A 72,089-nucleotide genomic window follows, 5' to 3' on the forward strand; every position below is an offset into this window, starting at 1 on the left:
CATCCTTCTCATGAATAGCACTAATCAATTCATTTAATTTTTCCTTTTGTTGCATGTTTAGGTCGGCAAAAAGGGTACGCAAATTATTCTCCTCATCACTAGCATTATCATCACTAGATGATTCATATTTAGTGGAGGATTTATATTTAACCTTCTTCCTTTTGCCGTCCTTTGCCATGAGGCACTTGTGGCCGACGTTGGGGAAGAGGAGTCCCTTGGTGACGGCGATGTTGGCGGCGTCCTCGTCGGAGGAGGACTCGGTGGAGCTCTCGTCGGAGTCCCACTCCCGGCAAACATGGGCATCGCCGCCCTTCTTCTTGTAGTACTTCTTCTTTTCTCTCCTCTTTCCCTTCTTGTCGTCGCCCCTGTCACTGTCACTAGATATAGGACATTTTGCAATAAAATGACCGGGCTTACCACATTTGTAGCACACTTTCTTGGAGCGGGGTTTGTAGTCCTTCCCCCTCTGTTGCTTGAGGATTTGGCAAAAGCTTTTGATGATTAAAGCCATCTCCTCATTGTCGAGCTTGGAGGCGTCAATTGGTTGTCTACTCGATGTGGACTCCTCCTTCTTCTCCTCCGTCGCCTTGAATGCCACCGGTTGTGCTTCGGACGTGGAGGGTTCATCAAGCTCGTTGATCTTCTTTGAGCCCTTGATCATACATTCAAAGCTCACAAAATTCTCGATTACTTCCTCGGGAGTCATTAGTGTGTATCTAGGATTACCACGAATTAATTGAACTTGAGTGGGGTTAAGGAAAATGAGAGATCTTAGAATAACCTTAACCACCTCGTGGTCGTCCCACTTCTTACTCCCGAGGTTGCGCACTTGGTTCACCAAGGTTTTGAGCCGGTTGTACATATCTTGTGGCTCCTCCCCTTGGCGAAGACGAAAACGACGAGCTCCCCCTCGATCGTTTCCCGCTTGGTGATCTTGGTGAGTTCATCACCCTCGTGCGCGGTCTTGAGCAAGTCCCAAATCTCCTTTGCATTTTTCAACCCTTGCACCTTGTTGTATTCCTCCTTGCTTAGAGAGGCGAGGAGTATGGTTGTAGCTTGAGAGTTGAAGTGCTCGATTTGGGCCACCTCGTCCGTATCATAATCCTCATCCCCTATGGATGGTACCTGTGCTCCAAACTCAACAACATTCCATATACTTTTGTGGAGTGAGGTTAGATGAAATTTCATTAAATCACTCCACCTAGCATAATCTTCGCCAACAAAAGTTGGCGGTTTGCCTAATGGAACGGAAAGTAATGGAGTATGTCTAGGTGTACGAGGATAGTGTAAGGGGATCTTACTAAACTTCTTGCGCTCTTGGCGCTTAGAAGTTACAGACGGCGCATCGGAGTCGGAGGTTGATGTTGATGAAGTGTCGGTCTCATAGTAGACCACCTTCCTCATCCTCTTGTGCTTGTCGCCTTTCCGATGCGACTTGTGGGAAGAAGATTTTTCCTTCTTCTCTTTGTGGTGTGAGGAAGAAGATCTTTTCTCCTTCCGTTTGGAGGAGTCCTTCTTCTTCTCCTTCCTCTTGGTGCGGGACTCTTCCGATGAAGTGCTCCCTTGGCTCGTAGTGGGCTTGTCTTCGGTCTCCATCTCCCTCTTGGTGTGATCTCCCGACATCACTTCGAGCGGTTAGGCTCTAATGAAGCACCGGGCTCCGATACCAATTGAAAGTCGCCTAGAGGGAGGGTGAATAGGGCGAAACTGAAATTCTCAAAAATAATCACAACTACAAGCCGAGTTAGCGTTAGAAATATAATAGAGTCCGCGAGAGAGGGTGCAAAACAAATCGCAAGCGAATAATGAAGTGAGACACGCGGATTTGTTTTACTGAGGTTCGGTTCTCTCAAACCTACTCCCCGTTGAGGAGGCCACAAAGGCCGGGTCTCTTTCAACCCTTACCCTCTCTCAAACGGTCCCTCGGACCGAGTGAGCTTTCTCTTCTCAATCACTTGGAACACAAAGTTCCCACAAGGACCACCACAAGTTTGGTGTCTCTTGCCTCAATTACAAGTGAGTTTGATCGCAATGAAAAAATCAAGAAGGAAGAAAGCAATCCAAGCGCAAGAGCTCGAAAGAACACAAGCAAATCTTTCTCTCTAATCACTAGGGTGTTGTGTGGAATTTGGAGAGGATTTGATCTCTTTGGTGTGTCTAGAATTGAATGCTAGAGCTCTTGTAAGTAGTTGAGAAGTGGAAAACTTGGATGCAATGAATGGTGGGTGGTTGGGGTATTTATAGCCCCAACCACCAAACTAGCCGTTTGGAGAGGTTGTCTGTTCGATGGTGCACCGGACAGTCCGGTGCACACCGGACATGTCCGGTGCGACAGCCACGTCACCAAAGCCGTTGGGTTCCGACCGTTGGAGCTCTGTCTTCTGGGCCCGCCTGGATGTCCGGTGGCGCACCGGACATGCACTGTAGATTGTCCGGTGCACCAGCATGGGCGTGCCTGACCTCTGCGCGCGCAGCGTGCACATTTAATGCGTCGCAGGTAGCCGTTGGCGCTGAAATAGTCGTTGCCCCGCTGTTACACCGGACAGTCCGGTGTACACCGGACAGTCCGGTGAATTATAGCGGAGCAGCTGAAGTGAATTCCCGAGGCTGGCGAGTTCCGGAGGCCACCCTTCCTTGGAGCACCGGACATGTCCGGTGTACACCGGACAGTCCGGTGAATTATAGCGGAGTTGCCCCTGGAAATTCCCGAAGGTGAGCAGTTCGGAGTTGGAGTCCTCTGGTGCACCGGACATGTCCGGTGGCACACCGGACAGTCCGGTGCGCCAGACCAGAGGTGCCTTCGGTTGTCCCTTGCTCCTTTATTTGAACCCAATACTTTGTCTTTTTATTGGCTAAGTGTGAACCTTTAGCACCTGTATAACTTATACACTAGAGCAAACTAGTTAGTCCAAAGATTTGTGTTGGGCAATTCAACCACCAAAATTAAATAGGAACTAGGTGTAAGTCTAATTCCCTTTCAGACATCCCATGGGAGCTAGCTGTGGTCCCCGTTCAGGCGGGGGGTCATGACCCACAGCTCGAGCAAATCCGCGGGGTGCAGGCCAGGCTCGACGAGGGAGCAGGAGCGCTTGAGCCGGTCCGCGGGGACGTCGGGCAGGCATGGGCGGGCCAACCTCCGGCCGGAGAAATACGTCATCTACCCCAGGGCTTCCAGCACCGCATCGCCGACGATGTCAGGTTCAGGCCACCACCCGCATCCAGTGGGGTCGGCCAGAACCTGGATGCAACAGCAATGCTCCTCCGCGCGATGCCGGAGCCATCAACCACCGAGGGGCGGCGAATCCAGGGAGAGCTCAAGAATCTCCTGGAGGGCGCCGTAGTCCGACGGGCCGAGAGCTCCGCCTCCCAAAGGCAGGGGTACCCCTCGGAACCCCATGCCGCGACTTCTCGATTCATGCGAGAAGCCTCGGTCTACACCGGGCGCACGCGCAACACAGCGCCTGCGGCCCCGGGTCGCCTCGGCAACGAGCACCATCATCGTGACCGTCGAGCCCGCCTCGACGAGAGGGTGCGCCGAGGCTACCACCCCAGGCGTGGGGGACGCTACGACAGCGGGGAGGATCGGAGTCCTTCGCCCGAACCACCCGGTCCGCAGGCCTTCAGCCGGGCCATACGACGGGCGCCGTTCCCGACCCGGTTCCGACCCCCGACTACTATCACAAAGTACTCGGGGGGAGACGAGACCGGAACTGTGGCTCGCGGACTACCGTCTGGCCTGCCAACTAGGTGGAACGGACGATGACAACCTCATCATCCGTAACCTCCCCCTGTTTCTCTCCGACACCGCCCGCGCCTGGTTGGAGCACATGCCTCCGGGGCAGATCTCCAACTGGGACGACCTAGTCCAAGCTTTCGCCGGCAATTTCCAGGGCACGTACGTGCGCCCCGGGAATTCCTTGGACCTCCGAAGCTGCCGACAGCAGCCGGGAGAGTCTCTCCGGGACTACATCCGGCGATTCTCGAAGCAGCGCACCGAGCTGCCCAACATCACCGACTCGGATGTCATCGGCGCGTTCCTCGCTTGCACCACCTGCCGCGACCTGGTGAGCAAGCTGGGTCGCAAGACCCCCACCAGGGCGAGCGAGCTGATGGACATCGCCACCAAGTTCGCCTCCGGCCAGGAGGCGGTCGAGGCTATCTTCCGGAAGGACAAGCAGCCCCAGGGTCGCCCATCGGAAGATGCCCCCGAGGCGTCAACTCAGCACGGCGCCAAGAAGAAGGGCAAGAAGAAGTCGCAAGCGAAACGCGACGCCGCCGACGCGGACCTTGTCGCCGCCGCCGAGTACAAGAGCCCTCAGAAACCCCCCGGAGGTGCCAACCTCTTCGACAAGATGCTCAAGGAGCCGTGCCCCTATCACCAGGGGCCCGTCAAGCACACCCTTGAGGAGTGCGTCATGCTTCGGCGCCACTTCCACAGAGCCGGGCCACCCGCGGAGGGTGGCAAGGCCCGCGACGACGACAAGAAGGAAGATCACCAAGCAGGAGAGTTCCCCAAGGTCCGCGACTGCTTCATGATCTACGGTGGGCAAGCGGCGGATGCCTCGGCTCGGCACCGCAAGCAAGAGCGCCGGGAGGTCTGTTCGGTGAAGGTGGCGGCGCCAGTCTACCTAGACTGGTCCGACAAGCCCATCACTTTCGACCAAGCCGACCACCCCGACCATGTGCCGAGCCCGGGGAAATACCCGCTCGTCGTCAACCCCGTCATCGGCAACGTCAGGCTCACCAAGGTCCTCATGGACGGAGGCAGCAGCCTCAACATCATCTACGCCGAGACCCTCGGGCTCCTGCGTGTCGATCTGTCCTCTGTCCGGGCAGGCGCTGCGCCCTTCCATGGGATCATTCCCGGGAAGCGCGTCCAGCCCCTCGGACAACTCGACCTTCCCGTCTGCTTCGGAACACCCTCCAACTTCCGAAGGGAGACCCTGACGTTCGAGGTGGTCGGGTTCCGAGGGACCTACCACGCGGTACTGGGAAGACCATGCTACGCGAAGTTCATGGCCGTCCCCAACTACACCTACCTGAAGCTCAAGATGTTGGGCCCCAACGGGGTCATCACCATCGGCCCCACGTACAAACACGCGTTCGAATGCGACATGGAGTGCGTGGAGTACGCCGAGGCCCTCGCCGAGTCCGAGGCCCTCATCGCCGACCTGGAGAGCCTCTCTAAGGAGGTGCCAGACGTGAAGCATCATGCCGGCAACTTTGAGCCAGCGGAGACGGTTAAGGCCGTCCCTCTCGACCTCAGCGGCGACGCCTCCAAGCAGATCCGGATCGGCTCCGGGCTCGATCCCAAATAGGAAGCAGTGCTCGTCGACTTTCTCCGCGTGAACGCCGACGTCTTCGCGTGGAGTCCCTCGGACATGCCCGGCATACCGAGGGATGTCGCCGAGCACTCGCTGGACATCCGAGCCGGAGCCCGACCCGTCAAGCAGCCTCTGCGCCGGTTCGACGAGGAGAAGCGCAGAGCCATAGGCGAGGAGATCCACAAGCTAATGGCGGCAGGGTTCATCAAAGAGGTATTCCATACCGAATGGCTTGCCAACCCTGTGCTTGTGAGAAAGAAAGGGGGGAAATGGCGGATGTGTGTAGACTACACTGGTCTGAACAAAGCATGTCCGAAGGTTTCCTACCCTCTGCCTCGCATCGATCGAATCGTGGATTCCACTGCTGGGTGCGAAACCCTGTCTTTCCTCGATGCCTACTCAGGGTATCACCAAATCAGGATGAAAGAATCTGACCAGCTCGCGACTTCTTTCATCACACCCTTCGGCATGTACTGCTATGTCACCATGCCGTTCGGTTTGAGGAATGCGGGTGCGACGTACCAGCGGTGCATGAACCATGTGTTCGGCGAACACATTGGCCGCACGGTCGAGGCCTACGTCGATGACATCGTAGTCAAGACGAGGAAAGCCTCCGACCTCCTTTCTGACCTTGAAGTGACATTCCGATGTCTCAAGGCGAAAGGCGTCAAGCTCAATCCCGAGAAGTGTGTCTTCGGGGTGCCCCGAGGCAAGCTCTTGGGGTTCATCATCTCCGAGCGGGGCATCGAAGCCAACCCGGAGAAGATCGCAGCCATCACCAGCATGGGGCCCATCAAGGACTTGAAAGGCGTACAGAGGGTCATGGGATGTCTCGCGGCTCTGAGCCGCTTCATCTCACGCCTCGGCGAAAGAGGTCTACCTCTGTACCGCCTCTTAAGGAAGGTCGAGTGCTTCACTTGGACCCCTGAGGCCGAGGAAGCCCTCGGGAACCTGAAGGCGCTCCTCACGAAGGCGCCTATCTTGGTGCCCCCAGCTGCCGGAGAAGCCCTCTTGATCTACGTCGCCGCGACCACTCAGGTGGTTAGCGCCGCAATTGTGGTCGAAAGGCAAGAAGAGGGGCATGCATTGCCCGTTCAAAGGCCAGTCTACTTCGTCAGCGAGGTACTGTCCGAAACCAAGATCCGCTATCCACAAGTCCAGAAGCTGCTGTATGCGATGATCCTGACACGGCGGAAGCTGCGCCACTACTTCGAGTCTCATCCGGTAACTGTGGTGTCGTCCTTCCCCTGGGGGAGATCATGAAGTGCCGAGAGGCCTCGGGTAGAATCGCAAAGTGGGCGGTGGAAATCATGGGCGAAGCAATCTCGTTCGCCCCTCGGAAGGCCATCAAGTCCCAGGTCCTGGCAGACTTCGTGGCCAAATGGGTCGACACCCAGCTACCAACGACGCCGATCCAACCGGAGCTCTGGACCATGTTCTTCGACGGGTCGTTGATGAAGACAGGAGCCGGCGCAGGCCTACTCTTCATCTCGCCCCTCGACAGGTACGTACGCTATGTGCTACGCCTCCATTTCCCGGCGTCCAACAATGTGGCCGAGTATGAGGCTCTGGTCAACGGGTTGCGTATCGCCATCGAGCTAGGGGTCCGACGCCTCGACGCTCGCGGTGACTCGCAGCTCGTCATCGACCAAGTCATGAAGAACTCCCACTGCCGCGACCCGAAGATGGAGGCCTACTGCGATGAGGTTCGGCGCCTGGAAGACAAGTTCTACGGGCTCGAGCTCAACCACATCGCTCGGCGCTACAACGAGACTGCGGACGAGCTGGCTAAAATAGCCTCGGGGCGAACAATGGTTCCCCAGACGTCTTCTCCCGAGATCTGCATCAACCCTCCGTCAAGATCGACGACACGCCTGAGCCTGAGGCACCCTCGGCACAGTCCGACGCACCCTCGGCTCGGCCCGAGGCACCCTCGGTTCGACCCGAGGTACCCTCAGCCCCCGAAGGCGAGGCGCTGCGCGTCGAGGGGGAGCAAAGCGGGGTCACGCCTGATCAAAATTGGCGGACCCCGTACCTGCAATATCTCCACCAAGGAGAGCTACCCTCCGACCGAGCCGAAGCTCGGCGGGTGGCGCGGCGCGCCAAGTCGTTCGTCCTGCTGGGAAATGAGAAGGAGCTCTACCACCGCAGCCCCTCCGGCATCCTCCAGCGATGCATCTCCATCGCCGAAGGTCAGGAACTCCTGCGAGAGATACACTCGGGGGCTTGCGGCCATCACGCAGCGCCTCGAGCCCTTGTCGGGAATGCCTTCCGACAAGGCTTCTACTGGCCCACGGCGGTGGCCGACGCCACTAAAATTGTCCGCGCCTGCGAAGGGTGTCAGTTCTACGCAAGGCAGACCCACCTGCCCGCTCAGGCTCTGCAGACGATACCCATCACCTGGCCTTTTGCTGTATGGGGTCTGGACCTCGTCGGCCCCTTGCAGAAGGCACCCGGGGGCTACTCGCACCTGTTGGTCGCCATCGACAAATTCTCCAAGTGGATCGAGGTCCGACCCCTAAACAGCATCAGGTCCGAGCAGGCGGTGGCGTTCTTCACCAACATCATCCATCGATTCGGGGTCCCGAACTCCATCATCACCGACAACGGCACCCAGTTCACCGGCAGAAAGTTCCTGGACTTCTGCGAGGATCACCACATCCGGGTGGACTGGGCCGCCGTAGCTCACCCCATGTCAAATGGGCAAGTAGAGCGTGCCAACGGCATGATTCTACAAGGGCTCAAGCCTCGGATCTACAACGACCTCAACAAGTTCGGCAAGCGATGGATGAACTCCCCTCGGTGGTTTGGAGCCTGAGGACAACGCCGAGCCGAGCCAAGGGCTTCACGCCGTTCTTTCTAGTCTATGGGGTCGAGGCCATCTTGCCCACAGACTTAGAATACGGTTCCCCGAGGACGAGGGCCTACACCGACCAAAGCAACCAAGCTAGCCGAGAGGACTCGTTGGACTAGCTGGAGGAGGCCCGGGACAAGGCCTTACTACACTCGGCGCGGTACCAGCAGTCCCTGCGACGCTACCACGCCCGAGGGGTCCGGTCCCGAGACCTCTAGGTGGGCGACCTGGTGCTTCGGCTACGGCAAGACGCCCGGGGCGGCACAAGCTCACGCCCCCTGGGAGGGGCCGTTCGTCATCGCCAAAGTTCTGAAGCCCAGAACGTACAAGCTGGCCAACAGTCAAGGCGAGGTCTACAGCAGCGCTTGGAACAACCAACAGCTACGTCGCTTCTACCCTTAAGATGTTTTCAAGTTGTTCATATACCTCGCTCCCACGCAAAGTTTAGTCATCAAGGAAGGGTCGGCCTCGCCTCGGCAAAGCCCGACCCTCCCTCGGGGGCTAAAAGGGGGGAACCCCCTCTGCGTCGAATTTTTTCCTCGAAAAAAGATCCCTTCTGCCAGAATGTCTTTCGTGCTTTTTGACTACTTCGAAAGTGGATCCTGAAAACGGCGGAGTACACGTAAGCAGCCAAGGCTGACCGAGCCGAGGGACTCCTACGCCTCCGGGATACGGATACCTCACTCATCACCTTCTGCGATAAGTAACTCACGTTCGGATAAGTGATTCCGTGGACCGAACAAGTCTTCACGTTCGGAAGCTCTTCTGCCGGAGCGATTCTTCGAGCCTTCTTGACTGCGTCGGTGACAGAACCCCATGGACGGGTAAGAGTGCGCGTAAGCGGCAAGGCTGACCGAGCCGAGGGACTCCTACGCCTCCGGGATACGGATACCTCACTCATCACCTTCCGTGAGAAGCAACTCTCGCTCGCACAAACAATTCTGTTACCGACAAAAAAGTCCGGGTACTCGAAGCAAGAGGAAAAGAGACGCAGCTTCACAACACGGCGAGGGTGTGTTTTGGCCTCGGCGGCCGCAGGAAACACACGCTACAAGACGATCCAATCCTGCAGGCTCGGATCTTGACGCTTGAAGGGAGCAGCAGCACCCTCGGCGTCGACAACACCTACGGCGAAGTTCGACCCAGCCTCGGACGGCGACGCGGTCCGAAGACCTCCACTCTGAAGGACGGCGTCATCACCAAGCTCGGGCCGTCGCCGCTAGGGTTTTCTCCGGGAATCCGGCCCGAGCAGGCGGCTCGGCCGGTCACCCCGGGGCCTCGGCCAGCTGTCCTCCGAGGACGTCAGCCCGACCCGAGGCCTCAGCTGGTCAATTCCGGCGTCGGTCCCGCTAATGGACGACCCGACCAGGCTCCGGCCGACCAGGTCTTCCTCTCGAGCCAACTCTGCCTCTGTTCGCGCTGACACCGCTACCCCTGGCCTCGGCTCATCGAAGAGCGGCCGAGGGGTTCCTTTAACTAAGCAAGGGAAGCCTCGGACAACAAGGCTGACTGAGCCGAGGGACTCCTACGCCTCCGGGATACGGATACCTCACTCGTCACCTTTACACGGGGCGACTCACGCTTGGTGAAGCGGCTCAGACAACCAACAGACGAGTCTTAGTGCTCGAAAATGAGGAAAAAATACATACATGTTCAGGCCCCGACAGCCACAATGAACAAAAACACTGGCATTTGAAGTGCCATCACAGACGGAACTCTGGTTCCGTCCCCGCAGGTATGAACAACCTCCGCACCGGGGAACCTGCGGGGCGACGAGCACCGGGGGACCCGCCAGCGACCTCTGCAGCAGCAGCCATGGTCCCAGGACGGACGCGGCCGCCGGAGGGCTCTCATTCGCGTTCCCGCTCAAGGGATGCGAACCAGCTATGAAAGCCAAAGAGCGAGCCGCTCCAAAGCGCACCGGCAGGTCCTCGCTCCCGTCCTCGCCACGAAAGCGAGGAAGAGGGCGGAATGTTGCATCCTAGCTGGGCAGCAACAGTTCACCTTCCCTGGCATGGCTAGAGGACGTCTCCTCCGCAGAGCCGGAGGATGGTTGCCACCACCAGAAGCTGGAAGAAGAGGTGGCCAGCCGGCCCGCGCGGGAGGTAGAGCCCCGGCTCGCCTTGCCCCCCGCCCCAGCAAGGATGACGAACATCCTCGAGGCTGAGGGCGGGACCAAGGTCACAGTCCGGTTTGCCTCTCCCCACCCAGGGGCTGGAGGTCACCATTTTGGGTGACCGCCGGTGGAGGGGTGCAACCGGGCTGCATGATGAAAATCCTTGAAGCCGAACGATGGCTGAAAGGTACCAACTCCCGCGGAGTTGCGTTCCCCCAACGACGAGGCGGAAAGACGGCGGGCATCCCCCATCCAGGGGCTTGGAAGGTGGAAAGGCGCGATGCATAAGGGAGCGCGAAGACATGGTCGCCTTCCATGGGGGTCACCCCCCTTTTAAAGGCGACTCTCCCTACTTGCGCCCCCAGCCGTCATGGGCTGAGTCTTCTCCAACACACTCCAAGGTCCTCCCCTACGGCGCGGGGGCTGGGCCCCACACGTCATGCAAGCCGGCTCAGAGCAGAAGAAGCCAAACCGCCACGCGCGGTGCGTGCAACCGCCCAGCGGTTGCAAGCGGCTCTCCACTTTTGCCCAGACCAACGGGCGGGAGGGCGAGCAGCCATGCAGGCGGCATGCAACCGCGCCAAATGGGCGCACTTCTCCGACTCCCAACACGCTCGGCATGGAGGCCCAGGCCCACGCGTCATGCGACCGGCGCGCCGAATGCTTCGTGCATACAGCTGCACCGCCACTTGTGCCACCACCGCGCCTCCTCGACTGCAGAACCAATACCGCGACTCGAGGCGACCCAGCGCACAACCCAACAGCGCCAGCCTGGCGCGACGGTCAATACGGCCAAAAGCAGGCCGGCAGTAATGGCGGTGGCAGGCGGGCAGGAGCAGCGGTCACGTCGTCAGCCCAGCCTACGTCCCATCCAGGGGCGACGAGAGAACCCTCTCTCACGGCGTGAAGACAACGCGCCCGTGTTCCGTTCCTCGAACGGCTCGCGCACGCGCAACAGCCGCCTCGCGAACCACTCGCCCCGTCGCATTAACTCCGCGGCGGGACAGGCGGCGCCTCTGGCAGGAGAAGCGGGCGACGCTTCGCCTTCGCCATAATGACCGCGTCAAAAAAGGTACGCCACGTCGTTCGATTTCGTATCCTTTTCCTTTTTTCCTCTTTCTCTCTCTTGCAATAGGGACCGGGAAAGGGGGTACCCCGAAAAGGATCCTTCCCCGTGAAGGAACCAGGCTCCGGGCCTCCCTACTGATCAGAGGTTCGAAGGCTGGCCCCTCGGAAGGGTTCGACAGCCGCCTCAGATCGCGTGGGCTCTACACCCACTACTGGTCAGAGGTTCGAAGGCCGACCCCTCGGAAGGGTCCCACGACCGCCTCAGGCTTCTCGGGCTCTGCGCCCACTACTGATCAGGGGTTCGAAGGCTGGCCCCCGAAGGGTTCACAACCGCCTCAGACACAGAGCGAGGGATGACCATGGGTACGTTTGATACATAACCAAGGCTCAGGCTGCGCTCCCGAGGTACCCTAGGACATTTCCGAGACCAGCGGGAACGATCTTGTAACGGAATCCCATCAGAGGGAGGCATCGAGCCCTCGGACCCCGTCGCCAGGGGACCGGGTCCGGCAGATCACCCGCAGGTACTTTTGGGCGTGCCTCTGGGCCCATAGCCGACCCCTAACGAACGGGGCACGGACGTCCACTCGGATTACCCGCTTGCAGCTCACCGGAGACACCATGTTCGGCGCCCATCGAGGGCAACATGGCGCTTTCCCCCCCTCCTCCTTGCGGAAAGGCGACGCAGGGGTGTATGTAAAAAAGTTGAGTCTGTCCCTGATCGCCCTCTTGCCCTGTGCAGAGGCTCGGGGGCTGCTCTCGCAAACCCGGCTCCGGCCGAACCGTTGACAGCATCAACATACCAGCCCGAGAACTTGGGACCCGACCGTACACCCGGGCTACGGCCAGCTCGCATGAGGGTCGACCAGACCAGCCGAAGCATTACGCGAGGCATTAAGACCTCGGAGGAGTCAAACCACTCCTCCGAGGCCTCGGGGGCTACACCCGGCGGGTGCGCTCGCGCGCACCCACCGGAACAAAGCGCAACCGAGAAAGGCTGGTCCCCTTGCAAAAAAGTGTGACGAAAGCCTCCAAGCGAGTGCTAACACTCCCTTTGAGGCTCGGGGGCTACTGTCGGGGACCATAATTAGGGGTACCCTCAAGGCTCCTAATTCTCAGCTGGTAACCCCCATCAGCATAAAGCTGCAAAGGCCTGATGGGTGCGATTAGGTCAGGGATCAGTCCATTCGAGGGACTCGATCACGCCTCGCCCAAGCCTAGCCTCGGACAAGGGCAGCCGACCCCGGAGGATTTCCGTCTCGCCCGAGGCCCCCCTCCAGCGGGGAACATATTTCTGGCTCGCTCGAGGCCCTGTCTTCGCCAAGAAGCAACCCTGACCAAATCGCCGCACCGACCGACCAAATCGCAGGAGCATTTAATGCAAAGGCGGCCTGACACCTTTATCCTGACGCGCGCCCCCCAGCCGATAGAGCCGAAGTGACCGCCGTCACTTCGTCGCTCCACTGACCGGCTGACAGAAAGACAGCGCCACCTGCGCCGCTCCGACTGCGGTGCCACTTGACAGAGTGAGGCTGACAGGCAGTCAGGCCCGGCCGTAGACACCATAGGAAGCTCCGCTTCGCCCGACCCAGGGCTCGGACTCGGGCTAAGCCCCGGAAGACGACGAACTCCGCTCCGCCCGACCCAAGGCTCGGACTCGGGCTAAGCCCCGGAAGACGGTGAACTCCGCTCCGCCCGACCCAGGGCTCGGACTCGGGCTAAGTCCCGGAAGACGACGAACTCCGCTCCGCCCGACCCAGGGCTCGGACTCGGGCTCAGCCCCAGAAGACGACGAACTCCGCTTCGCCCGACCCCAGGGCTCGGACTCCGCCCTGGCCTCAGCCGACGGTCTCCGCCTCGCCCGAACCAGGGGCTCGGACTCGACCTCGGCCACGGAAGACAGACTCGACCTCGGCTTCGGAGGAGCTTCCACATCGCCCAACCTAGGGCGCAGACCAGCCACGTCAACAGGAGGCACCATCATCACCCTACCCCAAGCTGACTCGGGCCATGGGGAACAAGACCGGCGTCCCATCTGGCTCGCTCCGCCAGATAGGCAATGATGGCGCCCCGCACACTCTGTGACGACAACTGCTCTCAGCCCCCTTACGGAAGCAAGAGGACGTCAGCAAGGACTCAACAGCTCCGACAGCTGTCCCTCCGCCAGGCTCCAGCACTCCTCCGACGGCCACGACATCACACCAGCTGGGTGCCAAAATCTCTCCGGCTGCCACGACGGCATGTACTTAGGGCGCTAGCTCTCCTCCGCTAGACACGTAGCACTCTGCTATACCCCCATTGTACATCTGGATCCTCTCCTTACGCCTATAAAAGGAAGGACCAGGGCCCTCTTAGAGAAGGTTGGCCGCGCGAGGACGAGGACGAGACAGGCGCTCGCTTGAAGCCGCTCGCTCCCTCTCCCGCGCGGACGCTTGTAACCCCCTACTGCAAGCGCACCCGACCTGCGCGCGGGACGAACACGAAGGCCGCGGGATTTCCACCTCTCTCACGCCTGTCTCCGGCCACCTCACTTCCCCCTTCGCGCTCGGCCTCGCGTCGATCCATCTGGGCTGGGGCACGCGGCGACATTCACTCGTCGGCTTAGGGACCCCGGTCTCGAAACGCCGACAATATATATATATATATATATATATATATATATATATATATATATATATATATATATATTTGTTGAAACAAAGAGATACTTTTGGGCTCGTTTCTGGCAGTAGGTGATTCCCCTCCCACTCATCTCATCTCTTACGTCACCTAAAATCCATTTACTACTTTTCCTCTCCACACCAAACTCTTTCTTGGTGTCCGCACACCATGTCATGTAGGAGTATGTTTTTTTCTCACGAGAGGAAGATGGAAGCCGCAGTGAAGAATTTACTGCGCACCTGAAAGTCATGAGAATCATGGAAATGCGTGCGCGGACTGCGGAGGGCACAAGGCAGGTCTTGCGCTAGTGCTATTTGCGTTCGGTCGGGTAGGTTAGGTGGCGTGCGTACGTCCAATCCAAGTGGCAGGTCAACATGTAGTAGTAAATTTCAGCTGCTAGACTAATTGCTAGTCCAGGCGAGCCACACCACACCACACGGAAGCACCAAGTGCCGAAAGTGGCGGGGGCTTCATCATTTGGATTCGTCGCGCAACCGTGGAGCAAGGAGGAGGGGGCAGGCCGCCGAACCATTGGAGCAAAGCAAGGGCGATCGACGACGCGGGCTCAGGATTTTGCATCGCGCGCGTGGCATTCCGGAGCAAGGAGGAGGGGGCAGCTGAAAAGGCCGAACCGTTGGAGGAACGGGACGACGCTGACGGGTACCAGCCAGCGAGACGTGCCTTTCCGGAGCATCCGTGATGCCGCCGCCGCGCCTTCCTCTGATTGATCAGATATACAAATACAACCTGCACGGACTCTCCTTGGACCTTGGCCACTCCTCCAGGTAACTTCACTCTGCAGGAGAGGAGGTGGGTGCGTGCGCGCGTGCAGGCCCGGCCCTGAGGGTAGGCAGGGTATGCCGCCGCTCAGGGCCCCCAAAGTCAGTAGGGCCCCCAGTCCGGCACAAATAGATATATACTCTTATATATATATGTATGGTATATATTTATTCTATTCCCAAAATCCCTAGCCGTTGCTCGCTGGTAACCATTGCTAAAGATATTGTAAATGATATTGGTGTAAATACATCATTTCCAGTAAAGCGTAAAGCGGCGAGAAAGAAACAATTTGATGAAAGTAGTTGCCACGAAGAAATTCATGAAATTGAGAGAGCTTTTGAAGTCAACTATTTTTTGGTATTAGTTGATATGGCGAGCACTTCTTTGAGGACCAGATTTAAAAAACTCTCCATGTTTAAAGGTATATTCGAGTTTTTTATTGAGCTCAAGCAAACTAAGGTCACTAAATGATAGAGAACTTAAAGAGTGTTGCACTAAATTTGCAAACACTTTCTCTCATGATGGTTCATGTGATGTTGAGTTAAATGATTTGATTTCTAAATACAACCTGCACGGACTCTCCTTGGACCTTGGCCACTCCTCCAGGTAACTTCACTCTGCAGGAGAGGAGGTGGGTGCGTGCGCGCGTCGGCGCGTGTCAGCATGTGCGTCCGGGAGAGGGTAAACTACTTTTGCCTACTGGCACTGGCCACCACCGAGAGAGCGTGAACGAGTGAATAGAGTAAAAAAATATCTCAGCCCGCCGGACACAGACGCCGACGTGTACGGGTCGCGTCGGCGTGCCAAAACTGCCCGCTTCGTTGTTCGTTTGCCCGCGCGCACCGGCTACTACTACTAGTTCCTACTATCTGAAAAGTCGCGGGAGAATGGGGAAGAAAAAGAAGCACGTGCTGTTTTCTAAGAGTAGATGTACGAAGAAAGAGAAAGGTGGTGATCTGATGGACGTGTACATACATACATACATACATACAGACGCAGACACTTCGGGCTGCACCAACCTCAGTTAGTTCTTCAGGTCAATTCAACTCTGAAACGCAGGCAGCGGTCGTCCCCGGCCGGGACTGGAGCGAGCAAAATCGCAGAGCGGACTCGGTTCATTCAGCCACGAGCTCGGCCGCGCTTGCACGTTTTCAATTGGTAACGATAACGCTTGCTTTTTTTGTTTTTACTTGGTGGACTACTGGACTTCAGCAACACGTGCTCGCTTGAGAGTGAGAGTTTTTTTCTTTCCTTCCCAGCCCCCTTTGTTTATATAGCTGCGTACACTGTAGGTAGAGCGTACGAAATGAGTGCACATGCCCATTTTTTTTGCCAGATCAAGCACATGGTCCACCTCCGTCACGCCAAACGTAACGTACGTCTCGCGACGGCCTAACGGGCCAGAGGGAAGGATTGAACTATGGAATATCCGACCAAGTGCTGCTGACATGACGTGTGTCATCGTCACACCATGCGTTAGCAACTTGGCCGTCGGTGTCCAGCAGAGTGACGAAGATCACCAGATCGAACGTCCAAGGCCACGACCACGATGCCCGCGTCGTAGCACGTGCCCGTGCACCTGCTTATTTTCGGGGGATACCGAGATCTAGTGCCATGGTGGGGAAAAAAAATTTGGTGCAACCCGAATGCAACCCAGGGTGTTTGAAGCTCCTCACGAAAAGGAGAACATGTCCCACCTGTAGATCCCCCGGATAACGTTTTAGTTGTTGTTGCTGCTGCTGCGGGTGGGGTGTATTATCCTTTTAGTGAGGGGTTGTAAACACTTTGATTTGCATTCAGGCTGTACCAATTTTTTTCCGCCATGGTAGTGGTGGGTCTACCTCACCGCCGGCGTCGCGCCGAACACCCCCATTGCGCCGAATTTGGGTCATCGCCTCATCGAAGTTCAGGAGTGAAACCAAGTGACTGTAGACCCAAGATTGATTCGAAGGTTTGTGTTATGTTTATGTACATGCACACACACACCCCACCGACCTTGGCCCGCGCGTCCACCAGGAAAAGGAAGGGCATGCCGCATGCGCCGAAGGCGAGGTTGCTGCGCAACGCATCGGATTCGGATCTCCCACCGAAGGGTTGGGAATCTTGGCGTTGACATCAAGTGATGTCCACTCAAGACATGCACTGCAGCCTGGAGCAGCGGAGCCGGAGCACTTGCATAGTTGCATGTGCGGGCGGGCGGGCGTGACCGACGTCACGCTGGCTCGTCGCCGTCCGTCGCGCTCGCATTTTGATTGGCCCCCCTCTCCCAACATGCCGGGCCGGGCCTTTGCGGACGAGGGACGCTACTCGGATTCTAGCTGTCCGGCTGATCGCACGTTAGGCCTTGGGCATCATGTGTAGTGTAGTACGGTGTGTGCCAACGAACCAGAAGGAATTTTTTTTAAACGAAATTCGTTTCATTGTTATTGCTCTGTTCATGTTACAAGCGCGGTGGGATCCCGCATTTTCTATCCCGTCGTCACCGTGATCGAACGGGCGTGGATTTTTCTTCTTTTCGTGGACGCCTGAATGCATAGGCAAGTAGCTGCCCTGCTCAATGGTGGTCGTGGCACCAGCTACAGCTACCACTCCTGCAATGCGCGGGAGACGACGTAGGTGGCCATGGCCGCTGCTGCTGGCATCTGCGGCGGTGGCGACGAGTTGCTCCACCTCTGCATCTGGCAGCTCCGCCCAGACGAAGCAGTCCGCGACGGCGGCGGCCGCCTCCGTCGTCGCTGCCTGCGGGGCGCCGGCGGTTCCCGGGCGGTCGTGCTGGAGGTCGATCCATCCGTCCTGGAGGTCGGAGTCCCAGTCGGGCAGCGCGGAGGCGGCGCACGCCAGCGCCCCGATCCTCTCGGCCGCGCCCGTCGCCACCTCGTCCGCTTCGTCGTCGGTGTCCGAGTCCCAGAACGCGTCCTGCTGCAGCGTGCTCTTGGGGGACGGGAGCCCCTCCTCCTGCCGCTTCGGCCGCGCGTCGAGGTCGGCGACGAACGGGTGCGCCAGGAGCTGCGCGGCCGTGGGGCGGGCGGCGGCGCGCCTCTCGAAGCAGCGCGCCAGGAAGTCCCTGGCGTCCGCCGACATCCACGCGGGCGCCTCCGGCACGTCGTCCGTGTACCCGATCCGGTGGACCGCGGCGAGGAGGCCGTCGGCGTCGCCCCACGGCGCGCGGCCCGTGGCCAGCTCGACGACGGTGCACCCGAGCGCCCAGACGTCGGCGGCGGGGCCCTGGCCCTCCCCGCGCGCCACCTCGGGGGCCATGAACGCCGGGGTGCCCCCGAACGGGCGCGCCGACCCGGCGGCGGCGGGGCGCGCGCACCCGAAGTCGGTCAGCCTGGCGCGGCCGTCGCCGCCGACCACCACGTTCCGGGCCTTGACGTCCCCGTGCACCAGCGACCGCCCGTGCAGGTACGCCAGCGCGCGCGCCACGTCCCCCGCGTAGGCGCGGATGTCGCGCTCCGCCAGCCGGCCCCCTCCCCTGGCGGCCGCGTCGGCGAGCGACCCGCCGGGCGCGAACTCCAGGAGGAGCTGGTACTCGCCGCCCGCCGCCGCGCGGGCGCCGACGCACGGCACGATGTGCGGCGACGAGAGGCCCCGCAGGACGCGGCCCTCGCGCCGCAGCTGCGCCGCGGCACCCGCTGCGCGCGCCGACTTCACCGCCACCAGCTCGCCCGAGGCCTCGTCGGAGGCCAGCCACACCACGGCGCCCGACGCGCCGCGGCCCAGCGTGCGCACCCGCCTCAGCTGCTTCGTCGTCATGGCCACGGTTGGGATTCGGTCAGTCTGTGAGGAATTGCAGTGCAGGGAATGGGAATCGTGATGGCGTGTTTGTGTGCCTGTCGAGGAGAGATTTATGCGTCTGCAGGATAGGGCGATGGGAGGGAAGGGGAGGTCTATTTCTACGGGCAGCGTGGAGCACGTGCGGAAACCGAGCGGAGGAAGAGGGGAACGGCCGCGTGCGTTTTGCAAACCTCGTCGCCCGCCTACCAGTTCCAGTGTCTGCTAAGGAAGGTGTAACGAACTTGTAGGATCAGCGCTGGTCGCGGGTTTTCGGTCCGTTTCCATCGTTTTTCCTGCTGCCTTTTACTACTGGCGACGACGGGCCCAGATCGATCGTCGGGTCGCGGCCTCGCAGCCGGGCAGCAGGTGCATCCTCTCAACACTTGGCCGCCGGCCCGCCGGGTCTGGTCTGATTGGCAACCACGTGCAGAGCCGGCTACTGGGTGGCCTCAGCAAGTTCGTCACCCGTGAGGCCGTGACCAGTAGTACCAGTACTGATGGTCCGTCGCGTTACGTTGTCTCTTTTTCTCTTTTTATTCTCTGCTGTACCTGCCTTCGGGCTTGTTCGGTTATTTTCAATCCATATGGATTGGAGGGGATTGATACGGATTGGAGGGGATTTTGACTTACTAGGGATTGAATCCCTTCCAATCCCCCTCAATCTATATGGATTGAGGTAGAACCGAACATGACCTTCATGGGTAACGTCACGGCACCATCTCTCCCGCGACGTGGATGCGTTCCGGAAGAGGATCTGCCGTGGAGGCATGCCGATCGAGCACACAGAGTGCGTGACGTCTCAGGCACAGCACGCCCGTCCGTCTTTGTTCGGCGAACAGCAGACCCCGGCCAGCATATCGGTTCCGCCGTCTAGTGGATAATCTCGCCGGACCTTTCATCTTCCATGTGCTCGGGCACGCAGTTTTTTTTTTTTTTGCTAATAAATCATGGTCACACAGTTTTATCCCTTTCTGCGGAGCGCTTTACACCGCGAGCACATGCACGGCATCGTGCCAACGGATCTACCAGTCAGATTTTTCTACTGTTTTCCAACCGACACTAAATTGCCGGACAGCCGGACTTAGGGCCTGTTTGTTTACCCCAATGGATTATATAATCTGGATTATTTTTAGAGGATTATATAATCTGGATTATATAATTTGGATTATATAATCTGAGTAGTCATGTTTGTTTACCCAGATTATCTGGCGTGTTTCTGTTGGGTGGCGGGCTTCTCCGATCCGATAGGCGCAAAAACGATTCGGTAGATTATAATGGCAATGGTGGGTAATTTCTAGGAAACTTGAAAGGATAGTGGGGAAGTGGAAAAAAATAATCTGAAATAAGCACCTCCTCACTTGCTTATGAATTATCATAATCCAAGGGGTTAGATTATATAATCTGGGCAAATAAGCTAGACTGTTTGTTTGCCTCTTAGGATTATTTAATCCAGATTATATAATCTGAGGGGTAAACAAACAGGCCCTTAGGCGAGTATGCCGCCATTCATATTATTGTGATAGAAAATCTCCTAGAGGTAGTTTAAATTTGTTACTTTCTCCCGGCATAAAACAATAGCACAATGGTTCGCGCAAACTACGAGAGCTGCTAATCTTTTCCGATCATATGTTTGAACTCATTTGCCACCCTATATTCCTATCTTGGTTGCTCATGCAAATACGGTGGACGCCATCACGCCAGGTAAGTTTTGTTACTTTCCCCCCTTCATTACATCGGTTGGGCTGGATTTCGTACCATCATATTGCATGGCTGCGTGTGCGAGCTTGTCCGTCAGGTACAACTTTTTATCTGTGGATATAATACTATCTTCAGCAAAATTCTCTATATACATCATCTATATTCGTTCTTTACAGTCTTCTCTAAAAGATTGTATCTCCTACCTATATCTACTTTCTCTCCAACAACGTCCTCTAAATCACGTCATCTATATGCAAATACATATATTAAAGATTTTTTTTAATTTTTAATTTTTGTACATACATATTTGTCATACTCTTAAATGTATTGTACATATTTTAGTTTTACTAAACCGGTTGTTTAAAGTATTCAAATAGATAGAGAACCGTTTAGAAAAACTCTATATATAGAGGATCCAACGACGTCCTCTAAATTTAGAGGACCGTTTAGAGGACGCTGCTGGAGGGAGTAGAGGACGTCCTCGTCCTCTAAATTTAGGGTACAAGACCCTTTAGAGCTCCTTGTTGGAGCTAGTCTAAGAAAATAAACCTAAGATGCACCAATACGTGCGAATCTAGTCTCCTAGATACAACGAACAGGGCTGACTCTGGGTTTTCAAGGGCCCTAGTCCAATCTCAATGTCTAGACCCTTAGTTTTTTTTTCTTTTGTGTCATCAATAATTATGGTAAAATAGAATAAATAAGAATATTAAACAATGTTAAATCATGTTAAATCTGTACGAAAACAAAATCTAGAATATTAAACAATTTTGGATTACATATATATTTCTAATGTCTCAAAATAAATAACTTTGTTGAATATTTCTTGAAGCAAAATCTATGAGGACAGTGTTCAGATCAATGATTTTCAATATATCCTCCTCGATAGAGCATGTGCTAAATTTAGTATTTTTACGACATAGTTGACCTTAAATAATTTTTTCAATAACTTTAATTTTGATAAAGTTCTTTTGTTTCTATTGTGAGCGCCAAATAAGTTCTTCATAGGCAATCTTGTAGAACTATACTAATATACAGATGATGCATGATACATAATCAGGGATGCATATACAAATATACCTTCTCCTGAAGGTCGAACATGCTGGTTTTGTATTATGCTTTTATAGGCAAAAATTGATATGGTAGTTTTAAAAAATGTTTACTAATATTATATATTAAGAGTAATATTTGAAAAAAGTGGGGCTCCCGATTCTTGGGCTCTAGGCGGTCGCCCCTCCCGCTTAGGGTCAGAGTTGGACCTCACCAGCGAACCAAACACACGTTCAGCCATAGTTAATGCATGGTAAAAGTCTGACTCTCCTGACGCGGACAATTAAATACGCCCATAACGATGTCATTGATCTATTTCTTGAAAGCCATTATTTGTATCTGAAAGTTCCCTATGCCCGGGAACAGGATCTGGATGTCGCCTAGAGGGGGGGTGAATAGGCGAATAATAATTAATCACTTTATAACTGGAAATTCTTACTCTACTCGAAGATTAGATCGCAGTGGAATGAAAGACCCTTCGAGTAGGTTGCAACAGAATTGAAGTTCCTGTCTTAAAATACCCTGCACTTCAAAGACAGCTTATACCACATATAAATATTGAAGTGCAAGTATAAACAACAAATAAGACAGAGAAACATCACACAGCACAGAGCAGAGCACACAGACACAGGGATTTATCCCGAGGTTCGGCCAAGCCTGAAATGCTTGCCTAGTCCTCGTTGGAGTTAGCCACACCTGGGCTTGGAGTCTATTTCAACTCCTTCCTCCGTTTGCTCAGATCTGTCAGTATGACAGATAGAGCCTTCCACTATGTTGAGTTGGGTTTTAACAAAGCCGCGGCTGCTCACAATCTTCTTGACAGCACTCCGGCAGAGTAACAATGCGCTCAAAACTTTGCTCTAGCTCTTTGCAGCACCTCTCCACTCTCTAAAGGCTTATAACTTTGCCTTCACACAAACTAGAGAGATTTACACAAGAGGGAGAGAGAGAATCGATCCGAGTGATGTATACAATTGTTGGCTGCACTTGTGTTGTTGTTTGAGGCGCCTAGGGGTCCCTTTTATAGCCCCAAATGGCCTAGGAGCCGTTAGAGCTTCATTTGGAAGCTCCCAGCCTTCCCTGGTTGCGGGTGCACCGGACTGTCCGGTGGCGCACCGGACAGTAAACAGTAACGGATCTGATTGACAGTTTCCTTCTCTGGAACAGCTATCCGTTTGTGCACCGGACAGGTTACTATTCACTGTCCTGTGCACCGGACACAGTTACTATTCACTGTCCTGTGCACCGGACAGAGTTACTATTCACTGCCCTGTGCACCGGACAACTACTATTCACTGTCCTGTGCACCAGCCAACAGCACACTAAGTGCTTTTTCCTCCGTTCTTTCTCCGTTTGACTTCAACTTTTGGGAGGATTTTCCTGAGACTTAAACAAACACATTTAGAGTATAATCCAATTGATTTAGTCCTAGAAACTTACATCTTTCTTGTTCTTCTCCTAGCTTTTCTGTTTCTCCTCCAGTAGAGCTCAGAATGGTACTTTCTCTACAGAAAGAGTTAGAGAGCAAACCAAAGCACCAAACTTGTAGTAAGAGGTGTATGCAAAATGGTTGAACACTCAAACCTTACATACTTAACCTTTTTCATCGTTTTACCCAATTTGGCTTGTTTGAGGTCGATGTTGGACTCTAAACCATCAAGTCAACTTGACTTGATCTAGATTGACATATCTGAGCCCTAACCCCCGTTCACTTCTCGAGCTTGATCTTGAGCCTTATGACTTACACCACATAATTGTAGATGTTACCTCATTGGTTGTAAGTCATGTCCTTATGTAGTGATCCTTGATGCACCATAACTCTTCTTAACTCGATCAACCTTGACTTTGCAAGTCTTCTTCTTCACCCTGGCTTTGGGTTCCTGGTCTCCTTGACCTTCTCCCGTGCACTCGGTACCTCGAACCTCTTCTTGCCTCCATCCTTGGCTTGATCGATTGTCTCTGAGTTACGCACACCGAGTCTCACTTAAGCAATGTCCATCTTACTTGTGATGTCCATTATCTATAGATAATCCAGTCTTTGGACCATCACACTTGTTCACTTGTGTTGAACCCTGTTAGCTTTGCATTAAGCACCTGTTCAACACTTAGCACACTTGTTAGTCCTTTAATTGGGTTGTCATCCAAACCACCAAAACCCAGAAGAGAGCTTTCAGTATCTTCTCTTTCTTTTTTCACCGCCGCACTGTGGCCGCCTAATTTTCTACTTAGACCAAATCAAGGTGAGTTTTTTTATTGGGCTCCAGTCCCAATAAAGCACGGTTGGAACTCAGTTGGATCATGAATTTTCTAGTCATCTATTGTGGCAATGTATGTCGCAGTGGAGAAGCTAGGATTTGAGTTTAGAGGAGACATATCAGATTGGGGGAGACTATTATGAAGGTATTTTAGTCTATTTAGAGCATGCTTGATCTAAGATGTATCGTAGGGAATTAGATGGACTAAATCCATTTCTAGTCAAAATTGAATAGAAAGAGATTTAACCATTCGTAATCCTCTCCGGCTGCTGTGCAACTGAACAAGGGCTTACATGATGACTAGCTAAGAAAATTAGTGACTCCTGTAGAATTAGGAGAGAATTGGGGGACATCGCCACTCTCTGGCCCCAGTAGAGTTATGTAACCCTTGCATGGGTTTCGATATTCTCTTCGTCAATCCCCTCTGTAACAGCTTAACCGACATGTAACTAACTCATGTATGAGCCTTTATGTTGGCAATGAAAAGGTGGGGTATCTCGCCCCCCCGAATTTCTCAAAAAAAAAAAAAAAAAAACTCTCTGGCCCCAGTCTTCGCCCCTGTAACTGTAAGTGCCACTTAATTATATTAGCGCCAACCCCGTGTCCCATTCTCGTATGAAGCCCATTGCCGTTGACTTCTATTTTTTGTTCGAGATCAAGTTGCTACTGTTAAATATCGTGTTTCTCGTGGTCATACTTCTAAACAGTTCCGCCGATGTACTTACTAAGCTCCTCCCTCGCCGGCAGCCCGGCACTTTATTTAAACTCATCCGGACAGGCCGGTCCTCAATGGCCGGCCAATCTTGGAGAGGCATTGGTTCAATTCGAAGCTAAACCCATTCAACTGCTGTAAAAAGGTCCGAGCTATGCATTTATAGAAAAAAAGTTCTATTTTTTTTTGTATGTGCTTGTGTAGTGATAGGCACCCACAGGGCAGCACGGATCCGCGTGGGCGCATATTCCGTCCACGTTTTCGTTGGTGTGCATGTTGGTCTTGCAGACAAAGGCCTCTCAGTCGCTCTTTCTTCTTTCCTTGTGCATTGGAAGGGACTCGGAATAATCGGATCTCAGTAGCAGTAAGTGGTAGTCACTACACATGGGGGTTGGAAACCTGCAACCATGTTGCTTGGTGTAAACAGAGAAAGGTCAGTCAGCAGCACACGTGCAGTCGTGACCTAGCAGTAAGTGATAGCAAATTACTCCAGCGACGACGTCAGCCTCACGTTTTATCTCATGTAAAGACAGCTATACAGATGCCGCAGTCCAAACAGTCGGCTTTAATCCGCTGTAAACAGGCAAAAGTCGACTTTAATCCGTTGCGAATAGCCCACTTTTAGACTGCTATAGAGACAAAAACATTATAAAAGCAGTATAAGCTGGCACAGATAACTAAACGAACATGCAAACAAACCAAACGACAATTGGTGGTGAAAAAATAAATCAGTGTGCGAGTTTCCAAATGGAGCGGCGAGCGCAGGCCGCAGGAACAAGCGTGGGCGTTTCGCCTCGCCCCCCTTCCTCGCTATAAGTCGCTAGCAGCCTAGCAGTCGGCAGACGACGGCACACACGTGAGCTGACCTGACCTGTCCTACTCCTGCCCCCGGCGGCCCTCCCTCTCCCGGCGACTTGACCGTTGGAACTTCCAACAGACTGGATCCTGGCCTGGCTCCTTCTCAAGAGGTCAACCAGCTGAGCCATCCCAAAGGTGCGTGCAGACGACACGACACGACACACGCCCTTTGGCGACCTCTCCCCCCCCCCCCCCCCCCCCCCCCCCCCCCACCCACCTTTTTGCCTTTCTCTGTGAAAGTTCGACGCACACGTCCTTTTCAGCAAGTGCGTTTTTGGACTGCGAGCGAACGAACGCTGCTGCTTGACCGACACGGACGGACGTCCAGGCCGGGCGCGATTAGGCCGGCGTTGGATGACGATCGGGCATGACTTGGGACACAAATAAATATCACGGATCAGCCAGTTACTCCCCCGGTTCGGCGGTTCCGCACCGGCCACCGGCCGTGCTCGAGATATTTTTTTTCAGATACTTGGGACTTTGAAGTCGCCTTCTTTCTTTCTTTCTTTATAAAAAACATAGCCGCTTGCTTTGCTTGCGTCGAAGAGGTAGAATGAACTTCTCCCTTTTGTACTACATATAAAAAAACATTTTGCCTGCTCAAGAGGCAAATCTGTACACTTTGCCTATACACACGGATGCCAATATGCCTACCGAGTGGGTGCAGGGACAGTCTTCTGGTTCTGGATACATACAGTGAACCAAACACACGTTTATCTGAGCTGTGGGCTGAAGGTTGTTTCTTCTCTCCTTTTTCTTTAACGCCCCGTTTGGATCATTGGAATTGAATTCCATTATAATAATAGTAATTTAGGCATATATCAATTAAGATAATTCAGTTTTATACAAAATATATTTGTATACTACTATTAGCAATATATCGGAGATATTTATGTGTTACATTTTTACTATAGAGGAGTGAGACGAAATATGTCATGTAAGTTACAGAGTAGAAACAAATTCTACTAATGCATAAAATCATTTCCCATCCTTCACCCCATGAATTTGAGATAGGCTTATATCTGAACTTTGGAAAGTGGTGGAATGTCAAATTCTAAACTAAATAAGTTAGTTTATTGAGTGAATTTGAATTCCTCTAAAATGAAGGGATCCAAACGCCCCGTAAAGGAAAAGAAAAAAAAACTTTGATGGCGATTGGACATTGCTGGTATATAAAAGCATTAAAATACTGTAGCGTTGAACAAACAAAAGTATGTTTCCTCACTAGTTTTAAATCATTGTTTATTTTAGCTGCGGCACCTGCACGCAGAGGTTTCATCGGTGGCCCGGCCCACGGTAGTTAGGTGAGTGTGGTTCGCAATCACGACGAGCCATGTTTCTTCCTTAGTTTCGGCCCGCTTGTGTGTAGCCTACAAGTCTGGAGTCTCCTCCGTCGGTGTTACATTTGAATTTTCAAAACATCAGCCGGTCCAGTTTATGTTTCTCGCCCATTCTTTTTCTGGGAACGGTGCAAGTGCAACTGGTTAGCACTTAGCAGCATCTGTTAGCCTAAGGTCCAACTTTTTTGCATTTTAGCCCTTTTGGATTTCTTTTGCACAATTACGCCCTTTGTAGTTTCATTTCAAAAAATGGACCCTTACTTCGGAGCCGTCATCATTGGCGCCGAGGTAACACATAGTGGCGCCAACATAATTGGCGCCAATTTTTCCTACGTGGAAGCCGATGTGGCAAGTCCCAGGGGGTCGGCGCCATAGATCTTGGCGCCGACCCCCCTGGATAGCACTGGACTCCACCGTCAAGGGGGTCGGCGCCAAGATCTATGGCGCCGACCCCCTGGGACTTGCCGCATCGGCTTCCACGTAGGAAAAATTGGCGCCAATTATGTTGGCGCCACTATGTGTTACCTCGGCGCCAATGATGATGGCGCCGAGGTTGGGGTCCATTTTTTGAAATGAAACTGTAAAGGGCATAGTTGTGCAAAAAAAAAACCCAAAAGGGCTAAAATCCAAAAAAGTTGGGCCTAAGGTCATATCCAGCTACAGCGTGGATATATATAGACATGCAAAATATTGTTTTGCGCTATAGACCACACTGTTTATAGAGCGTAGTTTGAAATAGAGAGTGGGATATAGAGTCTGCTGGAGATAGCCTAAGCAGGTCGGGTTCTAAGAATTTGGTGACCCAGGACAGGGCACAAAATAGAGCCCCCTATATAAAATATATCAAAGCACGTAACCTTTTTCACCAAAACAAAAAAAAAGGAAAGTAGCTAGTCGAACATGGGGCTCAAAGAATATCAAAGCATGTAACCTTTTTCACCTCAACATTTATCAATCCATCATATACAAAGAGGACCTAGGGTGTTAAGTATTCAATGGTCCAAATCTCTATATATCTCTCATGTGCTAGCTAGTAGCCATACTCCAACCTACGCCCTCGCTCTATATCTCACTCATCATTCTCCTTGGTTACCTGTAGTACCCTAGTGTCATTACTCATTGCACAACAATAATGGGAAAGATGGTCAATTCACTTGGAGTCTACACAAGTCCGGGAACTACACAATAGGATCAATGTACATTAGAATGACATTTCAATGAATTACCAACAAGAGAAATGAAGAAACTTTGGAAGAGCAAATTTCCTAACAAAATCAATGTTTTTATGTGGTTAGCTTTCCAAGATAGACTGCAAACGTGAGTTAATCTCAAATGAAGGAATTGGAGAGGTAGCAAACACTGCGTCGCCTCTATGGGGGTAGAGGAAATCATTGACCCCCATTTTCCTTCCATGTCATACCTCCAAATTATTTGGTTCAGTTTCAAGTAAGTTTTGGGCTGGGATAGGTCTCCCTATAATTTGCAGGATACTTTGATAATTGGATTCCTCTAGAGGGATGAAAATAGATACTTATTCGGATATCATTTTTAGGTCTTTTTTCTTTGTTTGCAAATAAACAGGGTATAGATTATGCTATACAAATTCGTATTCTTGTTTTTAGCATTGAGCTTGTAAAGATCCATAAAAGGTAAAGCTCAAATTTGTCATATATATCTTCTCAAACGTTAGATATAAAATTCAGATACAGATTCGGACATGAACATTTTTCACACTTTTTTTTATTGTAGGAGCAAATAATGCATAGAACAATTTATGCAAAAAATATTCCTATTTGTAATAGTAATAACGTGCTTGATAACATAAAAAAATATCAACATTAAACTTCATACATATCTATTTTAAAATATTAAATTTATCCTACACCCACTTTCGTCCTAAGTTTTTTCATGATTGCATAGGCCTGCAAATGGGGTGGGTGTAAATGGGTATTTTAGGTGGGTTTAAGAAATGGTTTTGTTTTGGTGGGTTGTGATGGGTTTTAACTATTAACGGGTTGGGTTGGGCGGGTTTATTTTATATTGCGGGTCAAAATGGTGGATACCCATGGGTATAGATGGATTTGTATAGGTATGGGTTTCCATGGGTATTCACCAATCAGACTACCACCTTAATCAGTACCATTTTATTTCAGGTTTAGAAAAGTCTTTGATTTCTTTAGTCACACACAACATACTATATTATACCATTTTATCAGTACCATTTTATTTAAAAATGTGACCAACTATAAAGTTGCATAACTTTTTGATATCTACAAACTCTATTTTAATAGTTTCTACATCCGAGACCGTTTACAAAATTTGAATTTTAAATTTGAAAACTTCACACGAATTTTTCAATGATAAGATGATTTCAAATAAAAAAATTGACAATTACAAAGTTTCATAACATTTCAAGACCTACAACTTTTATTTTGGTGGTTTTTCCATCCGAGGTAGTTTGAAAAAATTAAAATTCAAAATTCAAACATAGTTTTGTATGGCAAGATGATTTCAAACCAAAACATTATCAACTACAAAGTTTCATAACTCTTCAATACCTACAACTTTCATGTTGGTGGTTTTTTCTTTCGAGGTTGTTTTCAAAATTCAACTTTTAAATTTTTAAAATTCAGGCATAGTTTTCGTTGACAATATGACTTCAAATAAAAAGGTTGTCAACTACAAACTTCTATAACTTTTAAAGATCTACAAAGTTTATTTTGGTTGTTTGATCATTTGTTCATCTCACATGATAGTTCTAACAATATGCACAAATTCTATACATATCTCTCGTAGTTCCATAAACTATGAGAGAGAGATAGGTTTTATGAACAAATTTATTTTTAGTTTATCATATGAAGAAATGTTCAAAATATAAAATGTACATCATGATGAGTTATACAAATTTGTAGTTGAAAACTTTTTTATTTGAATTAATTTACTGCTTTAAAATGTGATTTTTAAAATGTGTATGCAGTTGGCTTAATGTGAGACAATAAGCTAAACCCACGGGTTTTCCATGGGTTTCCACCCAATTACGGGTTGGTTTGGGATCAATAATGTTATTGGATGGGTTGAGTTTAACTTTCCTCTAGTATTTTTGGTTGGGTGTGGGATGTATATCAAAGTAATTAGATTTGGGTATGGGTGGGAGTGGATTGGATTTTTTGCCATTAGCAGGCCTATGATTGCAATAGCTTTTTTGGATCCGTGGAACATTACAAATAAGATAGGGATTGAGGAAAGGTTTCCAAATTAGTCTTCAGTAAAAATGTTTTGTTTCCTCCAGAAATAGCGTGTGCTCTTGATGGATCAAGGTTTAAGATATTTGGATGTCAAGACGTCTGGCGTGTGCTTTTGATCGAAGTGCAGATTTAACTTTTCCTAGTATAAAGTTGTTGAGAATAAGTGGACGTGTATATCTGTCATCCAATAATCTGACCATCGATTTTGTGATCTGCGACGAGTGACGACAGACGGAACTGCTAGCGATAATTGGCATAGTATCTCCGAGACGTGTGTCGCAACGTCTCCCAAGCGCTCACGGATTCCATGGCCAAAGCCTGCAAGCGCGTCGTTCTTCTTCTCGCCGTAAATAAAGGAATAAAGCGATTGAATAATGATGCCCTGAACCGAACTGAAAGGATCGACGCTTGCCTCGGACTGGGAGGGAATAGGCTGTACCTCTGCCGTCCTGTCCAGCAGCACATCGGAAGCCATCCCAAGGTCCAAGCTTCCAGACGAACCAAGGATCTCTGCAGACTGCAGACGACCGACCGACCGATAGATAGATAAGCTGAGAAGGCCGGCCCCGACGACGGCGGGGCTACCGCTATTTCTCTTGCCTTGAGCATCACGTTTGCCACAGATCACACGTAATGATGAGGAGGTATAAGCCTCGCACAATCCATTAAGCATGCAGTGCAGCCAATGGAAGCAAGGAACAAAGCTTGGCCATCAGGTAGCTTCTTCTACCCTATCCCATCCCGTGCATAATCTAGTGAAAAGAAAGCATTAGTATATTTGCATTTGCTTCGTTCTCCACCGCCAGCGAGGTGCTCGTGCGGTGTGTATATATATATGCACGGGGTTGCATTGCACCCAGCTGCAGATGATATATACCTTAAGCCAGCAGAAAATTAGGTATAGGCGTAGAGACTAGAGAGCGAGCGAGCTCAGTCCGTGTTCAGTCGAGAGAGCTCGTTTAGCTTGGCCATCGACGAGCTAGCAGAGCAATAGCTAGGATCCATGGCGAACGCGGGCATGAAGCCGGTGGCCGGCCTCCTGCTGGTGCTCAACTTGTGCATGTACGTCATCGTGGCGGCGGTGGGCGGCTGGGCCATCAACCACGCCATCAACTACGGCTTCTTCATCGGTAATATAAACGCTTCGTTTAAATGCTTTCGTCCGTCAGCTGGTTATTGGTAAGGTAACTCAGTAACTGTATGTAGTATGTTCTTTGGCGCTGCATGACGCATATATATGCATATACTATATGCAGGCACCGGCCTGCACCTCCCGGCTCACTTCTCCCCGATCAACTTCCCCATCGGGAACGCGGCGACCGGGTTCTTCGTCATCTTCGCCGTGATCGCCGGGGTGGTCGGCGCGGGCTCGGCGCTGGCGGGGCTCAACCACGTCCGCGCCTGGAGCACCGAGAGCCTGCCGGCGGCGGCCTCCGCCGGGTTCATTGCGTGGACGCTCACCCTGCTCGCCATGGGGTACGTACGTTACGTATGTCGGGTCCCGCGTAGACGCGTAGTACGTGTACGTGTGTGTGTGTGTTGGTCCATTAATTGTCGATCGATTTGCTGACCCGTTTCCCGTTGCATTGCGTGGGGGACCGGGCTGTTGGTCTCAGGTTGGCGGTGAAGGAGATTGAACTGCACGGCAGGAATGCCAGACTGGTAAGCTAAGATCGATAGATGATGGGGCAATATATATATGGCCTCCTCTTGAGCCGATGATCTAGCTATATATCTCGTGTGCAGATATGCATGGAGTCCTTCACCATCATCCTGTCGGCGACGCAGCTCTTCTACCTGCTCGCCATTCACGGAGGCTTGAGATAAAATCGATCACCGTGTTGGCCGGAGGCACTGAGGCAGTGACTGATGAATGGAGACTTGTCGTCGGTTCCGTACGTGTGTGTCTGTCGGATTGAGTGGGCGTGCATCGGATTCACGGGGCAGCGCGTGTACTATATATGTGACTTCATTCGGTTCGCTGTGTCGTTGTGGGCTGGGCTGTCTTCCAAGATGCATGGAGAGGCAGTACGTATGTACACGTACGTGTATCTATCTGTTCGTGTGTGTGCGCCCGCTGCTGCTTGATTTATCTTGTGCGTCCGATTGGTTACGTCATTCCGTGTCATTCATTGATTGTTTCGGAGATGGAGAGTCAATATGTCTACACGTCATGATGACGTGGTGATTACTTGCTTCCGGCGTGCAGATAGTAGTATCAACGTGAGCACTTTCCCCTTGCTTCTCTTTCTTCGCCTTCAGTGCAACCAAAGCCGGTCGAAATTTCTATATAATAGAGCGCGACGCAAAGCTAACACCACATGTGTCCACGTCTCCTGAATTCTTCTTAGCCGTTGGATTCGACAAACACGGCCATGAGACATCTCCTCAGGCTCAGCAGCCAGCACGACATCACGGGAGACTCTGGTACCTTCCAGAGACGAGTTGAAAAAACACACAATCAAAAATTTCTATATAATAGAGCGCGACGCAAAGCTAACACCACATGTGTCCACGTCTCCTGAATTCTTCTTAGCCGTTGGATTCGACAAACACGGCCATGAGACATCTCCTCAGGCTCAGCAGCCAGCACGACATCACGGGAGACTCTGGTACCTTCCAGAGACGAGTTGAAAAAACACACAATCAAAAATTTCTATATAATAGAGCGCGACGCAAAGCTAACACCACATGTGTCCACGTCTCCTGAATTCTTCTTAGCCGTTGGATTCGACAAACACGGCCATGAGACATCTCCTCAGGCTCAGCAGCCAGCACGACATCACGGGAGACTCTGGTACCTTCCAGAGACGAGTTGAAAAAACACACAATCAAAAATTTCTATATAATAGAGCGCGACGCAAAGCTAACACCACATGTGTCCACGTCTCCTGAATTCTTCTTAGCCGTTGGATTCGACAAACACGGCCATGAGACATCTCCTCAGGCTCAGCAGCCAGCACGACATCACGGGAGACTCTGGTACCTTCCAGAGACGAGTTGAAAAAACACACAATCAAAAAGGGTGATTCTGGTAGCGGCTGTCTTCTCCGTCGGCGGCGGCGACGACCCTGGTAGCGGTCCCCGCCCCGTTGGCCCTCCTTCCCCGAACGTCCCCGCTCTTCTCCACGCCACGTGATTCTTCCAGTGAGAGGTCACGCCATCGACAAGGGGATATAGTAGAAGCGTTATGGTCCCTGTGTCAGCGAGAGCAACAGTGCTGACGGTCGTCGCGTCGTGACCCCTCCTGCTCCATGAGTTCGAAGACCCGTTGTTCGTCTGCTCACCCAGGTACGAAAAGTTTTCTAACCATGTCTCCTCTAATCCTCAAGATCTCAAGGAGGCAGACAGGTCGTTGGTAGCCTCCAAGTGGACTGGAAGGGAAACGGTTGGCAGCCTCCAAATAGACTCATCCAGTCATCCTCATTCTCATCCGGCCATCCGGGAGATCGTCCAGATATTCAGATGTGATCTCAACTCTGAACTGTCTGTTAAAGAGCCAAGAGGCAGAGGCCCAAGGCGCAGGCCGGAGAGCCGAGAGAGGCCAAGAGCGAGGAGAAATCGATGCTGTGGGTTTGAAACATGACGGCACTGCGTGCACCAGATGGTCGAGCGAACGAGCTCCACTTCCGTGCGTGGCTTTAAAAATTCTCTTCCCTGACACATGCTCGGCCGCCACAACGCTTTGCCTCCTCTATCTGCAACGGAAACAAAGCAAACGCAGAGAGAAAGGCTGTCACAGCCACGCCCACCGTCTCTCTCTCCTCCTCCCTCTCTGCAATGCAACGACCCTTCACACATATTGATATATATGTCATATATTTCCTAACGTCATGTGCATCCAATTAATATCTCCGTGCGGCCGCTGCTAGCTCATTAAGGGCCTGTTTGTTTATCCCCATGAATTATATAATCTAGATTATTTTTGGAGGATTATATTATATAATCTAGATTATATAATCTGAGTAGTCATGTTTGTTTACCCAGATTATTTGAGTTGTTAATAGGATTCTTTTGTATGAGGAAGACAAGAATGCCCTCTATATTTGTACTAGGTTGAAACTCATATATGAGATAAACAATGTAACAAACGTTTCTGAGTATTCATAATTTATTACATAAATAATTTGAAAAAAAATAATTCAATTGACATTGGCAAATATTGCATTAGTAATATTATCACGGAAGGTATTCTTCATGTCACCTTCTTCATCTAAGGAAAAAACGATTCGGTGGATTATAATGGCAATGGTGGGTAATTTCTAGGAAACTTGAAAGGGTAGTGGGGAAGTGGGAAAAAATAATCTGAAATAAGCACCTCCTCACTTGCTTATAGATTATCATAATCTAAGGGGTTAGATTATATAATCTGGGCAAATAAGCTGGACTGTTTGTTTGCCTCTTAGGATTATTTAATCCAGATTATATAATCTAGGGAGTAAACAAACAGGCCCTAAGCGACGATCAAATGCAAGCGTTGATGACTTTAATTATTGTCATTAATGTTATTTTTATTATTACTACCTTTATTATTGCCATTAGTACTACTACATTATTCTCATTCCTCCTCCAATAGAAACAGATATATATGGTCTACATGTGCTAATATGATGTCACCACTCGATTTGGATTCTTTATTAGATGATGCTCCTTCGAATTTCCATTTTGAGTTTACTCCTTTAGAGTCTGTACTATCATATTACTACATTTCGTGCCTGGACGAAAGATGGCTATTTTATTAGTGTGTTTGGCTTCGTCTTGAGTTACAGAAATTTTATCATATACTCAAAACATCAAAACCAATGTTCTAATACTGCAGACACGTGCCTATTCTAATAATTCTACCACTTCTAAATGTATATATTCAGATATATTGGTCTTTCTATATGTACACAACAATGATTCAATTATTGTTTGCTCCTTCGAGGTCGAGGTTCCATTTTGAGTATACTCATTTGCAGTTTATACTGTGATTGCTTAACTACCTCCCTCAATATGTTATTCTTACCACTTATATTACTTTTATCTATACGCGTGCGGGGCACGCGCACGTTACTGTTAAATAACGTAGTTGTCGCAGATCCCCGATCCGGACTCCAAACCCTCCCAACAGTAGTAGGGACGTGAGAAGTTGTAGAAGCCCGCTCCCTTCCCAGTAACTCAACACAGAGAGGAACCAGAGACACAGTGGATGGAAGCTCTTCTATCTATCTTTATTATGATGGGAATGGGTACATATATATAACCTGTGTACCCCTAAGGGCAGTTTCGGTATTAGCCCATTAAACCCCTTTTAGGGTTTCTCAACACTCCCCCTTGGGCGAATACCGTGACGCCTTATGTCTCATCAAAACTCCGAAAAACCCAGTGGGAAAAAATGGAGAAAGAGAGCATAGTGCCACTCGATGTATTGCACTTGTTGCCTCGTTAAAAACCATCTGTGAGAAACTTCAGGAAAACTCACAATGGGAAAAAGAGTACAACGGGTGTCTTCAGGACAACTATAACCTTCAAGGTGTATAATATACGATCTTCAGGTCGAATTGTAAGGGCTGAAATTCAGAGGTGATCTCCCCCTGAACCCTGCAGGTCTCTCAAATGCCTCATCCCTATACCTCGTACACATTTTCTGAATGTGACTGCAGGTAAGGATTTAGTGAATAAATCAGCCAGATTATCACAAGACTTGACTTGCAGGATTTTTATCTCACCCTCGTTCTGGAGTTCATGAGGATAAAAATACTTAGGACAAATATGCTTAGTCATATTGCTCTTAATATAGCCCGTTTCCATTTGTGCAACACATGCAGCATTATCTTCATAGATAATGGTGGGGGTATTTGCGGTGTTATAACCACATGACTTCTGGATGTAGTTAGTCATCCGTCGTAGCCAAGCACATTCTCGTGCGGCTTCATATAGTGAGATTATTTCTGAGTGGTTAGTAGACGTCGTTACTAATGTCTGTTTGCACGATCTCCAGGATACAGCAGTGCCACCACATAGAAATACAAAGCCAGTCTGAGATATACCATTATGGGGATCTGACTGATATCCAGCATCAGCATAGCCCACCATAGTCTGGTCCTGATTCTTCGGAAAAAACAGGCCAAGATCTTGAGTGCCTTTGAGGTATCTAAGTATAGTCTTAACACCTACCCAATGTCTTCTGGTTGGGTCTGCACTGTATCTAGCTAGTAGATTTACCGCGAATGCAATATCAGGCCTGGTGCAATTCGCAAGGTACATCAGTGCTCCAATAGCGCTAAGGTAAGGAACTTCAGGTCCCAACGATTTCTCATCATCACTCTTTGGTCTAAATGGGTCGGTATCCATTTCAAGGGATCTCACGACCATCGGGGTCTTTAAAGGGTGAGCTTTAATCATATTAAATCTCTCAAGGACCTTTTTACAATAGGTCGACTGGTGTACAAATATTCCTTCTGGGAGATGCTCGATCTGCAGGCCCAAGCAAAACTTGGTTTCTCCCAAGTCTTTCATTTCAAACTCTGTCTTGAGGTAGGCGTTGGCCTCCTCAATATCCTCAGCATATCCAATGATATTCAAGTCATCAACATAGACCGAAACTACGCAAAAACCCTTCTGGGATTTTTTAATGAATACGCAAGGAGAATCTGGATTATTTATGTATCCCTTCTTCAGGAGGAATACGCTGAGCCGATTGTACCACATCCGCCCAGATTGTTTAAGCCCATACAGCGCCCTCTGCAACCTAACGCTGTACATGTTGCGATTTGACTTGGCATCCGGAACTCTCAGCCCATCCGGGACCTTCATATAGATTTCCGAATTCAATGACCCATACAAGTATGCGGTCACTACGTCCATCATCTGCATTTTTAAGTTTAAACCTGCTGCCAGTGATATCAAATATCGGAACGTTGTGCCACTCATTACCGGGGAGTAAGTTTCATCGTAATCGATGCCGGGTCTCTGCGTGAACCCTTGTGCTACAAGTCTCGCTTTGTATCTCACCACCTCATTGTTCGCATCCCTCTTTCGGACGAACACCCATTTGAACCCGACTGGGGTAACATTGGGGGGCGTGCGGGCGACAGGCCCAAATACTTGCCTCTTTGAAAGCGAGAGCAATTCCGTCTCTATTGCTTCTTTCCATTTGACCCAATCTGAGCGCTTCTGGCACTCTGCCATGGACTTTGGTTCAGGATCCTCAGCAATCACAACAGCGATCATAGAGACGAAATCAGTGTCGACAACTGTAGTCTTTCGGTTATATAACTCTCCCGTCTCAACATAGTTTATGGCAATTTCTTCAACTGAATCATCCGGTTCTTTGTGATTTCCCAAGTTATTTGAAACCGGTTGTTCCGAAGTCCTTGTGCTTTTATTTGTGCGCACATTTGCACTAGGACGTTCACCTTCAAGGTGTGTTACTGCTGGAACATCTGAAAGGGAGCACGTTGCATTCTCTTCAGTAACTTGCCGGTGCAGGCGTCCCCGCTTGGCTGATACTGAATCATCCGGTTTTCTCCCCCTTTTCCTAGGATGGGGAGTACGAGTAGAGTCCATACCCTGCAGAGGTATCTCCACTCTCTCTGGTGCATTTGCCGCAGGAATATGCGACTTAGACACTCCTCATATATCAGTAAAGGCATCTGGCAGATTATTTGCTAAGTTTTGCAGGTGTATTATTCGTTGAACTTCAAGTTCGGTTTCTCTAGTGCGTGGGTCAAGCGATTGGATGCTACTAGCACTCCATTCTATTTCTCGGCATTCTTTATTATTAAGGTACAATCCTCCCCCTAATGCCGGGAAATGCTCTTCATCGAAGATGCTATCAGCGTACCGAGCCGTGAACAGATCCCCAGTTCTAGGCTCTAAATATTTGATTATGGACAGAGATTCATAACCAACATAGATCCCCAACTTCCGGTGAGGTCCCATAGATGTACGCTGGGGTGGTGATATCGGCACGTATACAACACAACCGAATTTTCGCAGATGGGAAACCACTGGTTGTTGACCATGCGTTAACTGGTGGGGAGAAGCAGAGTGGTAAGCAGATGGTCTATATTGGATTAAGGCCGCAGCGTGCAAAACTGCGTGGCCCCAACAGCTGGTTGGAAGTTTGCTATCTTGTAGAAGTGGCCTGGCTATGAATTTTATTCTTTTAATTAAGGACTCGGCAAGTCCATTCTGTGTATGGACATGTGGTACATAATGCTCTACATTTATGCCCAGAGCAAGACAATAGTCATTAAAGGCCTTTGAGGTAAACTCTCCGGCATTGTCCATCCTGATTGACTGAATGCGGTTCTCCGGGAAGCTCGCACGCAAACGGATAATTTGGGCAATAAATTTTGCAAATGCGTGGTTCCGCGTGGACAACAGGCACACGTGACTCCACTTAGTAGAAGCATCTATAAGAACCATAAAATATCTAAAGGGCCCCGATAGGGGGTTGATTGGACCACAGATATCACCCTGAAGTCTCTGCAGGAAACTCGGGGACTCAGCCTTTACTTTCAGGTAAGAGGGCTTAGTTATCAGTTTTCCTTTAGCACAAGAGACGCATAGAAAGTCTTTAGGAATTTGTGTGGTTTTCATGCCATGGCCAATAGAGCTAGTTATGATGTTTCGCATCATCCTTAATCCAGGGTGTCCTAGTCTTTCATGCCATACTCGAAAAGACTCAGGATTTTTAAATATAGTAGACATCGCAACAAATTCAGGGGGTGGTTTAATTCTTGAGTAATACAACCCAGAGGAGGTGCCTTGCGCTTTCTCTACCACTTTTGTTTCACATTCGTTTGTTGATGTGATATGGAGGTATTCAGCACCACCCACACATGCAGTTGTAACGTGATAGCCGCTACGACGGATATCTTTGAACGTGAGGAGAGTACGAGTTGCTCCTGGGTATAGGAATGCTTCTTCAATAAAGATCCTAGTACCGTTAGGGAGGACAACGATGGCTCGACCGGAGCCTACAATGCGGCCATTGTTGCCGACAATTGTAGTGATATTCTCAGTCCTCTTCAGGAGTGTCTGAAAATATTTCGTCTCTCTAAGAATCGAATTTGTGGCTGCGCTATCAATCAGGCATGGTTCATCGTTTTCCTCCATCGTGGGAAGTGAGTCTTGTTCTATATAAATAATATATAATATTGATTTAGTTCATCATCCATGATGACAACATATAATAGAGCAAGAACAATTAAACCATGAATGAGGAATAAATAAAATTGCAAAGCAATTAATCTCAATCAACCAAATAGTATGGGCTCAGCAGGAGCATTTATTACATCATAACCAAATAAATGTTTTTCTAAAAATAAAAAATTGCTATGGAAATAAATGTGGAGCTAATGGCTGATAACGTGATCAACTACAGGAGATCATCAGTATCGAAATCGAAGTCGACTTTGCCTAACGGAGCATCGTTCTTAGTTGTGGCATCAACATTTATGGTAGCATGCTCAAACTGTGCAGCAGGCTGAGGCAACTCAAGGTGCTCTCCAGTTGTGGCGTCTACAGGCGCCTGGATAAAGTGAGCCTCTGAGTTCTGGCGTTTCTTCCATTCCTGATATATGTCAATCAGGTATTTCTCAGTGGTGCATATACGGGACCAGTGCTGCTGAGACCCGCACCTAAAACATCCTTCGCCAGCATGCTTTGAGGCACTTGCATCGCCCTGCTGGGGGTTGCTTTTGCCTTTGCCTCTGCCTCTGCCACGACCATTGTTGATGCTACTGCCGCTGCCATTCTGTGACTGCTTCTTAAAAGTTCCCCTTGTCGGCCCCTGATTATTGCGGCGCCCACGGCCCCTTCCTCTAGAGGAGCCTCTCTTCCCCTGAGACGGGAAGTTGGCATGTGCTTCTGGTACGGCCGCAGCGCCGACAGGACGCTTCTGGTAGTTTTGCATCAGGAGCTCATTCTGAGCCTCTGCGCCAAGCAACATGTTGACGAGCTCACAGTACTTCGTGTACTTGTTGTTTCGGTACTGCTGCTGAAGCACCATGTTGGAGGGGTGAAAGGTCTGGAGAGTTTTCTCAATCATCTCCAAGTCTGTGACTATCTGGCCACAGAAACGTAGCTGAGCAACAATACGATGAATGGCAGTGTTGTAAGCCTCCACAGTCTTGAAGTCGAGGAAGTGGAGTGTGGCCCATTCCTGTTGCGCCCGTGGAAGCATCACATGCTTCTGCACACCGAAGCGCTCCCGCAGCTTCGTCCACAGTACCAGAGGGTCTTTCACCTCCAGATATTCCATCTTCAGGTCTGGATGGATGTGGCGCCTGAGGAAGATCGCAGCTTTTGCCTTCTCATGAAGCTGCAGGCCAATGTCGTTTGGGCTTAGCCGAACGATCGCCTTTCCCAGCTGCATCGCCTCCAGATGAAACTGGCAGTCGTCAGCCCAGGTCAGGTAGTTCTTGCCATTCAGGGCAAGCTCCGCGAAGTCAGTCTTGCTGCTTTCAGCCATAGCCTGTCACGCAAAATTAACTCCAGGTTAATTAGGCGTGCCTATTATCCATAACAGAAATTTAAATGGTTGTATGTAAAAAAAAACTTGCATTATCTATTTTCAGCAGGAAAACATGAGATAAATAATGCATATAAAAATAAACCTGCACTGTACAATACTAATAAATTCACTGGAAATTTATTAAGTGCAACAATTATAACCGAAATAAAAGAATTCGGATCTCATGCTAGGGTCACGTTATCTTTATGGTTCAACGAAATTATTGGGATTGTATTAAAAACGTGACCACTTAAACACTCACGTCATGCAAACAAATATCATAAAGCAAAATAAATTAAATTAAAAGCTATTAAAAGCTAATAGCCCTGCAGGAAAATTAATGCATGTAGCATGTATCCGCAGGTTGGCAGGCCCACAGGAGAAATGATCTGGCCGCATGCATCAGCTATTTTTTCTCTCTTTTTTTTCACCTCTCTAACCAACTGGCCGCATGCAGTGATATTTTTTTTTCTCTCTCACGTTTCCACGCGAACTCCAGGGAACCAATTGCCATGCGAGCTAGGTGGGTCCTGATGGGAGCGAAAGCTGGGGGGCTGGTGGCCGCGTGCGAGGAGTATGTGGTTTTAGAAAATGTGAACCGCCATGCAAGAAAAAGTCAAAGTCCACAAGTCTATCTATCCTATTTTTTTTCTAAGATAACTTCAAACGCACATGCAGTCTAAGAACAGCTCGGCCGTTTGTGCATGCGGCGGCTGCGAGGAGTCCTGGTCTGTGCGGCGGCCCGCACGGCCGCGCGACGAAGCAGTTTTTAACGCCGAAAAGTAAATCACGGATCGAGATTTTATACCGCGTTACTCGACGAACAGGAGCGAAGGCTGTCGCATAGGACAGTTCGGCAAGGCCGGAGGACCTGCCGGCGTGGTGGAGAGTCGTTGCCGATCGGATCCACGAGTCGAGGTAGAGCAGTGCTGATGACGTGTTGAATAACGTAGTTGTCGCAGATCCCCGATCCGGACTCCAAACCCTCCCAACAGCAGTAAGGACGTGAGAAGTTGTAGAAGCCCGCTCCCTTCCCAGCAACCCAACACAGAGAGGAACAAGAGACACAGTGGATGGAAGCTCTTCTGTCTATCTTTATTATGATGGGAATGGGTACATATATATAACCTGTGTACCCCTAAGGGTAGTTTCGGTATTAGCCCATTAAACCCCTTTTAGGGTTTCTCAACAGTTACTAGTGAATTACAGAACCAACGGAAGGGCCAAGCATGGGCCTACTAGGGCCCAGAGTTCATATACCATGCTAAACAGGCCCTAAAGAGCCTTTGAACTTGATGGCTTGTTTGCCCCGCAAAGAAAAAGAATAAACTGTCATTCTCTTTTTCGTATACAAAACATAATCTTTGCCTGCCTGATTCTTTCTTGTGCTAAGCTGCCATTCTTTCTCGCTTTGCTTTGGCACAACGTACGTACGTGCCTTCAGAGAAGACATTAGACACAATTATTAAATCGAACACTCCGCCCTAGATTAAAATTCGTTTTACATTTTTTACTAGTTTTATACAATGATTAATTAATATGTTTATTAATATAGACATAAAAATTTAGAGCTAATATAACTACTATTTTAAGACAGACGGAGTACATGATAATGGAGTTACACGTGTTGCACTGTCGCCACGTAACGAACAATTTTAGGTCCATCAATTCTTTTACGTCATGTTCATGACTATTTCTGTTGGTCCGGTCTGATCCTTTACATGATGGCGCAAGTGCAACCTGGCACGGTAGACTGTTGAGCACGGCACCCCTTCTAGGCGCGTCTCGGATATTTGTAAGCATCTTTTTTTTTAAAAAAAAACTATGTATTTCTCAACACGTATTAATTGCGCGCAGACACGGGAGTGCATTGCTGGTCTGAAATTGACAGGTTGACTACTGGGAGGAAGCTACGGGCGTGTTCGGCTGGCTACAAGCCGACACTGTTGCAGCTGTTTGGACTGCTGCAGCTGCAATCCATAGAGAGAAAAATACTGTAGAAGCCGCAGCCGTAGCCGGATTGCAGCCGCAGCAAGCCGCAGCGAACAAGCTCTACGGTTCTGCTGTAGCAGCGACTGCTTTTTCTACAGTACAAATGTGAGGTGACATATATAGCTGCAGCGCCTGGAAAAAAAAGAACGGCTTCTAGACTGCTGACATGCCACGTGCCACCATCCGTCCACATGAAGCGTGGCAGCATGCCAGTATTTAAAGGGCCGTTTCGCAGAACTCCTAGAACTCGGGTCCTAACTAGAATCACTTCTATATAGCCAAACGAAAAAAAAAACTAAACCACTCTATTATACTTGGATCCCTAGATCTTGAAGCGGCGCAAATCTGAATCCAATTTGACGCCAAAGGAATCTTTTTCGTACTCAGATCATGAGCGTATACGGGCGTAAAATAATACAGTGTCCGGTACGAGCACCTGACCTTCCTTTGAATAAAACAACTTGTTTACGGACGGGCAAATCGAACCACCGCTTGATATTTCTCGTGGAGCATGATGATCATGTCGACGCTAACGCTATATATGCAGTACAAAACCGTCAGGCATGTGGCAAATTTACACCAAAAACAGCTTAGTATGGGGCTCTCTCAAGGATGATTTGATATAATATTATCTATATCCAGAGCAATTTGTTCATGGACGGCTGGGAAACGGTCATCGAGAAACAGGACAGCTTACTCCTTACTCGCAGACAGCCAGACAATGCTTCCAAGACGACGCCCTCATGCCCGTATGCGCTGACAGCTGACAGTGAAAAGGGTCGCTGGATCCAGTTTCGCCGCTGGATGGCCTGCAGAGCATGGACAATTTTGCCATTATTAAGGCAGAGCATGGACAATTTTGTCATTATTAAGACTTCATCGGTATACATTAGATCTATAAATTATAGACACAGATGGTTTCATCAGTTATAGACATGAGATATCATAATAACATATAACTAAAATTATATAACTAAAATTAAGAGTGACAAAATAACAAATTCATCTGACCTGCGTGTCCACAAGAATATTAATAGGCTTTTAGATATTATTAATATTCCCAACCTTAACCATGTATACAAATATAAATATATTAATATTTATAGTGTATAATTATTTAATATTATTAGATATTATTGAATACATTTTAATAATAATTTTGTTTAAAAATACAGATGTTATTAATATCTTATACAAATCTAATTAAATTTAATAACGTTTGTCCAACGTAAACCTTATAGCGACTTTTGCTTAGGACCGAGAGAGTATCTTTGTCCAGTATATATCGGTGCTAAGAGCTAGTTTAAAAACTTAAATTCTTTTTTAGATCGAAGGGTCACTATACGGAGACGGCGTTGAAAATGGGAAAATTAAGGGCTCGGGTCAGCATCACAAATTGAAGGCCGAGGCCCGACACGGACACGGCCGACGGGGGGAGCGCAGAGGTCTCTTGTGCGGTTTCCGCGCCGCATCCCAAATCCCACAAACATAAACGCTGCACGGAATTGCTAGAAAACCAGAGTTAATGCGCTACCAGATTGTCTAGATGAAGTGGCTTTGAGGGCCAGCCAAGCTACTACACTAGTGAAATCCAGGTTGTACTTCATTGCGGTTACATTAGCTAGGCTCTTGGTCTTGGGAGTGAATTACAGCATGTATTTTCTAGTTTCATCACAAGCTGGACTAACCCCTAAAAAAACACCTACCATGCGTTTCTCATAACGTTCGCACAACGGTACAATTCAATCCCTCTCGAAACCTGAAAAAGGGTAAAATTTACCGTAGTCCCTAAAGTTATATATAGGTGCTATCTTGGTCTTTAATTTAAAGGTTCAAAGTACATTTTAGCTCTTTAATATGGTATAATAAGTCTCATTTAAATCTCAAAAGATGTTTATCCTACATGAAAACATGGTTTCACCCTAGAAAGATTGTGCCTTTTTATGCAAAATTATAGCACATATGCAACTATTTTAGTTTTGAATTTTTTTATTTAAAACCGTTAAGATGCCCAAAAAAATAGTTTAAAACTTTAGCAATATATCAATCTCCTAGTAGATCTTGTCATCATATAAAGTTTGAGTAGTATATCAATCTTCTAAGGACTTATCACATCAAAAAAAATTTATATAGTGTCGGATATTAATAGTTTGTATATAAAAATTGCACCGCTCAATGCAATATATAAATTCTTGTTTTGAGTTTTATTATTTGAGGTAGTTATGTTGTTAAAAAGTATAATATAAAATTTGAGATGTATATCCATCATGGCTTATATCATTTTTAAACATCCAAATAACTTTAAATGGGAAAAGCTTGAAAGTTATAGATTTTATAGAGTGCTACCACTTTTGTATATAGAATATCTTTATCTGGCATCATATGATTTTCCTAAGACAACAAGTCTTAGTGTGTGATTAATATGTTGTTAAAATTTTATATTATTTTTTATATTTAATGATCTCAAATAAGAAAACTTAACATTAAAAGTAGATCACATCAAAGATCTATATTTTTTTTTATAAAAGTCATCTTTATCCAAAACTGTATAAAACACATACAATTAGTGTTTTGCCTCTGATACGTGGGCATTATCTACCCTATCTATGCCAGGATAAAGCCAAGTAAACACCGGTTGGAATTTAGATAAGACCCGTTACAGCTCAAAGGCAAAAATGCATTTGAAACTCTCAAGGCCTAGATGACACAGGTCGAAACTTTAAAGGCCGTAAATATATTACTAAAAATATAATATATGAATAAATGGTCAAGAGCTCACTGGTTCCAGATTTAAACTCTACAATAAAAGGGCAACCCCGTTAAGCCTTCAGAAATAAGGTCATCCTGTTTGGCACACCTGCTACTAGTTAAAAAAATAGCTTATCTGAGAAGCTGATAAAAAACAGTTTTTTCTTGTTTACTACTTTTAGTTCATTCTGAAAAGCAGCTGAACTGATAAACTATTGCAAAAACTATCTGTTTGACAAAACTTTTGCTTATAAATTTGTGAAGAAACTATATTAAACAGGGCTAAAATTAAACTATAGAATAAGATCAACCCTGTGAAGTTTCGATGACCTCATAGCTCTGTCTACTATTTCCATCTTAAAAAGAATGCACCAGAATAACATCTTAAACTTTTAATGTTTAACTAAACTTATAAAAAAGACATACATATAATATAAAATAAGTATATAACGAAAATGTAATCCATGACAAATCTAATACCACTTGTTAGGTACTCCTACCATAAAAATTGATACTATTTTTGTAGACCCAATCATATTTTAAAATGACTTGATTTGATAATAACTAAAAGTGCTCTTTCTAGGTGGAGAGAGAATATTGCTTTTTTAGACATGCATATTACTATTTTTTGTGGTGGAGTGGTGCATATTGTGTTATGTTTCAAAATGATATCCGATAACTTACTTAAAAAAACTCCTAAACTAGAAGAGCTTGTTTAGGAGCAAGAAAAATAGAGGGAATTATGGTTGATTTGGTGACCAGGAAATTAGAGGGATCTATGGTGGAGGAATCCCCTCGCTATTCAAAATTCCCATGGATCCCCTTCAAATCACTGGTCACTAAACCAGCCCTTAGGGCTTGTTTGTTTCTCTTCCAGTCCATATGGATTAGATGAGATTTGATGAGTTTTAATCCCTAGCAAGTCAAATTTTTTTATAATTTTTCCAATTCCATCAAATCCATATAGAATGGGAATAATCGAAAACAAGGCTTTAGGGGGCTACAATCTCCTTGCTATTCAATTTTAAATAGTAAGAGAATTGTAACCCCTCTAATCACTTCCATCCTCATGCTCCTAAACATGCCCGAAGGGTTTATTTCACACCCTTGTGAAAACTTAGAGGAAAAAACATCATATTTTGCTTGAGAGTTTTAAATTAATATTATTTATAGAGAAACATAATCCTTCCTCTATCCTATAAAATAAGACAGATATTTTTTTAAAAGTCATCATATTAAAAATTTAGACTAATAATTTGCCAAAGCACATATTTTATTGTAGACATGTTATATACTTTGATTTGTATTCGAAAGTATCATTTTTTATTTATTGATGGTATATTTTTAAAAATAAATGGTCAAAGTTATGTTTTAAAGACCGTGTTAAAAAATTGTACGCCTAAGGTAAGGTGGAAGTATTCACTAAAGTCAAAATGCACCGTTTGATGTTATATTATAAAAATAGAAAACCCACGTAAGCCACCATTGTCGTGACCTACTTTGTTTTTCTTAAATAAAAAGAGATGGTAAAACGAAACTAATTCTTGTTTCTCTTCCCTTGGGAAGACAGTCTGGGTAAACCTAACGAAATTGAACCGATACCCCTCCCTCCGGCTCAAAATCCAAACAAATCGGCTCGCAATTCTCCCCGTCCCTTCCCCCTCTCATCGCTCGCCGCTCGCTCCTCTCCCTGTCCACGCCGCCGTCTGTCGAATCGAAATCCCTCTCCGCCATGCCGAAGGGCGCCAAGAAGCGCGCCAAACTCAAGAAGCAGCAGCAGCAGGGTCACCCCGACGATGGCGGCAACACAAACGCCAGCAGCGGCAATGGTAACGGCAGCGATAACAACAACAACGCCTCGAGCGGCCGCGACGGCGACCCCCACCTGTGCATCCCACCAAAAGTTTCTCGCGGTACGAATGGCACCTGACCCTCCTCTACCATCTTTATGCCGGAGCAGATCCGCGCGCCGCTTTCGGCACCAGCGGGGCGGGAATCACCTTTTCGCATGCGGCGAGGGTGGCATTCGCTGGCGCCGCGGGTTTCCCCGCCACCACGTTCCCATCGGCCGCCGGACTGTTTGCCTTTTGTGTGCACCATATATATGATGGATGCCCTTCCTTGCGCTATATGTATGATGGATGTGTGTGGTTTCTGATTCTGTGCTTGTGCGTGGGTTGGCCCAGTCGATGCGAGCGAGGACTCCATGGAGAGCTCCGAAGAGATGGTGACCCCCAGGGCCGCCGCGTCGGAGCCGGACGAGGAGGAGAGGAAGGCCCCCGCGGCCGAGGTTCCCGTGGAGCGTGCCGTCGAGGCGGACGTCGCCGGGTCTGGGGAGGTCATTGTGGACGCGTTTCCACCGGAAACCGCTGGGCATGTACGTGAGGGCGAGGTGGATGAAGCAGAGGTGGAGGTGCACGCCGTGGTGGCACAGGAACCGGAGGTAAAGGATGTGTTGGTGGCCGAGGAATCCGTGGTACAGGAGTCAGTGGCTGATGCGCCGGCGGTGAAGGAGGTGGCCAAGGTGCATCCGGTGCTTGAACCTAAGCTGAAGGTTGATGAAGTTGTGGTGGTCGAGCAAACGCCTGTAGCACCAGATGTGAAGGGCGCCGGGGCTACTGTTGTGTTGAAAACACCAGAGCTGATTAGGAGAAATGTGGTTGTCAAGGACCCTGCTGAGGTGTCGAGATCTCAGGACGCTGCTGATGTGCATACTACAGAGGTAACTGGTGTATGCGGTTGTTCTATTCACCTCCCACGTTTTAAAGCTGAGTTCTTATTAGGTGGGTTCTATTTGCTGCAGGTGGCCCGTGGACCTGCAGTGGCAGTGGTTGCTTCAGGGCAGCGGGCAACATGGTGGAATTGCTGTGGCCTTTTTGATGCTTTTACTGGTTCAGGGAGATAGATGAAGGTGAGATGCTTCTATACTTCTATATTTCATGATTGTGTTTCTTTATAATACTCTGTTGATTTTGAGTGGCATTATTTCTTATTTCTAAGTACACTGTAATTAGTGTCAAAGACATTGGTGTTGGGGAAATATGGTCGTTTTATTGGTTAAGTCTTCGTAATTCGAGGTGCATATCTGAGTTCATTGTGCATAGCTTAATTGGCGAAATCATTTAGTGCTGTTCAATATCAGTGCATAAGTTATAAATACAATTTAACCTGCAGTTTGTAACATCTAAGGAACCTACAAAATTGCAAAGTGATGGTGTTTTGTGTGTACTGAGCAAATGCTTTTTTTCAGGGTAAACCTTTGGGCCTTGTATCTCTTTCGCACCTGGTTTAATAAATGGCTTGTTATATTCTTATCGTCACTGTTAGATGTCATTGGAGAAGGTAGCAGCTAAAATTATTTGCTTAGCTTCTGGTTTGATTTAATAAGCCTTAGTGGCCCTTAGTTATCAAATGGCTGCCCATATAGCTTATGACGTTCACTTCTTGACTCCGTTGCCGAGTTTTGAATGTAGAATTTACTCAGTTATAAGCAGTGATTGAAGTCCAGAAAATTTACCAAACAAAATTTCCAATTCAACTATTGTGCCACTCCATGTAGCTGAAGAGTGCAAGGTGAAAATGAAAGGCTGATTGCACAGAATAGGGGGATGCAGTTAGATAATCACCATTCTATACACTCAAGTTCCATGCTTTTTAAATCTATTTAACAATTCCTTTGAGACCATGGATTTATTTGTGGATTTGTTCTGACATTTTAAAGGAGTAACATTGTCTGCTATTGATTCTGAGTGCCCTTTCATTGGTTCCAGTTTCTTAAAAAAATGTAGAAACAATATCGAGCTGACATAGATATTTGTCTACAAGGGTGTCCTTATTGGTTTAGCATGATTGTCTATATGATGAGTGGATGCATTTTATCTTGAGAGATTGATGTTTTAGTGTCTCTTAAGTTTTCAGTAAAAAACATTTCTGAGTAATAGGAAAAACTCCATATCATGACTTCTGTTGGTTTAGCATGATTTCCTTTTTATGAAGTTGTTTTCCCAATGCTGATAAAGTGTCCATGGAAGATAGGTTATACATTGTGGTGTAATACCTGAAACTTGCTGAACTCGTATCCTTTATTTGAAACTCAGTATACATGTCATGCACGTTGCATGAAATTTACACCCTACTAGAGGGCATTCATATTATGGACATGAAAAATGACTTCCCAAGTTCTGCATGTTTTGTTGACCTTTTGTTTTTGTTAATTGAGTTAAAACAGACTTGTGAATCCCCAAATAACTGGAGATGTTCTATTGATTCTCTTCTAATTGGCAGCATAATGTGCATCTCTGTAAATAGAAGAAAAGGGTCAAGCACGAATACTGAAACCAACACTCACACATACAGAGAAGTAAACAATCTTAAGTGATTACCTGCCATACTAGCTTTCTTTAATATGATGGCACCTGCTTGCTACATGTGGACTGAACTGCAATTGCGGTACTCATCAGTCATAACAAGAATACTTGGTCGATCTCCTCTGATGTCTCTATGAGTATATGTATTTGTCTATGTTGCGTTCTATATATCAATGTGGATATGAACAATTTACTGAAAATTATTACAGCCAGTCCTGATAAATATGATTGCTACACTTGGTATGTTCGTAGCAGCTCTGTCGGATACCGCTGTTCAGAAATAGACAATTGTTTTCCTGGCTTCTGAGGATGAGATGAAGCTTATGGTTGACAGTTAATTGATACTACTAGTAGCATTTAAGCATCTCATCTAATATTATTTTTTTACAGCGTTAGAACTTGAAGTCAAGAAGACAGAAAATGCGGTGACGTTCAGTTCAAAGCTGATGAGCAGCTGTAACTAGACTTTGTCACATGAATGATGAAGCAGAAGGATTCCGGATAACATCGAGCTGATGTTTTCACTTCCTTCCTCCCTGTGTCTCTGCATCTGTGCAAAGTTACATCCCCTGGTCGCGGTTAATATTCTTAATTTCCTTAGCACCCCCAACGCCTAGTCGTGTCGTCTAGGTACTGGTCTTGTAGCATAGTAAGTGTTGAAGTGGGTCGACCGTAAAGAATGTTTTGGTGTTTCTGCTTTTTTTTTTATACTTATTTTTTCTTGTCACTTGTAAGGAGTATATTTATTCAAACAAGTTGAGATGGTTCTTCGAAAAGCTTCACTCCGAGATTGCTGACTGTCAGCCAGGTTGATCATAATTTGATTGGGTTCCATGTTTGGTTCATAGCCATAGTTTATCGAACCTAACCATTGGCAGAGTATGGTTGGTCGCCAAAAATGCGACGAGCAAGATGGCTGTTACAGTTGGTAAAAAATGAGTTCACGATAAGCGAGGTAAGAAAGTCAGACCGTAGCTGTGGCATTTTAAACTAAACATGTGGCCTTTATCAGTTCGGCAACGGGAACTTAATCAGTGACTGTTCAAACTGATTTCCGTCCACCACATGGGTCATCTGATTTGAACGTCGGCGAATTAGGATCTGCCGATCTACTGTCGTGCTTGGATAAAAAAAGACAGCTGGCAGCCGGAGAAGTTCTGGTCTGCACGCTGCCCTTACAAGGACGAAGAGAGAGATTCGCAGGACCAGCCGTCCAGTGGTTGTAGAGTTTGTATCCGTTGCAGGCTTCAGTTTTTTAGCACGAGGGCGGAACAGCGGTAGATCTAGGAATTTATCTCTAGTATACCGAACTAATAATTTGATGGCACCATATAGAAATAATAAAATTTGCCTAACTAAATAGTTACAAATATATATAATTGGTTCCAATATAATATTTTTATAATCATGATAATATATTAATTCAGTTCAATATATGCATAAATTTCACTTACTCATGAGAGTATGTACTAAAAGATTACTTGTTTTTCTTTGGCCTGCGGTTTCTGATGGTAAAAAAGTCTTGATTACATCTTCTTCGTCCAGTTGAAAGAAAACATCTCGCTCAATATATGTGAGTAGACAGTCATCCAAAAGGCTATCACCCATCTTATTTCTGAACTTACTTTGATGAATGTTATCGCAGAAAATGCCCTCTCAACACCTGCTGTTGCCACAGGTAGAAGTAATACTAATTTGAGAAGCGTGTATACTAAGTCATAAACTTTATGTCTCTTCGTTTGAACAAGATTCTTCACTTTCATCATGTCCACGAAATGCCAACCCTTGATGCAAAAGAAACTTCAAACATCTAAGTGAATAAGCCAATCTGATCTTATAGAGATAAAGATCATCATCACTCCATTTGTCAATACGATTATCAATTGCAACATTGGGATTAACAAAGCCATTGTATCTCTCTTGAGTTGCAGTGTGTGCCTTAGAACCTTCATGTTTAAGAAGTGCTTTGTCTCCTATATTCCAATTTCTCCAACCACTTGTAGTAAATGTATCTGCACCACTGCCTTTCTTAAACAAGTAGCATACAAGACAAAACACAACATCCTTTTTACACTATATTCAAGCCAATGATAATTATAAAACCATACCATATTAAAGTGACGATCTCTATATCCGATCTTCCTTTTTGGAAAATCATGCCCATAACATTTGAATGGACCTTTAAGTATATATGTTCTTCGAATTGAATCTTGATCATTAACATGATAACTTTGAATGGGTTGCCTTTCACCTGGATCAAGTTGGAGACGATTGATGTCATAGCCTGAAGGTGGTGCTGGTGTGAATAACACTGATCGGATAGACAGTTGTTCTTCAATTTGTCGCTCTTGAGGTTGCTCTTCTGTCTCAGCTACAGCTGGACATGGGGAAGGAGATGGCGTAGCAACACTAGCAAGAGCCTTCTTTGCTGCATGTTTCTGGAAAAGAGAAGCGATATCTCATGTCCTCTTCATAATTTATCTCATTAACTGTATAGGAATACCAACTTATTAATGATAATTTATTGTTGTAAAAAATGCGATTGTGTATGAACTGAAGTTACTGAACTAATTTATATTCAACAAAAAACATTGGGTAACAATATATGTAGAACAATCAATGAACCCATGATAAATAATCCAACATCTAAGTGAAATATAGAAAAACAATTTAAGTATGTCCCTATAGACTGCAAAGTACAACAAAATAAATAAAACAATCACATTGTGCTTATGCCTTACCTCCCAGGACTGCACAAAGCGTTGTTCGTCTATCCAGCAAGCAACAGTGAATGGGGTACAAGTCTGCCTACAGACTACAGCGTCAAGCACCAGCAAAAACTAGAGTTGATTAGCACCAGCACATTCTCCAATGATGCAATTTTTAAATCTTCATCTAGAGTTGATTAGCACTAGCACACTCACCGTCAAGTTCAAATGGTTGCCGTCCGTGCTCTTGGCCGCCTGGCGCCTATGAGCCTGCGGCCTGCGCCTGCGCCTCGTCTCGTCAGTCATTAATCGTCCACCGTCGTGGGGTGGGGAGCAGACGCGTTTGTCGATTGGAATTTGGAAGCAGCTGAACCGTCCCTTAATTTATTAGGTTAAAAACTCCTGATATCTAGGCTTAACTGAGCCAAAACTATAGGGTATGCCGTGGCCCACCCGGCATACCCTGTAGCTCCGCCCTTGGGGCGGAAGGACTGTGCACTGCATTCATGACCCACGAGCTCCCTGTATGGTATCTCCTGCTTCGCCGTTGGCCTTGCTGGTAATCTCCTCCGACTAGCCGCTCCGGCAGCTGTTGTGCTACTCCAAGGCTCAAGCTATGCTTCTCGACCGACTTCTCCCATACTATGCGTGTGTGTCAGACTGTCAATGTGTGTGATCATTGCAGTTTTTGCGTGCTTCGTCCTGACTGTTCAGGGTTTGATGATCCGCACCGAGTGCGTGTAGTTCATGCCCTTTTAGGTAGTGTTTGGTTGAAGAGCCAAGTAGAACAGAGCCGTTCTGTCCCAGTTTTGTTGTTGTTTGGTTACAAAATAACTAGAACGGAATGGCTCCAATTAGGGAATATTCTTCTTAGATCCAGAACCATCCCGCTCCAAAAAATCAACCGGATAGAGCCGCTCCGTTCCTAGCCCGCTCGCACAGTCACGCTCCGTTCCGTTCACTCTGCAACCAAATAAAAAACAGAGCCGCTCCGTTCCAAATTACCAAACACAGAACAGAGCGACTCCGTTCCTAGAATCAGGGATGGAACGACTCCGTTCTACTTGGCTCCTCAACCAAACACTACCTTAGTCTTCTACTACCTTTCAACGTTACGGAGGCTATCTCCAGGATCCCATATCTTATATACTTTAAACTTCTCTATGCAAACAATATCAAACAGTGTAATCTACAGTTTCGCGTCCCGTATTTTACATACTCTATTAGAGATGGACTGTCACATTCGGATTTAAGGACAAATCCAGATATATCTCAAATGTGTGATGTAATCAAGTCTCACACATATGATAATTCAAGGTACAGAAAACAATGTCACATCTTTAATACTTATATAATTTTTGTACAAAATAATTAAATAAATTACACCATATAACGACAACAATCCTATACAACCATAGTTGACTGGGAGACGACAGTCTAGACCTCTCTGAACTCATCATAACATTCTTCATGCTCCTCATATTGTGGTACCTGATCTTGATCTGGTGTGATTATAGTAAGTGTGAGCTCTCATACGGTCATCGCTCAACAAGTGTGGGAAAAGTGTGTTTGAGCTCACTTATGGTGAGGGCTCAAGTGTAAGGCTTACCAATGAAAATGGTTAATGTTGAGCATTGATTTTAATTTCATTGGTCAAAATTTTATTAGCAATTACTAAGTATAAGTGTATACCAGCCCAATTAATAATAGATTATAGATGAACAAAATCCCACAATGCGATGCAATGCATGTCAAGTTTAAGTTTAATTCCATAAATTACTCATGTGAGGGTCCGAGTCGTTCATGATTGTGAGCACAACTGATATACCAGTTTTACACTCTGCAGAGGTTGCACATCTTTACCCACAAGTCATGTTACCTATTTGTCAAGGGATCACGACTTCTCATTCATCTCTACCGAGGAGTCGGGGTAAGGTACCACTATGAGGCCTTTACAAAGTTCTGCTACGGTTTGAGGCAGAGGGGGCATATGAATCACTCCTCCGAAAAACTATCACAAACAGTTCAACCCGAGAACCTCTCTATACTTGCAGCAACTCCTCCCCACTTGCCCCTTTCAAGTAAGGTAATTCCTTACTAACATCCCTAATTAATTAGCCAAGGATATCCCATTTCACCCTTGTGGTAGCACTATTATCTCGGGTGATCGCTCCATGTTCCAATTAAACAAAGTAATCTTAACATACATAAGTAACCATCAATAATAAATCATAAAATGGAACATGATCATAAATCATATATAGCATTAATCCCAAATCTAGGTAAGCACTAGCAATACTACCCAATAATTCATTAATACGAAAGGTGTAGGGTGAACAAACTAGGTACCTATCAGGTCCCATCAACTTAGCCTAACAGTGCCACTGTGATTATCAAAATCATGAACATTATTAGGTCAAAGAATGTGATCAAGGACACAACTTGCCTTTACTTGCGAATCCAGGTACTTCTTAGGGTTGGGCTTCAGATTCCTCGTCGTAACCTCGCTTCTGTTCGTAGAGATACATACAAATCTCTACTACTTATTAAGGCTGTAAGAGTAGTCTGCCATTCCGTGTTCTGCCATCATTCCCTGTTCTGCCACTCCTATTCCCTCCTCCCCGCACAGCCCATTCCCATGTTTTGTCATTCCTTGTTCTGCCTTTCTCATCCCCCCTCCCCGCAAAGCTCATTCCTATGTTCTGTCATTCCCTGTTCTGTCATTCTCAATCCCCCTTCCCACAAAGCCCATTCCCATTCTCATTCCCACGTACAGCCCACGTTCTAGCTAAAATTAAAAAACACAAATGACCCTAAGGGGATTCGAACCCACAACCTCTCAAGAAAATGCGAGCAGTAGCTACCGCTACACCACATGTGTGTTTATATCTACATCTATGACAGGAAAAACATCTACTACATCTCTCCCCAAGCCTACCCTACTACCCTTGCACAATGCGTAGTAGTAGATAAGTATCACCGAGATTCTTGAATTATATTTTGGATGGAAGGAGGAGTATTTAAAGAAGAACCTTGCATGCAATTTCTTTTGTTTGAATAATTTTTTCAACTTAAATTTCTTTTTTTGCATGCGTAACATTTATTCTCCATAATATTTTTTTCATGGATCTGACTTGTGAGTCATTTTCATAAACCCAAGGATGAATCCATGTTTCTTGCTTGGAAAGCCCGAACAAACACCACTAGCAAGAGGCGCTCACATTGGCGTTGCTCATCGACGACGAGAAGAAGCTTGACGACTGCTAGTTCGACCTCTAGAAGCAGTCCTACGTGGCTGCAGGAGCCGCTGTGTATGACAAGCTCCAATGCAGCCGCCGCTTGGACTCGGTCCAGAGCGGCTGCACCGTGTTGTCCATCGTCAAGCAGGGGGACCTCATGGTCGTTGCCAACGTCGACGACTCTCGGGTTGTTCTGGGCACCACATCCAACGATGGCGCTATCATGCCGTCCAGCTCATCATCCATCTGAAGCCCAATCTGCCATGTAAGTCGCTACTGACCGACCATAAATTCTTGTGCGCTCAGACGACGGTCGTTGCTGATGTTGTGTGAGTATCCTCGAACATGATGTATGTAGAAGAGTAGCGCATCTGGTGGTGCAACGGCCAGGTGTACTACCTTGCTGATGAGCCCGCGGTGCACTTCATCTGGTAGCCCAGCCAAGAGTCATCGGTACTCGACATGTCGCGCGCGTTCAACGACTACTATATCATGGACTGTGGCGTCATCTTGGAGATGGAAGTGACGCAGAGGAGGACCGACAGCAATGATCAGTTTGTCATCCTCCCCACCGTCGGGGTATCTTTTTGTGCTGATCTGCCTTTAATTCTCTTTGCAAACACACACAATTGTTTATTTGTTTGAGCAAGCGCGTATGGTGGTACGTGCCTGATGACTGACGATGTACGAGGGAACTTCTTCCGGCAGGCGTGGGGCGTGCTCTCCAATGATGAGACCATGGAAATCGTGGCATATATCGAAGTCGGCATGATACTAATGGTTGCAATGTAGTGGTGAAACAACTAGATTAAAACAACAAAATTCATGTATGACCAGGATCATAAATGGATTATGAAACATTTTCTCATAACAGTATAACACACATTTTGTATATAAGTTACCGTGGTATTATATGTCCCCGTCGAGCACTCACCAGTAAACAAATAATGGATATGATAACATTACACCAAAACATGAGAACAAACTGCGTAGAATATTCTATGCGTCGCTATGAGATCGTAGGTTCGAGAACCAATAAATTCAGAGTTAAAATGTAGAATATATGATTTTCTAAGTTTCTAGACATCTTTATATTAATTTTACACTTGAAACATTTACTAAAGGATTTTTTCTGATTTTCCTTGATTTATTCCATTCATTTAATCATTAAAGGACGACATGTACTATTTATTTAAAGGTCAGGATTATGCATGTAAATAACATGACCTAATCGTGATGATTCTTAAGGGAGGGTGGATGGTGGGTTGAATTGTATACGTACAACGACCAGAGCAAACAAATCGGTCATAAAGATTCACTCGACTAGTTGGAAGAGGCTCGAAACATAGCGTTGTTGCATTCCATCAGGTATCAGAAGTCACTGCGGCTCTACCATGCACGACAAATCCGATCACGAGGCTTCCAAGTTGGTGACATGGTGCTTCGGCTATGACAAGACAATCGAGGGCTTCACAAGCTCAGCCCTCCATGGGAAGGACCATTCATCATCACTGAGGTGTTGAAGCCAGGAACTTACAAGTTGTCCAACAGCCAAGGCGAAATCTACCTTTACCGCCCACGACGATGATCAGGGCACGAATACGGGGCACTGTTCCCCACTCCGACCACCGTTTCAACCACCCAGAGCGTGGCTAGATGTAACGTCTAATCCCGGCCTCAACCTCAGAAGAAATCTTCGCCTTGCTCGAGTCCGGCCTCGGCCAAGCGCCCTAGCAAGGGAGCATGCACATTAAATACCAGCTACTCTCCCACAAACCTCGTAGAAGACCATGCCAAGCACTGTTTCAACCACTCCGACTCAATGCACTTGGAAAATGTCTCATCCGCACCCTGTATAGGCTAGGGCTCGGACGTCTGCCCATGCTCCTGAACCCAGCCTTAGCTCTCTACCTAGTTAAAGGAACATGCTATAGGGATTGGGCGTCCTTCTCCTGACTAAAGGACGACACAAGGACGAGGGTCATCCCGCCGACCATGTTGCAGGGCTCAGACACATTTCCTCTGACCATAACAACAACATAACAACCCTTGTACTCCTGGGCCTCCTCCTTGCAACTATAAAAGGAGGAGCCTAGGGCCTTCTAGGGGGGAATTCACCGCCCACGACTCACCTCACTCCTGATATTGGCACTCGCCTCAATCATACTCAAAGACTTGGGATTCACTCTGTCTTTTCTCGACTTGCTTGTATCCCCCTACTATGAGCACTTAGGTGCAAGATAATACAAGTCTCCCTCGCCTGCTGGATGTAGGGCCTTCTCTTTCCTAAAGCGTCCCGATCCTTTGGGACTCAAATGTGATACAATTACTAGTCCCAGGAGGCTAGTAACCACATTCCTTACTTCAAATAGTACATAGTTTGAATAAGTTATTACAATACCAGAGTACAAGCTCGAAAGAGAGCCAGAATTACAAAGCGCATTAGAAGATAAACTAGCCCAAGCCACAGGCAGAACTGGGTGCAGACACAGCCCCCTTAATCAAGCATATCAGAAAAGAAGTCTTCAGTTGCTGAAAAACATAAATAAATCTGGGTGAATACACTAGGTATTCCGCAAGCCCATCCCACCCGTAAAGAGAAAGGGACCTATATAATACATGCTTTATGCGGTGGAGTTGAAGTCACTCTTCTTTTTCCAGAGAAAGGCAATACTTTGATGGTTTTTCCCAAAGAAGGAAATATCACATTTTCACACTCAACCACCACTGAGCTTCCCGCTCCCGTGGCATCGTTTTCATTTCCAAAAACACACCCACACACACACACACTTCCCTGTTCCCGGAGGTTATAAAACACTAATTGTCATACCACACCAGACTCGTCCATTCCAGTGGACATGGACTATTCGAATAGGTTTGAACTCTGCGCAGAGGGGTACACTTTACCCACTAGTCCGGTTTCTGCGATCTCACCGTTGTGAGATCTGAATGTCGAATCTCTTTCTTTCCTCGCACGTCCTTACCTTAACGGTTATACCAGAAGGAGTCAGGCCACCGCCATGTCCAAACCGGACAAAACATTCCCCCTCCTTATCCTCCCGGTGCTCCCCAACCATCATAACCCTGGGGTTTGGATCGTACGAGTTCAGATTGAGTGACTGCCCATACAGTCTTGAGTGGTTGTACTTATCATGAGTACAAGTAGTGAAGGATGACAAACCGGTCCTTATATGAGGGGACAATCCTTCTGCTCACACCTAAACCGGCTGAGCCATCACCTTAGGCCCTCCCCTAAACCAGGGAGTCCCTGATCATCCCACTCACAAGGTGATGAGGGTGAATACCCTTCATCATACACTTTTTGAAAACATCGTTCAGTAAAAACACTGCCCTTTTTCTCATCCACATTTGTACTCAAAAGATGTTTGTTAATGCGGGCTATCTCTCTGCTCACAATGCAAAAGATCCATCCCTTAATCCCGACTTAGGTAGTGGTAGAAAGAATAGGTAATTTATGCATCAAGGGAAGAATGGACTTGCCTTCGTCGAAGCTCTCCTAGCACAAAAGATCTATCTCGGAGGGGTCGGGTTCTTGCCCTTCTTTCGGAGCTACAAATTCTAGAGGATCGAATCCCTCTTCTTCTAGCAAAAATAGGTTGTTGGGACCATGCTTCGTCGCCGAAGGTCCTGCAAGAAGAAACAACTTCGGCTGAAGCTGCTTACACGTGATGCCGAAGCTACCACTCATGAAGCTTCGATGCTATAGCGTATCCGAAGATAAAGGATCAAACCGACTTAAAGATGGAATGACCTTTTAGTCCATAAGGGTCTGAGTCATTGTTGTAAACTTTTATAAGGGGTATGATTGTAATTCCTTATAGGCTGTGTCCTGTGCCTATAAATAGTGAACAATATTCCTTTACTGTTCACGCAATCCTGTAAATTGCAAACGCATCACTCTGGAATTATTGTTTTCTGCCAAGGCGAAGGTATAAATGTACCTAAGTGTTATATTTTAATATTTAGATTTATATAATAAAATATGTGGATAATGTTATCTATTTTGATACGTCTTTCTTTAATGTTTCATGTCTTATATTTTATTTCATATTGTTCTGTAATTTTGATTACGAAGGTGAAACCTTCGTAATATCTTACTCATGGTCTTCGTCCGAAGTTCATTAAATCCTTGAGGAGATAATGCTTCTGCGGACGAAGGGCATTAATATTTAACATTTTATGTTGCCTTGTTCTTAATTCATAGCATTTGAGAACAAGTCCCCAACATTGGCGCCCACCTCCGGTGAATTCACTTCCACTTTTTGAGCTGATGGCTTCGTTCAAGAACTAAGCTGGAACTGCTTCGGCCCCGAAGCTGATTCTCCCGATAACAGGCGGTTCATGCTCAGAACCGACCAACAAGAAACAGAAGAAGGAGGCACAGAGAAGAGTACAACGCGTAGGGGTGCAAGGACCCTTCATCAAGTCAAGATGGTCTCACATCCCAATTACCTTATCTCAAGAGGATCTTCAGCTTAAGGATTACCCGCACAATGATGCTATGGTTATCTCTTGTGTGATCAAAGGATTTCTGGTCCACAATGTTTTGGTTGATACAGGTAGTGCGGCTGATATCATATTTGCCAAGGCCTTCAGACTGATGCAAGAGCCTGAAGACAAGATCCATGATGCCACACATCCCCTTTGTGGCTTCGGAGGAAGGCAGATTGTAGCACTCGGCAAAATCACAATGCCAGTAACCTTCGGATTCATCAACAACACAAGGACTGAACAAGTTGTGTTTGATATTGTTGACATGGAATACCCTTACAATGCAATCATTGGTCGTGGTACTCTCAATGCCTTCGAAGCAATCCTTCATCCAGCATATCTTTGCATGAAGATACCTTCGGACCAAGGGCCCATTGCTATTCATGGAAGTCAGGAAGCTGCCAGAAGGGCCGAAGGAAACTGGACAAACTCAAAAGCAATCCATAACATAGATGGAGCTGAAGCTTGTGAGCAATACAAGTTCAGAAGGGAGAAAGCTGCTTCGGCCGATCAGCCGAAGGCCATGCTCTTATGCGATGACATAGCAGAACAGAAGGTGCTATTGGGATCCCAATTGTCCGAAGAACAGGAGAAAACCTTGATAAGGTTTCTGTTCAACAACAAAGATGTTTTTGCATGGTCAGCTAATGATCTTTGCGGAGTCAACATGGATGTTATTGAACACTCGCTCAATGTTGATCCATCCTTCAGACCCAGAAAGCAGAGGCTTCGGAAGATGTCTGATGACAAGGCCGAAGGTGCTCGGAATGAAGTGAAAAGACTCCTCAGCGTCGGAGTTATCAGAGAAGTCAAATACCCAGAATGGCTGGCTAACACTGTTATGGTAAAAAAGGCCAATGGCAAATGGAGGATGTGTATTGATTTTACTGATCTCAACAAGGCCTGTCCGAAGGATGAATTTTCATTGCCAAGGATAGATTCCCTAGTTGATGCAGCAGCTTCATCAGAGCTTATGAGTCTGCTGGATTGTTATTCAGGTTATCATCAAATTTGGATGAAGAAGGAGGATGAGCCAAAAACCAGCTTCATAACCCCCAGTGGAACATATTGTTATCTTCAGATGCCTGAGGGGCTCAAGAATGCTGGAGGAAGCTTCAGCAGAATGACAGCGAAGGTTCTTCATTCTCAGATAGGCAGAAATGTACTAACTTATGTTGATGACATCATTGTAAAGAGCACGAAGCAAGAAAATCACATTGCTGATCTGCAGGAGACCTTCGCTAATTTTAGACAGGCTGGTCTAAAGCTGAATCCAGAGAAGTGTGTCTTCGGAGTAAAGAAGGGGAAATTCCTTGGTTTCTTAGTTTCAACAAAGGGCATCGAGGCTAATCCAAATAAAATCGAAGCTATCCTTCGAATGGAACCACCAAGCACAAAGAAGGGGGCTCAACAATTGACAGGAAGACTAGCATCTCTCAACAGATTCATATCTAGATCAGCAGAGAGAAATTTACCATTCTTCGAAGTGCTAAAGTCAGCCGAAGTTTTTCAGTGGGGACCAGTTCAGCAGAGAGCCTTCGAAGAGCTAAAGCAATATTTGATAGACTTAACGACGTTAACTCCACCAACGTCAGAGGCTCCTCTGTTGTTATATGTGGCAGCTTCGCACTCAGCGGTAAGTGCGGCACTTGTCCAAGAGAAGCTCGAAGGGCAAGTCAAAAAGCAAGCCCCAATATACTTCGTCTCTGAAGTCCTTAGTTTATCAAAGAAAAATTATACAGAATTGGAGAAGGTGCTGTATGCTGTTTTGATGGCTTCCAGGAAGCTTCGGCACTATTTTCAAGCATACAATATAATTGTTCCTTCTTCACAGCCATTGAAGGATATTATGAGAAATAGAGAAGCTACTGGAAGGATTACAAAATGGGCTGCGGAACTCAATGAATTTTGTATTGATTATGTACATAGATCTTCAATTCAGTCCCAAGCGTTGGCAGACTTCATTGCTGACTGGACGCCAAGGGCTCAAGAAGAAGAAACAAGTAAAGATGCCGAAGTCTGGACAGTGTTTTGCGATGGTTCTTGGGGAACCTTCAGAGCAGGAGCAGCTGCTGTGTTGGTCACACCGTCCAAAGTTAAAACTTGCTACGCAACAAGACTTGATTTCAGTTGCACAAATAACATTGCTGAGTACGAAGCTTTACTCTTAGGTCTTCGGAAATTAAAGGCAATGGGAATTAGAAGGGCGGTTCTTAAAACCGATTCCCAGGTTATTTCTGGTCATATTGACAAGAGTTATAAAGCAAGAGATCCGAAGCTTGAAAAATATTTAGACACGGTCCGAAGGATCGAGGCTTCCTTTGAGGGGTTTTCTGTCAAGAATATTCCTCGAGGAGAAAATGAACATGCTGATTTATTAGCCAAGTCAGCAGCACAGGGACTGCCCTTACCTTCGGAAGTATTTTTCGAAACAATAAAAGCATATTCGGTTGAGCTTCTTGAAAGAGCAGTCCTCAACATATCTCCTGTCTATAGTGAAGACTGGAGAACTGAGATCATCTCTTTCCTTTAGGGTAACTTTCTTTCAGATGACGAAGCTTATAATAAGAGGATAGAGGCAAGAACTCGATCATATGTTATAATAGAAGGGGAGCTATACAAGCGTGGAGTTTGTTCTCCATTACTTAAATGTTTATCCAGAGCCGAAGGTATAGGATTGATGAAGGAAATACACGCAGGCCTGTGTGGATCTCGTATTGGATCTAGGCCTTTGCTGGGAAAAGTTTTTCGCCAAGGATTTTATTGGCCAAAGGCAGCTTCGGATGCAGCGGAATTAGTCCAAAAGTGCGAAGGTTGTCAGAAATGTGCAAGAGATCAAAAGCAACCTTCGTCTTTAACTCAATTAATACAACCCACTTGGCCATTGCAAAGGTGGGGTCTTGATTTGTTAGGTCCATTACCACCAGCACAAGGGAACTTGAGATATGTTGTAGTGGTAGTGGAATATGTTTCTAAATGGATTGAGGCAAAGCCTTTAGCCACAATAACTTCATTCACTATTCAAAAGTTTTTCTGGCAAAATATTGTTTGTCGCTTCGGAGTGCCAAAGGCTATCACTGTGGATAATGGGACGCAGTTTGATTCCGAAGCTTTTAGAGAATTTTGTGATAAAATTGGCACGAAGATCCATTTTGCATCAGTTCGGCATCTGGAGTCAAATGGACTTGTTGAAAGGGCTAATGGCATCATAATGACAGGAATAATGAAGTTAATCTTCAATCAGCCCAGGGGAAAGTGGCTAGACGAATTAATCATAGTGGTGTGGAGCCACAACACAACAATATCAAGATCAACAGGTTTTACACGATTCAAATTATTGTTTGGTGACGAAGCAATAACTCCGGAAGAAGCCAAAGCAGGATCAATAAGAATAGTAGCTTCGGCAAAAGACGAAGCTGAAGCTGATTACTCTGTGGAAAAAGATGCTATAGAGGGGATCAGGCTTCAAGCTGTGGAAAACATCAATAAATACCAAGCTGAAACAATAAAATGGTGTGATAGAAAGGTTCGGCTAAAGAATATTAAGCCATGACATTTGGTGCTTCGAAGAGTAGCCAACCCAGATACGATAGGCAAGTTACAGCTGAAATATAGGTGTACATTTGGGCCGGGCCTGATGGGCCGGCCCGAAGCACGAAAAAAAAGCACGGCCCAGGCACGGCACGACCCGAAATAATTTAGTGCCGGGCCGGCACGGCCCGTTATATCGGGCCGGGTTTGGGCCGAGGTCACGACCCATGGGCGGGCACGGGCACGGCCCGTTTAATGCAGGCACGAAATGGCCCATATAGAGGCACGAAAAGGCCCATATATTTATTAAAACCACACTTCATTCCACACTTTCATATACTTGATAAAGAACACAAAGCTAGAGATAATGCTAGTTAGATGTTTTTTGTAGCTTTGAATTAGAGTGTGTGATGTAATTTTGCTTTTGTTATGAACATTAGACAATAAACTGAACTTACGAACTTTGTATAGAGCTGGTTATACTCTTTTTCCTTCTAACAAAATGATTTATTAACGAGATAGTCATTACATAGCTGTGGTAACTTTAATTAATACAAATATTAAGTTTGATTTTGTTCAAATTTATTTGTCTTATCTTTTATTTGTTTTATTATTTTTTTGAATTTAGGGCTCTAATGTGAATTTTGGGCCAAAAACTGAATTTTGGGCCAAAAATTGAATTTCGGGCCCTAATGTGAATTTCGGGCCAAAAATTGAATTTCGGGCTTTTATAATTTCGGGCCGCCCGAAATGAGCCCGGCACGTTTAAGCAATTACGGGCCGGGCCGTGGGCCGAGGGCTAGGCCCATGGGCCGGCCCGGCACGGCCCGAAATTCAAACGGGTCGGGCCGGCCCGAAATTCAAAAAATACGGGCCTTTTCGGGCTTGGGCCGGGCCGGGCCGGGCGGCCCGAATGTACACCTATAAGCTGAAATGGGAAGGACCTTTTCTGGTAGTATCTTTGTCAAGACCCGGTTCCTACAGATTGAAAGATATGGACGGCAACGACATTCCTAGATCATGGAATGCGGATGAGCTTCGGCGATATTATGTTTAGCTTGATATAATTTTTTCTATTCTTTTTTGTGGCACCCTTTTCCTTTTCAAAGGGAGAGAAAGGTTTTTAATGGGGCCACAACATGTAATTTTTTTTCAATTTTATAAGAGCGATATCCCCCAAAGATGTAAATGTAAAAGCTGAAAACGCACCATCGAGTGCAAAGGAAAGAGAAAAGAAAACAGAGAGAAGCTCAAAAGTCGTTCCTAAGGGAACGCAGAGCTTACAACGAAAAATAAACGCTGATTCCGCCGAAAGTAAAAGGCGAAGAAGCTCCTAAGGGAGGCTTACAGCGAAAAATAAACGTTGATTCCACTGAAGTAAAAGGCGAAGAAGCTCCTAAGGGAGGCTTATAGCGAAAAGTCAGCGCTGATACACCGAAAAGTAAACGGTGAAGCCGAAAAATAAGCGGCAAAAAGATTTGAGTCATTCCCAAGGGAATGAAGGCTATGATTATGGTTTCGAATACATATTCGGATATTCATTCGCACGATACATTACATCATGACATCTGCATTCATAGACATTCATTTAGACATACGTAGGATCATTATCATCACATCATACAAAAAGCCAGATGCTTCGGCTATGAGAATAAAACTTCGGAGAAGGAAGAAATTTTCATGCTTCGTTGTGTACGAAAAGAAGGGAAGGTGTTTTTCGCCTTCGGCTCAAAAATAAAATTTCGTCCACAGCAAAGCAGTTTGCACACGGATAAAAGGAAAATATATTACAAGGTATGCACAAATTTACATAAGTTTCTTTACAATTATATTACAAAAATTTCTCTAGAATCTTTTGCAGGAAAGTCTTTTACAGCATCTGTTAAGCTTCAGCTCGTCATCCTTCAGCTTCATCATCCTGTACATATTAAAACGGAATGAGAAAGGTGCAGAATTCAAGAAGAATGTAAAAGTAACAAGTATAAGTTTCTCACTGGCTTAAGGTGGCTCCGAGCTTCGTCACCAGCCATTTTTCGCCCGCCGTTTATCCAAATCTGGGTCATAAACCTGTTTCCTATGCTTCGGGCTAGGCTTGGGATGTCAACCAAATCTGCCGGTGACAAACTGAAGTTTGGCATATTTACAATTTTCCCGTGCGTGCAGCCAGCCTTCAGGAAAGCGGTAGCCGTGCCTCGAGAAGCTAGCAGGGCGCAGAAATCAGCATGCCCAGCGATAACTTCGTCAAGTGCATCAACCTCGCCCTCAATGTATTCCAAGGTGCTTGGTAGATTTTCAGCTGAAGGTGTAAACTTATCAGAGCTAGCTCCAATTGAGTGAAACACATCCTTCAGCCGCTGCACACATCGGCTGCCGAAATCTAAGCATTTCCCCTGAAGCTCTTTCAATGATTTTTGCAAATTTGAATTCTTCTCGATTTCGGTCTTGAGACTTGTTTCGAGATTCTTCTTCTCCTGCACAGATTTTTCTGATTTTAAAAGTAACTCATTGTTTAATTTGTCATTTTTGGCTTGGGCCTCAGCCAGTGAACCTTACATAGAATGAATGACGAAGTCTTTCTTTTCCAAGGCAGCTTCGTAATCTTTAATTTTGATCTCAAGATCTTGAATAACGAAGTCCTTTTTCTTCAGAGCATCTTCGTAATTTTCGACTTTGTTTTCTAGATCTTTGATGACAACTTTGTTTTTCTCCTCTTCAAGATCTTGTTGCATTCTTAGCACTTTACTTAATAGTATACTCTGCCAAAATAACCTTCGTCAGAAAACATCTTAATTAAAAAAAAACAATAAAAAGTTGGGAGTTTTTACCTTGAAATTAGCATAGAACAAGCTGCCGGCGATATGTTGTCGCTGGTATCTACAGAGGTCTGCTTCAATCTTCAGCAAACCAACGCTCTTTGAGAAGGTCCTAACAACCTTAGCCTCGGTCCGATTCCGAAGGCATCTTAGTTTTCCTTCATTGACTCCACCAAATATCAGAGACCCTGGTTTGTATCCACAGGATATAGCATATTTCTTTAGCTCTTCTTTTTCAGTATCTGTTAACTCTTGTCCAAGTATATCTTGAAAATTAAAGTCGTCTTCTTCCATAGTGTCTTCAATTTGCTCTTTTCCTTTTTCAGTTGTCGTGTTCACCGCAACCGCAGCAGCTTCTTCTTCAGCCATTTTTAGAAGTATATTGTCAATATCACCAAGTGTAGTTTCTAGATTAGGATCTTCGGTGATCTCGATTTCAGCTCCAATGGCTTCGGCTTCAGTGGTTGCTCCAGTAGCTTCGGCTCCGGTAGCTTCGGCTCCGGAGGCTTCGGCTCTAGAGGCTTCGGCTCCGGTGGCGGTGGTCTCGGCAGCGACAATTTTTGACGCCGATGTCGGTGGCTGTGTCTGATGAATGACATCGGCCACTTGGATAATTCTTCGTTTTTTCGGTTTTGCGGGACTTTCTGTTGCCGAAGCCTCTTTGTCCTTCTGAAAAAACTTCGTCAGTTCTGGCGCCAGTGGACTCAGCCTGATAGGCAAAGGTTCAGTCATTATCTTTAGAATCTCTTCCACTTCGGTAGCAGAAGGTGTTGCAGGAGTTTCCTTCTCTCGGGCTGGCGTCTTTGGTTTTGAGGATGTAGCTTTTCTTTTCTTTGGAGCAGCTATCTTCGGCTCAGGACTCAGTTTTTCAGAAATTTCTTTGTCCTTTTTCGCCAATTTGGTGCCTTCTTTGACAAGGGCGCTGGCAATCCTTTTTCTCTTTTGGCCTTCGGCATCTCCGCCCAGTTGCTCATAATCAGGATAGTCAAAATTCAAGGCATCTAGCACCCGATTCAATCTTTGTTTCGGACGAGTGCCGAAGGCTGCTGTCATCAACTGATCTTTCTTAGAATAATTACCAAGGATATCGTTGCACATAATCTCGATTGTATCCAACCACTCCTGGCAAGGGTTTTTAAAGTGTTTCTTAAACTTGTAGTGATAAGGCAATCGAACAAGTTCTCCCTTTTTCTTTTCTCCCTCCAGCTTCGGCATCTCCCACTCCCTCAGTGTTGGGAACACTTTAAAAGCCAGAAATTCCTGCACCAAGTCTCTGGTACCAATATGATCTGAAATTACTCAAAATTCACCCAAAGCAATCTGGCTCGGGCTCCCCCTTATCATGTTGCATCGGGGCCTTGTCTCTCCGAAGGTTAGCTCTAGTGGACTCTGGACCAATTTATCTTCATCTTCATCAACTTTAACATAAAACCATTCAGACTTCCATCCGGCTGGCCATTTGCTTCGGTAGCTTATCACTGGAAACTTCGTAGTCTTACGATAAGCAAAGTTATAGCAGCCAAAATTCTCATGCAGACCATCTCCTCTGGCTTTAGTCTGGTAGTGTAATTCATGAACTCGGCAGAAACCCTCACCGAACGGTTCCACTCCCTCGCTACAAAGGGCCCAAATATAAACGCTTAATCTAACGATAGCATTAGGGGTCAGCTGATGAAGGTAAACCCCAAACTTCTTCAAAACATCAGCAATCATCCCATTCAAAGGTAATCTTAATCCTGCTTAAAAAAAGCTTTTGAACACTACCACCTCATTTTTTTCCGGCTTCGGAGTAATTTCCTCTCTGCCAAAACGAACCAGCTCCTTTTTTGCTTCACTGAAATAGCCCAGCTTCACCATTTTGGGAAGATCAGCTTCAGAGATGGTGGACTTTCCAAAGTCCAAATGACTAGGTTTACTTGGCATCCCGCAGCTGTACTCATCTTCGGAACCAACTTCTTCAACATCAGCTTGTGTTGCTTCGGCAGCAGGTGTGTCCTCTGATGAAACCAGCCCAGAACGCCTCATTGCTTCGGAAATCAGAACGGTTTTAGTGGCTTCAGTCTCATCCCCATCACGCTCAACCCTAGCAGTGGAGCGTACTCTGGCCATTTGATTCTAAATTTCTTGAAAATTCCTTGGAAATTAATAACCTTTTTCCCAAGCTCTTCTTGTGACGAAGCAGAATCCAAAGTGGAGCTTCGTTTGAATGCAAAAGTCAAGCTTCGGCTATGGTTAAATTTTTGGCAGCAAAACAGTGCAATAGCAATGAATGCTGTGATAACTTCACACCTACCCGTCTGTTTATATAGTGCTGCAGGTAAGAAGGTGAATCGTCAAGTTTTTTACACCGGACAAACAGTCGCTTGCACCCACTGAACGGTGGGCCACAAAAATCGAGAAGGTGAACCTGCATGGTGGGACCGCTCCACGCTCGGAAAGTGTATCGTTTCCCGGCAACGAGCTCGGGGAAGGTGTTTTTCGGACCTTCGGCTTCTCGAAGCCTAAGAGACTTTTTTCACGGATCAAGCTCGTACAAAAAACGATCTAGCACCGTGAAGGGGCTACTGTTGGGACCATGCTTCGTCGCCGAAGGTCCTGCAAGAAGAAACAGCTTCGGCTGAAGCTGCTTACACGTGATGCCGAAGCTACCACTCATGAAGCTTCGATGCTATAGCGTATCCGAAGATAAAGGATCGAACCGACTTAAAGATGGAATGACCTTTTAGTCCATAAGGGCCTGAGTCATTGTTGTAAACTTTTATAAGGGTATGATTGTAATTCCTTATAGGCTGTGTCCTGTGCCTATAAATAGTGAACAGTATTCCTTTACTGTTCATGCAATCCTGTAAATTGCAAACGCATCACTCTGGAATTATTGTTTTCTGCCAAGGCGAAGGTATAAATGTACCTAAGTGTTATATTTTAATATTTAGATTTATATAATAAAATATGTGGATAATGTTATCTATTTTGATACGTCTTTCTTTAATGTTTCATGTCTTATATTTTATTTCATATTGTTCTGTAATTTTGATTACGAAGGTGAAACCTTCGTAATATCTTACTCATGGTCTTCGTCCGAAGTTCATTAAATCCTTGAGGAGATAATGCTTCTGCGGACAAAGGGCATTAATATTTAACATTTTATGTTGCCTTGTTCTTAATTCATAGCATTTGAGAACAAGTCCCAACATAGGTAATGAACATTACATCAATCATGGTGACTTGGGGTGTGCCAATTTTTAGACATTATTATTTTGTGCCCTAAAATTTATTTAGACTATTTTTGGTGCATAAAATATCAATATATATACATATATATAAAAATAGGAAAAGGAAAAGGAAAAATAAAAAGAAAAGAGATTTCCTCAGCTAGCTGGGCCGGGGGGGATTCGGCCTAGCCGAGCGCGGGCGCGCGGGCAGGCGGCCCACTTGGCCCGCCAGCGGGGAAACGGCGCGGGGACGACGCCGTAGGCGTGGGCCCACGTGCCAGAGGGAGGGGGCTGACGACGCTAGGAGGGGGTGATGGGGGGGCAAACCGGTCGGGGCCCGACCGCCGGTGAGGTCCGCGGCGGTTCTCCACCGGGATCCCGGTTCTGCGACGACAGAGTGGTGGGAGGACACGGGCGGGGGTAGGGGATCACGGTGGTAGGGCCAATTTGGCCGGAGGGTGCTTGGAAAGGCCGGTCCACGGCGAGGTGGCGGGCGCCCACGGCGGGGGAGATCGCCGGTGAGGCTGCCGACCGCAATAGGAGAAGGGGGTGGGTGTGTTGTGCTTGCGAGGTCACGGTGAAGCTTAAGAGCTATAACAATTGGACTAGAACTCAACAGAGAGGGGGAGGCAGGACTCACAGGAGCAGAGGAAGGGCGCGGCAACGCTGGCTCAATTGAGCACGGGGGAGGGAAGAGGGAGTGGCCGAGGCCGGTGTGGAGAAAGAGGGAGCTCGGGCAGTCCTTTTATAGGCGCCCGGGGCGGGGAAGGGGGCGAGAGGTGGCGAGCACCGGCGAGCTTGCCACGGCGGAGATGGTGGCGCACAGTGGCGACGACGGGACGACTCGGGCAGGGGGGTGACGGGATGGCTCGGCTGGCGCAAGGGGACAGAGACGCAATGTGCCAACCGGGCTGGCGAGCGAGTAAATGGCGAGACGACGGGGCGGTGGCAGCCGACGGCGATCGCGTCGCTAGCCCGGTCACGGGCACGAGGAAGGCACTGACAAGCAGGGCCCGCTTGCCACACAGAGAGAGAGAGAGCAAGGGTGAGAGCGGCTGACGGGTGGGACCGGGCTAGCAGCGGTAGAGAGGAGGGGAGCGCGGCGTGCGGGCGATGGGCCGCGGAAGGGGGGGGGGGGGGGGGAATGCGGGCGCGCGCGCGAGAGAGGGGGTTTGGGCCAGAAATGGCCCAACTGAGGGGGGTTTCCTTTTTCTTTTTCTATTTTCTATTTCTTTTATCTCCTTTTCTTTTGAACCAATAATTAGCTACATAATCTTAGGTGCTAAAAAATATTCTATGTGAGGTGCTTCTAACAATCATAGTGTATGCATATGATGAGATGTCCTATGAGGTGGAGTCTAGGGAGAGATTAAGGGGGGGGGGGTAGGAGATTAGGGTTCCAAACCTCGGGTTAAATTTTGGGATGTTACATTTCCCGAACCAGGATAAACCTTGTGTGTCTTCCTGCATCAACCATCTGGGACAGGACACACAACACAAATTTACTAGTTGGTTAGTACCCTCGGGTCAAAACACTGACAAGGAGTAAACATTGAACTCAATGAACGTGCTTGAAAGGATCACGATGCCCAAGAGGGGGGGGGGTGAATTGGGCTTTTCTAAAAATCAACACTAATTAAAACCTAAGCAAGAGCCCAACTTCACCCCAACAACTAGCACTTAAGAGAATAATACTAGAAATACAATAGTGCTAAGACAAAACTTCAAATACTTGCTAAACAAATATACAATGTAAAATGCTTGAATTAAGCGCGAAATGTAAAGCAAGGTTTAGAAGACTCCTCCAATTTTTCCCGAGGTATCGAAGAGTCGGCACTCTCCACTAGTCCTCGTTGGAGCACCCGCGCAAGGGTATCGCTCCCCCTTGGTCCTCGCAAGAACCAAGTGCTCACTACGAGATGATCCTTTGCCACTCTGGCGCGGTGGATCCCTCACGACCGCTTACAAACTTGAGTCGGGTCACCAACAAGATCTCCACGGTGATCACTGAGCTCCCAACACCACCAAGCCGTCTAGGTGATGCCGATCACCAAGAGTAACAAGTCGTAGACTTTCGCTTAACCAAGAGAAGCCTAATGCAAGTGGTGTGTGCTCTAGGTGGCTCTCGCTAGCGCTAATGAGGTCCAAATGCGGGATTAAGATTCTCGAATCACCTCACTAGACTTTTGGTGCTTGCAATGCTCTACCAATGTGCAGGAATAAATGTGGGCAGCAAGACATTGAATATGGTGGGTGGAGGGGATATAAATAGCCCTCACCCACCAACTAGTCGTTACCAGCACTGTTCTGCGCATGGGCGCACCGGACAGTCCGGTGCGCCATCGGTGCGCCAACGGTCGACTCCAACGGCTAGTTCTAACAGCTAGTCGTTGGGCTAATGGCACACTGGACAGTGAACAGTCACTGTCCGGTGCACACCGGACGGTCCGGTGCGCTGTCCGGTGCACTACTAAAATTCAACTTGTGAACCTTGCTCTCTCGGGTTTCTGCATGGGGAAACCCTTCCCCTGGCCAACCTGGGCCCACCTGACAGAGGGCGCATCGGACAGTCCGGTGCACACCGGACAGTCCGGTGCCCCAAGGCCAGAAACCCTAACTTCTATTTTCTTCTGTTTTTTCAAAAATCAGTTTTCGTTCTAACTTGTGAGTATGTTCTAGAGTGTCACCTAGCACTATATGTGAGTGTGAATATGCACCAACA

General features: G+C 47.5%; 3 protein-coding genes across 3 annotated transcripts; 2 read left to right on the forward strand and 1 right to left on the reverse strand.

The window, feature by feature from the left end:
* Positions 1–17,115: 17,115 nt before the first annotated feature.
* Positions 17,116–18,923, reverse strand: LOC103636208 (mitogen-activated protein kinase kinase kinase 17). The gene has a single exon (XM_008658561.4). It carries the CDS (start codon positions 18,557–18,559, stop codon positions 17,141–17,143), a length of 1,419 nt encoding a protein of 472 aa, XP_008656783.1. The 5' UTR covers positions 18,560–18,923; the 3' UTR covers positions 17,116–17,140.
* An 11,572-nt stretch (positions 18,924–30,495) lies between these two features.
* On the forward strand, positions 30,496–31,977 carry LOC100282955 (uncharacterized). Its single transcript, NM_001155860.2, has 4 exons — positions 30,496–30,868; positions 30,995–31,214; positions 31,355–31,400; positions 31,485–31,977. Exons 1-4 carry the CDS (start codon positions 30,742–30,744, stop codon positions 31,563–31,565), a joined length of 474 nt encoding a protein of 157 aa, NP_001149332.1. The 5' UTR covers positions 30,496–30,741; the 3' UTR covers positions 31,566–31,977.
* Positions 31,978–46,578: 14,601 nt separating this feature from the next.
* On the forward strand, positions 46,579–50,123 carry LOC100276476 (uncharacterized). Its single transcript, NM_001150256.1, is given in 4 exon segments — positions 46,579–46,898; positions 47,172–47,707; positions 47,789–47,896; positions 49,743–50,123. Coding segments are annotated over 3 exon segments (819 nt in total). The 5' UTR covers positions 46,579–46,717; the 3' UTR covers positions 47,891–47,896; positions 49,743–50,123.
* Positions 50,124–72,089: the final 21,966 nt, after the last annotated feature.

The sequence above is a fragment of the Zea mays genome, chromosome 8 (genome assembly GCF_902167145.1).
Source record: "Zea mays cultivar B73 chromosome 8, Zm-B73-REFERENCE-NAM-5.0, whole genome shotgun sequence".
Classification (NCBI taxonomy): Eukaryota; Viridiplantae; Streptophyta; class Magnoliopsida; order Poales; family Poaceae; genus Zea; species Zea mays.

Bases quoted from the DNA above. Each gene is read 5' to 3' on its own strand.
- LOC103636208 (XM_008658561.4), bottom strand. From the start codon at position 18,559: ATGACGACGAAGCAGCTGAGGCGGGTGCGCACGCTGGGCCGCGGCGCG.
- LOC100282955 (NM_001155860.2), top strand. From the start codon at position 30,742: ATGGCGAACGCGGGCATGAAGCCGGTGGCCGGCCTCCTGCTGGTGCTC. The intron at 30,869-30,994 runs GTAATATAAACG...TACTATATGCAG, and splicing joins CAACTACGGCTTCTTCATCG to GCACCGGCCTGCACCTCCCG. The intron at 31,215-31,354 runs GTACGTACGTTA...TGTTGGTCTCAG, and splicing joins CTCACCCTGCTCGCCATGGG to GTTGGCGGTGAAGGAGATTG.